The sequence below is a fragment of the Diadema antillarum genome, unplaced genomic scaffold (genome assembly GCF_040938485.1).
Source record: "Diadema antillarum isolate AM-2024a unplaced genomic scaffold, OU_Dant_1.0 seq00001336_RagTag, whole genome shotgun sequence".
Classification (NCBI taxonomy): domain Eukaryota; kingdom Metazoa; phylum Echinodermata; class Echinoidea; order Diadematoida; family Diadematidae; genus Diadema; species Diadema antillarum.
This window is the reverse complement of record NW_027272105.1, coordinates 43,014-114,620: the sequence shown is the minus strand read 5'-3', so window position 1 is coordinate 114,620 and position 71,607 is coordinate 43,014. Positions and strand designations below refer to the sequence as shown.

Genomic DNA, 71,607 nt, shown 5'->3' with positions numbered 1-71,607 from the left:
AACGTGTAATACCAACACAATATATAAAGAAGCCTAGATGCATGGTATTTATCAAATAATGTTGAAAATGGAGGGGAAGCTAGAAAGTCAATCTTTATACATTCCCCTAAAACCATTATTACAAAGTACAGAAAAATCCTATACAGGAAGTGCAGAGATACATAGTTGCAGACAAAAACATACCGGACATTAATGACACAACTAAAAACCCTTTACATTGTAGATTTTTTTTCCAGCAAGGAGTTGGGGGGGGGGGGGGGGGCGACGAGAGTGAAATGGATCATAACCTCCATCACTTTGATATGATATAATTTAGAAGTACCGCCTTGATATTATAGAGCAAACTTGATTTTCTTCTTGAATTAAAACAACGACAAAAACTGGTAAAGGCATAAACGAAACTGTCTAAACACAATACCGTATTCATTAAACATCAACCAAGGAGCAATGTGAGATACCTCTTTCAGTTCTCTCACAGTTCCCAGGTGTTCATAATATCAGGGAGGTGTCACCTCCCTGATAATATACACTTTGACATCATGATCTCATTCAGTCTTGTCTTAAAACTACAACTGTCATTTTAATTGTCTTTAAAGAATCCTTTAATTGGATGTTTGGCAGCAGGTGACATCAGCCCCAAATTTGCAGAATTCTCAGGCTAAAGATGCATATTAGTCCTGCAATTCTTTTAAATGCAACCACATCTGGTGATGTTCAGCACTTCCTCAGGGGTCAGAGGGCGATTATTTGCCATAGAAACAGAATGAAGACATGAAGACTTGCTTGATCACCACCAGTTGAAGCACTATGGCTTTGTTGCCAGGCCAGAGACAGTGTTGTATGTAACTTAGATGGTGTCAGAGATGACATCAGACCAGCATCTTCACCAACCGGTTTTGGGGTCAAAGCTTTCAAGTTACGGGAGGGAAATCTATAGGCTTGTGGGATTTCAGACGCATTGATGGCAGATTGTTCAAGGGGGCATTTCATGAAGCGTTTTGTCAGATCTTTTCTTTTTGACTAACTGTTATAAGCTACAAAAATCCTTGCATCTGATTAGCTGAGAGCAAATTTGTCAGACAAAATTGTCAGACAAAACGCTTCATGAAATGCACCCATTCTATCGCGTTTGGAAGGTCAGGGTATGCGTTGACAGGGGCTGCCCTGGTGACACTTGCCATCCTTTCCTTCCAGCGTGAGGGAGAGTGATCGAGTTCCAGTGAAGGAGGGTAGACTTCCTTAGCCTATGCTTGGAAGGCTTGCCACAGAGGGCTACCTTGAACATAGCATTGGCAAGGTGGTTACTAAGATGGAAGGCATGAGTCGGATGATAATCTTATAAAGGTTGGGGCAAAGTCTCCAGAACGTGAAGAACTCTATTGACTTGAGATGGGTCAGTACTAGGCTCATGCCATCCAAGGACTTTCTATGAGACGCAAAGGCAAGATCATCTGGAAACTTCCTACGTGAAGGGAATGTTATGTCACCATGTATATGGTAAAAAGAGCTCTAGTGGAGTTTGTTTACAGCCACCATTAAGGAGGCCATCATTCAGAGTCCTAAAACTGCTGGTCTGGTTACCTAGGTTAGAGCAATCCTGAATCTGCAAGTGCTCAGAGACTCCAACCCCAAGTACCTTCTGATCTGGAGATTCTCCCGCCTGAAACCCCAAGCAAATGGAGACTCCAACTTGATGTGCGCGAAGCGCATATCACGAGCGCGAAGTTCCCTGCGGCCGCGGGGTCCAGGGCCCGCTTGAGCTCTGGAATCTCTGATAGGGTTCTTAATGTTCTCTTGTGCTATCTAAGGCTTATTTTTCAACATAAAAATCATACGAACACACAAAGTAAGAAATCATTTCAAGTGGGAGACACAGAGCCAGGGCAGGAGAAATTAAATCTCAAGAGGGAGAACGGGAGATTTTGCAAAACGGGGGCGGGACATCTCCCGTCGAAAGCTGGAGAGTTGGAGTCTCTGAGTGCTGAAGATTAAAGACAAGCAGTGTGAAGTTGTTATAACGCTGCTTTCAGAATGAGGCAGCACTGTACAGATCTCAGAGTCTCTCTTGACATCATACGCAAACACATTCACTCAGAAAAATAAAATGGTGGTAGAATTCATCTACCATATATAGTTCATCTGGGTTAACATGAAAAACTTTTGGGCATTGTTTTCATTTCAAATATTTGACAACAGGAAGTGAGGTGGTCCCTTTTTTCCACTTTCCCCTTCTTCATGTTCTTTCTCGGGTGAGGGGACTGAAAAGTTTGTATAATATCGCTTTTAGATAATGTAGAACAGGAAAGGCAATTAGAAATCTCATTGTGTCATCATCTAGGATTCAGCCTTTTAATTCAGTAAATCATCGTGAATATTATGATATTGAACACTCAAGGCAAGTAAGTATCAAATTGTTCATATCTAATAATTCCTGATAAACGATCTTGATGTTGGCGTCAATTCAAGCTTTGGTGGGTTTTTCCAGATTTCTTGGGAGAAATTCAGATTGAGGTAGCAAATCTGGATATTCGCATCAAGGAAAAAAACAGCTATTGTTAGTAACAATCCTCTCATTCATAATCAGCACACAAATTGATAAACAGTGTACCTGGGTGACAGAAAAAAAAGGAAATTTGTTTTTTTCCATGTACACTTTGCCGCTCATATTGTGCTGGGGTATATGAGTGGCTTCCATTTTGAAGTTTTGTATTAAGAAGAATATAATAAACCTAAAAACAATACATTTTCTGTTTGTCTACTTGTTTGTTGGCTTGTTTTGCTAGTGGCACTCATCAGATTTGCATGGCACATGCAAAATTTGATAAAAGCGTAGGTATGTGACTGAAAATTCGTCTTCTATTTCTATGCATATTTTTTGTCCTTCATATAGTACATGAGTATAGGAGTGGCGGCCATTTTGGATTGAAAATAAGCTTAAATACTAAATGTACCTCTTCAAATGAAAAATTTCTTGCAAGTGCAAGTAGAATTACTCAAGGAACAAAAATTTAAAAAACTTTGATGGAATAATTGTTCATAAAATTGACATAACTCGGATTATCATGGCCAAATTAGCATATCTGGCGGCCATTTTGGATTTTTGCATTTTGCCGAAAATGCTCAAGGTTACGCGAGTGGCATCAATCGGATTTGGAATCAGCACCCTCGAATTGACAAGAAACCATCAAAAAACATTGTATATATCAAAAAACAAGGTTAGGTGCACTTTCTATGGAGCCTAGCCTGGACTAAAAGCAGGGATCGGGAATGTCTACTGTTTGCGCGTCAGCTTCGCGCGCGGTGCGGTAACGTAGTATTAACACGTACTGTACACGAGTTCTTTAGTGCGTATATTATGTAACTCCATATTATTATGTCATCGTCCACACAAACATTAAGATAAAACAAGGAAGAGGAAGAGAGAGAGAGAGAGAGAGAGAGAGAGAAAATGAACGCAAAAGAAAGGAAAGGCGGAATTCAAAACGGAAATAAAATCGGTAAAGACAGCTTTTGTTTCATTTGTCAACATCTAAACATTGCTGAAGAGGGGTGTTGAACAGCTCAAACACCTCTCTTTTGCCCAAGGGAGGTGTTTGAACACCTCAAACACCCCCCTTTTGGCAAAGGGGGGTGTTTGAACACCCAAAACACCCCCCCTCGGTACGCCCTTGGGCGATTTCATACAATAATGTTATTCATTTCGTATACGGGTATAAAGGCCTACATAAATGACAAAAATTCTCACATTTCCGCTGTAAACTTGCCTTGAAACCGCCCAAAATAAAAAAAAAGAGCAAATGAATATAAACTTGCCTTAAAACCGCCCGAAATAAAAAAAAGAAGCAAATGTTACCTCTAATTTGGTTTATAAGGAATATATATGGCTTTACCTGTGATAAGCTAAAAAGCACCATTTTAGCGAAGTTTATGTAACATATAAAGCATGGAAATTTGCAAGGGCATGACATCATCAATTCGCTCATTTAAATTAAGAAAAATGTTTTCCAAAAAAAAAATGAATGTCAAAATGTCATTTCTTCCTGATTTCTTACCCAATTTTCGTCATCATTGGAGTTAGGGCATTACTTGGGGTTTTTCCCCTTTCTTTTGGAGTTTATTCATTTTTTATGTGGATTTCCTCTTCAATAGGACTTGTCCTTCTGCAGGCATATGAGAACTACACATAGTTTTTTTTTTCCTTTAAATGTGAGATTTATAGATAACCATAATAATGGTTAGCCATTTTTCCTGTATTCATAATCATAACTGTCATAATCACAATTATAACTTGCACTGATTACTTTTAGATTTGTCTTACCTGAATAAGAATCTGCTGGATTGAAAGGAAATTCCCATGGGGAATTCCAGCCCAATTAAAAGTTAATGATAAGAAAAAATTATATCAAGCATAACAGTCAGAAAATGTGACAAAAGCTGTTAAAGTCATCAAAGTTTCTCTGTATTGCCTTTGCCAAACAGTTCTGGAACAGTTCGAATGAATGCATTTATATTCAGTGATCTGAAATGTTTAATTTAATTTAGTAAATGTGATAATTTTGCATTGATTCCCTGGACTAAATATGAAAATTGAATTTTCTGCTATAAAAAAGTAAAATTTTAATGTTATTCTTATGGCTGAGTAACATCAAATATTATTTGTCAGATCGCTCAATAGGATTTGGGTACCATCGATCATTTATGCATTTGAAAAAAAAAAGAAATTTAAGTAAAGTATCAACGTCCTAGGGTATAGGCCTATGGCAAGTTGTAAGGGGATGACATCATCAACTCACTCATCATTTGCATATTTACAAATGACTGTTTGTGAAATGTTTTGCAGAAATTAGAACTTCAAAATGTCATAATTTTCCTGATTTTTTTTTTTTTATCTAATATTGATCAGAATCAATTTCAGTCAATTTGCTTTATAAAATGTTACTCTTTCTTAGATCAGACCAAAACAGGTCCGGAATTCCCCTTTAATGGATAGGCATACTGTTAAACACTGCATGCAATAGGCGTATCATATTCAATTATATGATAATGTCCACTTGCTCCATATTTCAGAAGTTATTATTGGGCCATCCCCAAATTCAGCTATTTCACCAAAGTAGGCCTACTAAGTGCCTGTCTGATTTGGCACTTGATCAGGCCAACTGCATCATCATAAAAGTATGATGCAATACTTTGAGTGATCCTCCTGAGAAGCCTACTTCAAGTAAGTACAGTGTCGATGGACTCTACCTTTAAATTATGCAAGAGCGTTTTTTTATAGCATAGTAAAGAATACTGTACGCTTGGGCTGTGCTCATGTAAGCCCCTAGATGCCAAGCTAATGTACTCATACTATAGATTGACGTGAAAGGAGGGGGCGGGGTAACCTCCCCCTCTCCTTCCCCCCTCCCCCAGCTAGTATGGGAGCTTGTCCCAACATGCCATAGACAACACTCACTCGAGCTGGGAATTCCCATTGTTGGGAAAAACCAGCTGCGAGTGTCCAGTGAGTTCAACCCCAAACAATCCAAGACCGGAATAACAATAAAGACCTCCAGTGACATCATCGTGTGTCACAATCGTGGTAGAGTCGTCAGGCCTCCTTTTATAAATGCTCCCGTTGATCCGGTGGTTCCTCCGTTTCTTGACTCCCCGTTCTACCAGACCAGCGACTGCTCACTACAGAATCGCCCACGCGCGCACCAGTCATACCACAGCATATACACATCACACAGCTCATCTCAATACGGCGGCAGTCAGTCAGGACACGAGAGTGCAACGAGACAGCCGTCAGGTAGGCGTAGTGTCTGCTTTGAAACTTGGATCAAATATCGTAGGTATTGAATACAATCTTTGCTTGAACAAACACCAATTTCGTATTCGCGGCTCGCATGCTGGTATGACAGTATTAAATCACGTATTATACGGGGCCGTCATACGTTTACAACTCTGTTCCTCTGCTGTGCTCTGGTATCCTATGGTGGATGGTCACATACATTGCTGGGCAATCTTGTTGAACTGCAACAGATTTGTTTTGGCACAGGCTGGCTCGAAAGGATTTCAAGCATTGGAATACTACTCAACAGTCAACACGCGTAGGTTTTCTAGGCCCTATTACTATGTACATCAACATGTGCAGTTCGCACCAGTTCATGAGTTGTCTACAGCTGCGGTATTTAGCGGTGTGTGAGTATAAAGCAATCTGTTGAACATAAGTGACAGTGAACATGGTAGTTTGGTACATAACACTTCCTGATCACCTGCTGACTACAATTTGGCATCTGTGGAAGTAAGACAAGGTCACTACTCAAAGACTAGGGGTTCTAGAAATTCTAAGATTAAAGCCAAGGCAGGCAAGGGACTGCACAGTATGGTACTTGGTAGGTGTGTTCAACACACCGACCGGGTCCATATCGACCGACCGCGTACTATAATGGCATTGCGCGTACAGAAAGAAAATGTACGCATGGGACTACGCGCAACGGTGTTCAATTCTTCACTGGGCTACGCTACCGAGTAAAATGAGGCGAAAACAAATAAGTATTCCCTCTAAATTAACGAAATTTAGCTAAATCGAATAAGATTTGACTTATAACTAGGCCGGCAGTGGCCTACCTTTGCTGACTCATTGTTAGATGTAACGTTAGAGTATCCTTCCGTAATAAATTTGACGATTTTGACCGCAAAATTGTCACCGCCGCTTGTACGATCGTGCACACACGTTACACATACACATGACATAATATTTTGTCGCCCGCTACGACTGTACGAGTTGAAGCAGAAACGAGAAATGAATGTGAAAAAACAAACCAACTCATCTAATTTATTTCAGTTACGATGAAAAGTTTCCTAATGAAAATCGATTCAAATTCATCAAACAGTCCTTCAAAAGTAATATCGAAGGATTCAAAATGTATTCAAATATTATTGGGGAAAAAATGACGGCTAGAAAAAAACAGCGGCCTGTCGAAAAAACGCATTTAAGTGCCCTTTATATACGTATTGTCAGGGTGGTCGGTTGAAATGAACAGGGCAACTGAGTGCGGAAAAAATGACATCCCACGCGTTCGAAGCCGCCATCTAGAGCGCGTACCTCAGATCGCATTTTCAGTGCGCGCTTGTGAATCCGGAGTATTTTCTCCACACATGAGTAAAATTTCAGGCAAATTGTGAGATTTTTCACGTTTCTATTGATAGAAAAACGTTAGGTGGCCGGTATTATGAACACCCAACCATACTGGTTGAGATGGGGATTCATGTTTTGAACATTTTTAACGACAATTAGTAACGTTAATTGATGAGAAACCTCTTATGAAATATGAAAGAGCATATTATTTTAAGAAGGATTCAACGTTTATTTGATGAAAATCGGTTTTGAAATGGCGGAGATATCCAAAAAAGTGATAATGATAAAGCCTTATGAAAGGTGAGAGGCCGCGCCTTAGGATCTCTTTGTTTCACCTTGTTTTTTGATATCTCGGCCATTTCAAAACCGATTCTCATCAAATAAACTTTTGATACCCCTTAGAATTGCATGCTCTTTGACATCCCAGAGAGTGGTTTCTGAATTTCTCACAAAACGTTAAATGCTAAATCCTCACCTCGACCAGAACTGTACACACCCTTTAAACTCTCCTTGGCTTGGCTTGGGATTCTTTTTTTTTCTTTTTTTACACTGTACTACCGGTAGGCCTACCGACTAAGAATTTATGAAATAACCCGCCACCAGTACAGTAGGACTAGGAGAGTGCATCGTATTACTGCGATACCAGATGCTTATTTTTTGTTTCTCCGAATTCCTGACTGAGTGTATGAGAGCTTAGACTGAAGTTAGAGAGTGAGAGGATGAAATTTTCAGCAAAAGTAACAAGTGCTACACTATGATTGATACTTATTATTTATATTAATATTGATATTTTCTCCGCCAAGGAAGGAGTAGGTTAATCGTGATCATCGGTGTTGCCGTTGGTTCGTCTGTTTGCAAAATAACTCAAAAGAATGGAAACAGATTTGAATGAAACACGCAGAAAAGTCAATGACACAAAAAACAGATGATTAAATTTTGGTAGTGATCCAGGAATTTGTATGGATATTTGAAGGATTTTTTTTATCTTTGGCATGTATAAGGTTGAAAATGAACATGGGAGTTCCACACAGATGCACATAATTTAGTATACTACTGTACTAGGGGTTAATTTATGCAAAAGTGCAATATAGCGCATGCTCTGCTTCGGCAAGGCTGATTATGTAACAAAAAGTTTCTCGGACTATATTGGGAAATTTCATGAGTGTATGGGTGGAAATGAGTTGTTGGCTTGGCGGAGGTCTGCATACTCTGAGTTTTTGCTAGTTTACAAAGTCCTGAAAATTGCCAGTTTTGTGAAATTATGTGAATTATTCACTCCGATTTTGGGAAAATATACTTTAAGTTAACACCTCTACAAATTTTTTTTTTTTTTTTTCAGAGGGGTGCAAAATTGCAATCATAATTCCAGACATGATTTCCATAATAAGAATAATCAACATCTTTCACTGAATGCACCAGAATCACTGCGATATACCCACGATTCACCGTACACATTCGTATCAAGCAGATAAAGAGAAAAACAGTATATGAGGTTCAAAATTTGTATTATGGTCTAATTTTGTATTACAGTCTAATGTAAACATTTCGAACAATTCATGCAATAAAATCTCGTGATAAATCAGCATCTTTTTCTTAAGGTCTCACGTTCTGGTGTCGCATTTTTGGCAATTTTGGCCCAATGCTGAGTATTATAGGCTAGTCTACAAAGTCCTACTCGTATTGAATGTCATTAAATAAGCAGAGATGTACGTGTCGCGAATTACCAGTTCTGTCCAGTAATAGGGATACTGTGAGTAGCAAGTACCAAGTAGTACCACTATTATTCTAGTGACTGTTAAGATGATCGTCATATCTGTGACTTGTTATTTTGCTATCAGATTTATACATGTAGGCCATAAGTCGTGATAGATCTATATTACTGTAAAACGAGGAATTTTCGCGTGCATTTTAATTTCGTGAATTTCGCGAGCGCCAAGATTCGCGAAATTAAAATGCACGCGAAAGTTCTTGTCTACACTATATGTATAGAATGCCAGTGGCAGTTCGCGAAAATTTCATGCCGCGAATATATCATGTTTTACAGTAATTTGTCTAGTTAATAAAGTGCTACATTAACTAGCATGCTGAGTATAGTGGGTACATTATATCTCGTTGACTTGAAGACTATAAATAGTGACCTGGTGGCAACTAGCTTAGAATTAATATAACTTGTTAAACTCGCTAATCTAGTTTCTGGGGAGTGGCAAGATAATCTGACATGTTCAATTTTTGGAGACTTTTTCCAGTCTCCAGCTGGTCTCGGAGATGTCTTTGCTGTGGACAAGTCACAAGACTAATTTTTGTCTGTGATGTCTCGGAGATGTCCCTGAGACTTGCAGTGACCCATGGCATGGCGACCTACATTTATATGATTACGTGGAGACGTCATGAAGACATGAATCTCCACGACTGAGAGGACTTTTGCGGCAACGTCCCTGTGACTTCCATGCAAATAAGTTGTCACCTTTTCACATATTGTTATTTGGAGACGTCTCAGACGTCGCTCTGGAGTCGCCCTCTTTGGTACTGGTGAGGGTGCAAGCCAATTGTACAGTCTATCGTCTTTCCAGTCACTGTATTAACTGCCATCACGGTGACGTCTCCTCCAGTGAGATTGACCCTTTCCGAAAAGAAATGGTATAATGTAGGCCTACATTCTAACAAGAATTTTAGAATTTATTTATCATTTCTATGTCTGCAAATACCAACCTATATCTTTGTATCATACTCAAGTTGGAAGTACGTTTTTGATCTGCAGAGGTTGGCAACTTTGTCAATGTATGATGTTGATTGTAGTATATACTGTAAAACACAATATTTTTGTGGCATGAAATTTTCGCATAATTGGAGCTGACAGCCTTTTTTGCAGCCTGAAATTTTCATGAGTTGCCTCTAACATTCAATGCATAAAATGTAGACAAGAACTTTATGTGCATTTTAATTTTGCCAAACGTGGCTCTCGCAAAATTAAAATGCACACGAACATTCCTCGTTTTACAGAACTAGTAGATAAGCAATGTATGGGAAAATGCAAAATGTAAAAAGGACTCGGGTCTAAATGGAGTGTGCACTGCAAAATCTCGACTTGAACATGTGTATAAAATAAATCCATGGTACAGTGTCGATGTACAAATGTACAATGTATAATAATCTATACAATGTACATGATGCATTCTTACAAAAATAATCTTTTCTGCATTGCCATGATTTCAAGTAAATTGAGTTTGCACCATTGTGGGCATTCGCTCAATTGTGAATCGTCTCACGATTACAACTCCAACTGGGTTGATATCCGTAAACACCAGTGCCCTTTGCCCCAATGAAACATTGGTAGTCTGTGGACATAGACCGCATGCTGTGCTTCAGTGGACAGTATGTACAGTGCGTAGGCCCCTATAAATGTCTGTAAACTTTGAATACATACATGTAGGGAGAAAAATACTGAAACAATTTCTCAATGTTATTTTGCGATAAAAATTTTTGCCCTTGCATATAATACAAAGCAATTCTCGAAATGAAATTCATTTTTTATTATGAAAATTAATTTGGGGGGGGGGGGGGGCTGAAAGCCGTAAGGTGAAGACTACCAGCTTGGTGACTACTTGTCTCTGTGCACACAAGAGAATTGATTGGGTGGCACAGGGCAAGAATGTGAGGATTTTTCATAATTGCTTCACTGGTGCCATGACCAAATCAGGTTGACTCACCTACAACTTGGAGGAGCAGGTGAAAGTAAGGGATGACTTTCCTGTGCCCCTCCCTATCCTTGTGTGCTGATATGACTGCATGTAAACCTTGACTGACTAATCAGAAATATTTCTATCTGATGTGTAATGACATCAATTCCTCTTTGCTTACATGTATTTCAGGTTCAAGCCACATTAAAGATTGTGAACTTGGAGCAGCAGGTATATACAGTAGATTGAAAGCAAGAGGAGTGAAGCTGCAGCTTTTGATTGTGTCGTCAGCGACAGACTGAAGTTAATCAAGGGAGAAGAGAGAAGCAAAGCCATAGCCTTCAGAGGCAGATTTGTACTATTTAGTCACTGTTATCATATGCAACGACTGGAACGTTAGGTGCGAGAGGACTTGACAATGTCAACAATGAATGGCACCAAGCCGGCCTCCATTTCTGTGCCGGCCGAGGGACTTGCACCGGAATGCCCCGCTGAGGAGCAGATACCGGAGATGTCGCCAACATCCAAGGAGTTCAAGGAGAGTTTGGCCCAGAGGAGAAAGTCCTCGCAGCTGTTGTCCCCTCTGCGGATGAAACCAGCCCCACGAGGAGTGGATGCCATTGATGGGGCAGATAGGGAAGAGGTGGAGGAGGAGGGCGTCAACTTGTTCAACTGCTTCGTGGAGGAAGAGCTCTCACGACAGGGCATCCAAGAGACCACCAACGTGGAATATGCTGTTACAAGGTAAACGAAACAGTTGATTTTGAATACGAACCAGTGTGCAGGGATCCATACATGTACATGTTGTGTAAATGTCATTCTGCTTGGAATTTACACCATCTGTATGTACATGTTGTATTTCATCATGTTTGTCATTAATTCTCAAGATGTATAGTCACAAATACAGTAGGGCCTATTATCGTACAAATATGAACCAGACATGTATGTTGACATATGACTTTATTCCCAAATATGTCAGTCCAAAACTTGGTCACTGTTATGTCATCATAATGTTTTTCATGATTTATTTCCATAAGATTTCCTTCTGACTTTGTGATGCTCATATAAAAAACAAACTCTTCATGGAATGTGAATAGAAAGAGTGGGAAGTCCTGTCATAAAACCATCTTGTACAAATCTTGTACATGATTTGTGTCCATCTTTGAAATCCCAACAAGCTATAAATACAGTGGACTCCCATTATAACGAAGTCCTTTGGGACCAGTAGTTTTCTTTCGTTATATCGAAATATCGTTATAACAGAACAAATAAACAATAAAAATACACAAAATGGATAATGTTGCGGCCTAAATTTTTACTGTGTTGTAACCGGAATTTCGTTATAACCGTGTTCGTTGTAACAGGAGTGCACTGTATAAAGAAAAATAACAGGAGACTTGGCATTTGCTTGCGCAGCTGCCAAACTATGAAATAAACTACCTGTACCATTAAAATCCACAAAATCCCCATCTGTGCTATTTAAATCAATACATACTACACATCTTTTCATGTACATTGTAAATATTGATCAATTTTATTTAACACTCTCAGGAACTCTCACAGTGCAGAAGAGTACATTGTATATGTAGGCCTAAATAGATTGTGCACTTTATAAATTTGTGATATCACTGGTATTATTACCATACTATTCTCAGAAAAATGCCCCAAACAAAGTCAGAATGAGAGGATTAATCGATTAATCATAGCATTGATATTACAGATACAATCTGTCATATAGTTATGACATGGTACCAGGTAATGAATATGGCTGCAATTGGGTTATCAATACCAGGTAGTTGCAATCCCTCACAAATTATGCACAATTGAGATTATGTTTGAAAGCCTTGTACAAACTTGCTCCAGCCTCCATACACATTGTGTATACAGCGCATTTTAACAAAAGTAACTGTTTCTTGTACTTTGAGTTAGAGTACAAACTTCTTGATGCATATCACGCTGGCACTAAACTAGCACAAGGGTGAAGGTTTTGGGGAAAATACAAATGTGTATGAAGCACATGCAGAAATAGCTCATGTGCAAATTTCGTGGAAAAAAAAAGGAGGCCAAGTCGTGCTAAGACTGGAGTGAAAAATCAATTAAAGAGAAATTTCCCCTTTTCAATTTCAAAATGTTATCCACATTACATGTTGATGTGATGGCTGGTAATCAAATATTAACACTGGATGTGAATCATACAAAGGAATGATTCATTGCAGTTTTAATTGATACCTGTACCTATAGGTACTGTGCCTCACCCCTGATACATTCTTCCTTTTTTTACATATCTGTATGTACTTTGTACAGCATGTAATTGTGGAAGTTTCTTATGAATAAGTTCGTCTGATGAGGGACAAACACACAGGAATGTGAAGCCCTCCTTTTGCAACTAAATGACAACCTGTACTGTAGTGACCCCATACTATTTTAGGGTCTAATGCAGAGATGATATTTGGGGACTTTTCTGCAGCTTTTTAAAAGATCCTCTATTTTTATACAGTCCTTTGCAGCACTTGTGGTTTTGATGAAGTCTCAACAGATGGGTCTGGAAGCCAGGCTATTCGCTTGATCTTGCATCACAACAATAGTGACATTAACAAACAGGGGACAAATTTAAATGAGCAACTGGGTGTGATGAGTCATCTTGGTCATTCTCACAAACCAGCAATGTGCAGAACAAAACAAAACAAAAAATCAATTTTCCTTTGTGAGTGTACAAATGGGTGTGGCCCCCTCCTTGGAACAGGAGGGGAGCATCATGGTCTTTATACAGTACCCCCACATCTTTTTGTTGACATTGTACATGATTAACATATGACATCATTTGTTATGGTGTTTCCTCCACTTGCTACCAATCAGAGAGCCTTGTACGCTCCCATTGTTTGTATGTGTTCTGGGGATGATGGTGCAATACCAGACCTTTGTTACTTGAGCAATCCAGGTGTATCTTGGTCTGTTTCCAGCATACACCCATCTTGACAGTACACGGGGCATAAACTTATAACCACATTTCCTTTGTGTCATTAGGACAACCATAACACACTACCCACATGAAATACTCTACTGAATTATAGTTAATGCACAATTTAATGAAATCTTATTCAATTTTAGCCTTCTTTTCACAGCACTCCTTTTGTAACAAGTTGATAATAGAAAGATTCAACATCCATGAACACAGTGAATTACAAGGAAAAAAAAAACCCAGACAAACTCTGATTGTGTCATGATGCCATTGTATGAATGGGTGTAACTTTAATTGATCAATCCAGGTATCAAAATGGGGATATAACCTTTGTGTAAACTTGTTGTGCAATCACAGAGGAGTACCATTCTCTAGTATGCATGTACCATACAGTATCTTGGCACCCTTGGCTCAACGTCTGCCCGGATCGGATCGTGTGTGGGTTGTTAGTCAAACATGATGCTATTGTCAGACGTGCAAGGCCATCAAGACAAGCAAACAGAAAAAAACAAAAACAAAACAAAACACAGAAAACTGTTTACCATCATGTGACAGGCATTTTTTTTTTTTTTTTTTGTATGCCTTTGCCATGAAGTGTCACCGGCAGAGGCATTATTTTTAATTGTTCCTAAATATATTTCTCCCTATGTTTTCTGTCTGCGGTGGCCTCTATCCTCTTTTTTTCTCTCTCTCTTTTGTTGGTTTTTGTTCCTTCACTGTATTTAGGTGATCCGAGTATCCTCTCGGATCACCTTTTGTTTCTGCACGGATTCTTTCTTTAGTCTTCTTTATTTCTTTCTCCTCAAAAGTTGTGCAGAGGTTAGCTCAGAAAGTGCATTGCCTATCAGTGTCAAACTTATACCATATATATATCGTTTCCCAAAGACGACAGATCTATTTTTTTTTTTTTATTATGACTTTTTGTGATATTCAAATGTTCTATTTTGAGAATTGCTTGTTTGTGTTGATTTTCTTTTATAGCTCTGTAGTAACTGTAGTTTTGTTGTTTTGGCATAAGAGTGTACAATTGTATACAATCAGCAGTTGCTAATAATGTGATCAACACATGTCATCTCAAGCTGCAGTTCAGTCACAGTTCATTTACAAGATGTACAGTAACTGCCATAGTACCTTGATCGGAGATGAAGCTGTATGTTTAGCTGGAGAAGATTATGTTAGTGATGAAGACTGATGATTTGATATTGTGATCTTGTTGGGAATTTTATGCTTTCTTATTTATCTTGATATGGTAAACAGACATGTTCAGTGTGCATTTGTAGTTATATTTTGTAAGACAAACAACCACCAAGACTGAGAGCATAATCTAAAAATTATAAGAAGAAATCTTTCCGAATATGTGAATCAGCTGTTATTTTACCCATAAAAGCAAGACAACAAAACTGATAAAATGCATTGTACCTTGTACAAGGCTTAAAAATTGCTTTGTTAAGCTCTGGTTACACACTTTGATTGCACACTTTTTGTGTGTGTGTGTTTCTGTGTACAAATGTACATGTGTGAGTGTGTCAAGGGATAATCGTCTTTTCCTCATCATTCTCAAACCCAAACATGTTGACACTTGACTAACATTACTGTCTTGTGCAGAGTGTGTCAGCTTTTCCTGATGGTGAACCTGATTTTGGCATACGACATGAAATTTTGTGAATGTCTCATATAGCTCCAGCCGTTAGAGATACAAGCTGTACAAGGGAGATGGCTCTGGATGTTTTCAAATGTGATGTACAAGACATGTTCTGGCTTGTCATGTTCTGATAGTGATTTTTTTTTTCCCGTAAGGTCCTTAGAAAATCATATTCTGTGTATGTATGTGCTCAGGAACTTTTGTACTGTGCTTGAAGTACTGTACAAGCTGTTGTAATACCTACATACCGTGGTACCTATGTTATTGTCCTTACGAGTAGGCCTATGTTTCTGTGCAATGTACACCAATTTGAGGTATTGTCTTCCTGTTTTGCAATTGAAACTGTCAGCTTGTGTGAAAGTGGAAGACAGTCATGCTGTCATGATTTCCTAGCTCCACGAGTGCAGGGAAATGGATGCATTTTGTATCAGGTTTCAATCAATGTGCAGCCGCTTTATAATCATACATTGTGCTGTACAACAGTAGTCTTTTTTTTTTCCCCAACAATTTCCTCTTCAAAGTGCTTATTCTCCAGTCATAACAGAAGCCATTTAACCTACACGTACAATCCTTGTAGTCTGTTTTGGCCCCTGTTTACAATCATACAACTGTATACAATACATAAATTCATCTTATGTACAGGTGTTATACACAACTGTTCATGTACACACATACATGTACATGTATACTGTGTCTCCACATACTGTACAATGTAGCAGTACCGGGTATGAAACTTTATTTTTGTACATATTGTATTTCACATTTTACGTGTAACTTGTAAATTAACATTGATCATTTTTGGTCTTTTGTAAACACATAGGCCTATAGGGAAACTCTTTTTGCGGCATTTCTACACCTGTCCTATGCTGTGGTATTTTGATCCCATACAGCAACATGAAACTTGGAAAAAAAATGAATAAAACAAAACAAAATAAGAACTTAGCTTTTGGAAATTTATACGTCTTTTGACAGAGAGGGTGGTGAGGATTCAACACTCACTCTTGTTACACTGGCTTATCAATGAAAGTACAATGTACTGTGACAGCAAGTGACAGCTCAGTTTATTCAGATCAAGTCATTTCTGAATTTCGACATACAAGTGTAGGCAAACAAGACTTGCCAGTATTTACTGAATTTTGTGTATATCATGCCATTCATGACAAGTGAATGAGAAATGTATTTGTGCATCAGTTTATGACAAATCATTTAATCATCCTTCCAAAAATAAACTGAACTGGCACAGATCCAAAATGGCCCAATCAGGTCTCCAGAACAGTAGTTAGCATGGTTATCCAGGGTTGAGGGAAGAGCCTGTTGATAGTGATAGAAATACAGATAGGAAAGGATGTGGGCAGATACCAGGGTCACGGTGTTTGCTGTGATAGCTCTTGACCATACGGATGCACTATTGTACTACTTCAGTGAGGTAATTTGAGAAAGATTGCATGTACAATGTAGCTTGTATGTGTGATGTTTCTGCACTTGTAAGTTGATAAATGTATACACACTGGTTGTACGTACACATTGTACTTTCTTGGACAAAGACAGCGGTAATGTGCTATCTGCATATATACCCCACCATTTTATGTGTCGTTATTTGGTGTGTGTGTATTTTTTTTTCATAATTGCTTGTTCATCAGTACCATACAGTTTGTAATGTCAGTTTGGCCAGATACTGCTGTATTGCTTGCTCATTCTTCCTCTGAATTGTATTTAAAGAAGGTACATGTACATGCATAGTGTTTTATTTCATATGTGTGGAAATTATTAAAAAGGGGTGGTGTAATTTAGAATCTAGACTAACTACAGTGTATAAACAATCACAAAAACGAAGTCAGTGAGCTAGTGATGCAAGGTTTGTTGGACTCATGTACATTGTACATGTACAAGCTTTTGTGAGTAACAGAATTCCCACCAAGTGCATGTCAGCTATTAATTTTACCCTGCAAAACAGGAAAACAAAATATCCATCTCTCTGTTTGCATCCTTTTTGTTGCTTTAATATGTTGGCAGACAGCCAAAGGTGCTGGGTGCGACATAAATGGGATGATTTGCCTTCTATTATGGCAGAGATGCCCAAAATAGAAGATGAAAAATAGATGAAGAATCACTGACACATACAGTAATAGTGTCTGTTACATGCAAAGTTATTGCAAGCACCTCATAAAAGCCCCTTCCCAGACATGTTGCAGCTTGAATTGGCATGATGAATCTTTAATGAGGAAACTGAATTACAATAAAGAGAATTGTAGGAAACACACCAAAAAATCTTTGGCTTTGTTCCAAGTTTACAGCGCATCAGAACCACTGAACTTGAGCTGGTCTTGATTGTTATGCCCTATTGTTGTGATCAGGGAGGTGATCTCTTCCCACCTCCCATTGTGATCCAAAGATTCTCTCTCTCTCTTTTACAATGCAAGGAAGGAGTTTAAAATGGTATACAAGGTACAATACTGACAGTATTCAGTCCTGGAATGCCCTTTGGGATGAATAGATCAATACAACATGTGGGAGGAGCCAGTGAGAGTGTGTTGTGACATGCTGATGAATCATGAATGGGGGACTCCCCTCCCCTGGCTTGTTTACTCCATGCTCTGTCATCATCTTGGTCTCTGCATTCTAGAATAATAAGCACTGATGTAATTTTAGCACTCAGTCTTCATCAAGACAGCAAACTGTAGTGTTAGGTTCTCTGTCAAGGCTGATTACTCAGCACGAGTCATTAAATCTGTGATACATACAAATGTAGTGTACCTTCATCAGCGAGCTATTACCTGGTCTACAAACTCTTTGGAGATATTTTTTTTTTCAAGGAGAGGATTTTGGTCGTGATTTGTTGCAGTGTAATTCTTTTTATTTTTGAAATTATTGCAGTGGATTTAGTGGATATTTAAAAATGCTTCTCTGCTTTTGGTGTATACTGAGAGTGAAAGGATGGTTGAGTTACCTGTGGTAAGTTCATGCTTTTAGTGATGCCACAATCTGGTTTCTGTTTCCCTGATTTCCTGTTTTCTATATTTAACTATTTCATTGCTCTATTTATAGGTTGACCAAAAAAAAATAGTGACACTGTAGTTGACCCTTTGATTAAATCTTGTACTTTGTTGAGTATGAAATTTTCAGCAAGATTCATTCTTTCTTCTTTGTGACATGCAAATAAGATTGGGCATTTTTCCCCCAATTGTGATGGTATAGTTCTGATTTTGGATGGAGTGAAATTCTGTGGTAACAAGGAAATCTAGATGCTGATTCTCATGATGACACTTGCATTTTTCTGTCTTTTCTCAGTAGGCATGTGTGCAATCTACCTTAATATTTGTGAAAATTTAGACAATGAAAAACAATTTAGTGACATTCAATGAATATTCATTTCCCCTTGTTTTGTTCTGCCCTATATATTTGCAGTGCCACCATTCAGTCAAAGCAGGAGACCCCAATAGTCACAGTTTCCGAATTCAAGTTTACCGACCATCACACGACCACCAGGTCATCGGTGGCAAGCAATGGCAGCGCCACGCCATCCCTCCTCAAGTACCAGAATCCCAAGTGGGCGCGAAAGGGGCGGGACCTCCGGAAGCTTGCTGACCAGTTCGCCAGGTCTCCAGAGAGGCAGAGAGTACGGGAGAAGGCATCCGAGGTACATGCACACATCTATCTCATTGCTGGGGGTGATATTCGTGGAGTCGCAGGGAAATTTTGCTTCATGTTTAAAATTGACTTTACTGAATACTGTATATGCCATGTATTTAGCGAGTCTAAATTTTCATGAATCGGGACTTCCTGACGATTATGCAAGTGATTAAATTTGTGATCGTGAAGTACAGGACTTAATGGAGAACTGTATGCACATCACATTCTTGTCAGAGTCAGAGTCAATTTATTTGTGTGTCTTTAAATTCGTGAATAGCACCTGACTCGCGAAATTCACAATAATAGAAACCTCCCGAGATTTTGGTGTATGAAGTTACACTGTAGATCAAAGCCAAACTAAGAGAACTGTGATAGTTTCTCCAGATAAAGAACCAAGGGAATTAGAGTAAGCTATGAAATTGTTCTATTGTTTTAAAAAGAGATGTTTGTCACCATCATGTATTTCTGTTAGTCGAGGTGGCAATCTCATTTCTCCAACATAGATAACGTGATCTCCTTTTTTTGGTACAAATGGAAATACACACACAGTAATAAAATCTTGTGAAAGAAATTGTAAATGTGTTTGAAAAAAAAAGGAAGGAAAGTACATGTATTTATTGCTAAATCATTTCAACTCTTAAATGCGCACATATAGAGTTTGAGATAAACATTCGGCAAGGTTCTAGTAACGTCATTTATAGGGTAAGGATTGAACCTGAGTAGTGATATTGACACAGAAAAAAGTCTTGGCATTCAAGCATTTGGAGATTTAACCATTTACATTACATGTGTATATTAATTTTTTTTTTTTTAATGTAATGACGGACTTTGACAAACTTGTGGAGTTGTGATATTTTTTTTTTTACCTTCTGCTGATATGAGAGATTGTAGAGTTGATGGGTTTCAAATATTTGATAAACTAAATTATCCAACTATTTTGTGACCGATTCTTTCATAGACCATTGATGACGACAACATCACAGCAGCCATGTTCTGGGATATGCTGTCCGAGCTCTTCTTCCAGGGCCAGGTGACGCGAGAAAGAGTGGTGGTCCTCTTTTTCTTCTGCAGCGACGTGGCCATCTTTGCCTTGGGGCAGAAGAGTGTGGAGTACTTTCACCGATTCATGGTCTGGGCCCTGCAGTTCATCCGTCGCCACGTCTGCAACTGGGTGGCCGACAATGGAGGCTGGGTGAGTCTAGGGGAGGGCTGTGAAATAAGAAATAAAAGTTATGCTCCAAAGTTAAGATATTAGATTTCTGTATCATGTGAACAAATACATTTACATGTGTCAAAAAAAAAAACCCTTCTGTGGAATGGCCATCGATAGTCCATTCAAGAAATAAAAGTTAAGCAACAAAGTTACGAGAATATTTCTGTGTCATGTGAACAGTGTGATACGATCTTCTCTCATTCTCTATTCCCAGGATACTGTTCTCTATGCCTCAGTCAACACCCTGGGGCACTTTGCACAGGGAGCAGCCGTCTGCCTTGTAGCGTACCTTGTCTACAAATTGGGCAAGCGAGCAATCACTGGTATGACGCAGCGATAGCCACCACATCGCCACATCCGTTTGTGCAGAAGGAATTAATTTTGCACGAAATCCTGGGATGGGACCGATATTGGATGGAAGAACTTGCAGGACTTTCGTCGGAGGAAGAGATATTAATCCTGATGAATAGAAAGGGTCTACTTCAAATAAAAGAAACGTATCCTACTGCATGTGCTTGAAATGTGTGTGACCGTTTCCTGAAGTACTATGCAAGCTTTTTAAACTTGCAGACATGGAACGTGCTAAAAGGGTCTAGCTTCTTTCAGCAGGCCGGTGAGCAGAATAAATGCGTCAGTACAGGTTTATGCACCGTTTGTTTTTACGTGTGAGGAGGGATAGCAAACTCTCATGTCTAGGCTTCACCATCCGAAGTGGTTATGACCTTGTGCCTTCTGACAACACATAAAGAAAGCATTAAAGTGCTACATCCTCATGTGCTAAAACCACAGGTCTAACATCTGATTGTGTTTTGCATGGTGGGTTGTTATTTCCCTCAAGTAGTTTTGAGGGTTTCCAAGTGAGTGAAGCCATAAGACTCCTGATTTAAACCAGGAGATATGTATTTCACAGTGTTATAAATGTCAGTTGGTAGGGAAGCAAGTTGAGTTTTCTCCAAACCGAGTTTGGACATTTCTTCAGTGAATGCGAGGTCTCCAGAACTAAACAGGAATATAGCCAAACATGTTTTTTTTATTTTTTTTTTTTTAGTAGCTGTTGCTTGAGTTTAGAATTCCAGTGACCAGCGTATTTATTTTCTTTCTGAGTAGTGCCCATAACAAACTTTCCCACAGAACCTTTGTAACAGGACAGAAGTACTTGTAAGAATTTTTTTTTTTTTTTTCGGCTACTGTATCTGAATGCAGCATGTACAGGTACGTAAAGTTCTCAGTGGTAATATAATCCCTTTTATGGCCTGATATTGCCAATGTTGTAATGCTCTACTTAATAATTTGTTTTCATACACTTAATTATTTATTTTGGTAGCAAGCAGCAATCTTTTTTTTTCTTTTTATTTCCTTTTTTTTTTTGGTGGGTGGATGAATGTAGCTCTTAGTCATGGATGCTAATGCTTAAAAATAAAACAAGTTTCTGCCATTGGTATTTGTGCAAATAAGTAATTGTCATAATGACATGGTCATAACATTCCCTGTTATTGTTATTGGGTTTTTTTAAGTGTCATTTTTAGAGTTTCAATCCACTGATACTGAGAATGTACTTACTGAACATGTAATCAACATGTAGATGAAATAAGCCTGCAATGTGATACCCATCTTCCAACAGTAGATGATACTCACTCAACTTGCCATAATCGTTTATTAAAATGAACTTGATGAATTCTTGTCGATGCAATAAGTGGTGCTCCATATGCTTAGCTTTAGTGCTTGAGGTGTAACTGTTTACGCATTGAGAAGTGGTGATGATTGATTCTGTAATTGTCCATTATTTCTTGATTATTTTTTATATTTTTGCTACCAAAGGAGCAACTATAATGTGTACTTTTGGGGATCAATGTCACATGAACTTGCACTTCCGGATACTATGTCTTGTCATAGCAAATGGGGTTTTGGTAGTTATTGATGTTGGTGGAGAAGAAACAGAAAGAATTACGTGATTTCCACATTTTCAGTCTGATTATCACAGAAATGCTGCAGGAAATTTTCTCTCAGGGAGAAAACAAAAATTGTTATACTTTTCTTCTATCTTCCTCCAAAGATTTCACTCTCTGTGTCCAACGTCAATGTGTTGATATTAGATGATCATTTTACCATTACATCGGTTGGTTGAATGGAAGAAAAAGCGGGGGCATATTATCCACAAATTCTCAACACTCTCTTAATGTCCGAGTTGTATTGCTTTAATCACTGTTGACCTTATTATGTTTGTTTGGTTTTTTTTTTTTTTTTTTTTTACATCTTCAAGTCTATCAGGGTGTAATTCTGATGAAGATGAGTACTCATGAAATAGATTTGTTAAACCATGTTTTGTCAAAAGAAACTGGATACTGATACTTTGCCATGTAAAAGGAGCAGTGGAAAATGTGGATTTAAGTTATTTTTAGCTCATACGAGTGACACTTGATTGACCTGTTGTGTTTGACTGAATATAGAAGGCATGAACGTGAAGCTGGGAATGGACATGTATTGACTTAAATCAATAGCATGAAAGACAGCTTGCTTATGATTGCAACTTGCTTGGTAGATTCTTCTATGGACATCTGATTGACCTATTGTGTTTGACTAAATATAGAAGGCATGAACGTGTAGCTGGGAATGGACATGTATTGACTTAATCAATAGCATGAAAGACAGCTTGCTAATGATTGCAACTTGCTTGGTAGATTCTTCTATGGACATCTGACCTTGGTCTATTTTATCGAGATTTTTTTTTTTTGTCTCTCTTTGCTGACGTCCCAAGATATGGAATCAGCTTCATTTGTTTCAGGTTCGAGGTAACTTTGTGATGGAATTGTGTACAGTATTTTGCATATTCTATTGTCTGGGTGTATATACATGTATAAAATGCACGGCAGGGCTCGCTTGGTTCCCTTTGATCCTTTGTGCTTTTTCAGTCGCCCAGGTTACAACATTCAGATTCTCTGCATAATTATTTCTTTCACAGAGAATACGTATGACAACTTTGACACTTGCAAGGTTTGCCCCAAGTTGTGCATGAAGCGTGAAGTTTTAACCACAGAAAAAAAGGGGGAAAAAAGGAAAATATCTCTGTACTAGAAACATGTATTTTTCTAATATTAGCAAATGTATTTGTTGACCATTAAAACTGTTTAAAAGTACTTGAAACTCTTATGACCTTGAGTGCTATTTTCTTGTCTGTCAGTGGGGTAGTCCTGATGAAATTCAGTACATGTGCATATGCCTTTAATCTATCCCATCTCAACCTTTCTTTTTGACCCATAATCAGAGAAGTAGGATTTGTCAGTATTTGTAGTGGGCACTGGTTGCCCCAAAGCTGAGGGAAAAATGTGTGTGAAGGTTTAAATGTGTGTGCATGCAAGCATTCAGCATACAGTCATTATTAATCTAATGTGACTGACCATCAATTAAAGGGAATAGTCCCACTATGTACAAAGCATTCATGTTTTTCATATTTATTGCTAATATGGTTGGTGCCCTGTCCACCATTTGAAGAAACCTTAAAACTCTTCTCTGGCACACAAAAGAGTTTCCATTCTGTGTTGAAACAGTAACTATGAGTGTACATAGTAATATCTCAATGTTGTACTGTTACTTACTCAGAGATCATAAGTACTAGTACAATGTATGTGCTGTAGTTGTTTGTGTTGGTTGTTTTTTTAATTGTTGGAGAGAAGGCAAAATTTGGAAGCAGCTCTTTTGCAAAATTTAGAAGACATTAAACCATTTTGAACTCTTGTCACAGAATTGGGTTTGTTTTGGTAACTTCATTAAATCATGTCATTCAGGGACATGTTGAGATGTCTGTAATAGGTGGTATGCAAATTTCACATTTAAGATGTACATATTGTTTCATTTTAGTGCATTGCAGAGAAGACCATGTAATAAGTATAATAGATGATACAGGGGTAAAAACTAAGCTATTGGTGTAGAGACATTCACTTTGTACCCCTTGTACCCCTGTGTATCATCTACTGTAAAAGTGGATTTTTTTTGCGTGACTAGTTTTTCGCACTTGGCCGGGTGAGAAGAGTTTCGCGTGTTTTTAATTCCGCGGAATCAAGACATCAACCATTTGAACATATGACATGCAAAAATATTCGTGTGCTTTTATTTTCGCGCTAGTTTCTGGTTGCGCGAAATGCGCAAAAATTTAAACACCGCAAAAATTTCCACTTTCACAGTATTTAAAATGCTCACATCTCATTGGCCCTTGCATTTGTATTGCCGTGGTAATAGCAGTCGGTGCCGTCAAAATCACTTGTATATACCCCTTTGTGTTTATCTTTTCATCTCTGTCTGTGTTCCCTTTCTGACCTTTTGTAAATTTTGTTACTTGTATGTGTTTTTTTTCAGTTATATTCAAATCATCTCTGGCCATGAGAAAGTGAAGACTTGATTCTCATTTCAATTGAATCATATTCAGTTTGTACATTTTTACATGTAGTTTGCGTGGTTCTGTGGTAAGATACAAGTACCTTCGTAAAACCATCAAAAAAAAAAAAAAGGATTGTAAGAGACAGTTTGAAAAATACAGTGTGAGGGAGATTGAAAGAAAAAAATAATAATTCATAGATTCTGTATTTTTTTCATACATTGTATTTGCCAAATATGTACATATGCCATCACACATTATTTTGAAAGAGAAGTTGAATAAATAAGGATTAATTGAATAAATTTTTGCCTTTCAAATTATGTACATTGCGGAAAGTGTCTTTTCTATTGACTGTGACTTCATGTTGTGAAGCAAGCCTGATTGTATATCTTAGAAAAATCTTGATTAGTGTATGAGAATATGATTATTTGTGCCATCGATAGACTTTATGCATGAATATGTTTATCAATGCATAAATGCAGCTACCCCAACATCTAAAATGCTTTTAATACAGCTGATTGGTTTTTGCAGCTGTGTTGCCACAGTAATCACAATCAGTTACCAACGTCAGCGACCTCAAAACCCGGAGTTCTGGGCCCCATTTCATAAAAAGTTGATATGATAGCAACTCTTGCTAGAATGGTAATTGTCATGGTAATGATAAGAATCCACCTTCCTGAGTGGCTGTTGCTATTGGAAGTTGCCATTCCAGCAGGAGTTGCTTTCCTAACATATTTTATGAAGTGGGGCCCAGAAATAGCATGATTTACTGGAGCACGTAGACAAGTTTAACTTGAGGATGAGTGGGATTTGCACAATTTCTTGTTTGTTTTATAGATTGTCAGATCGCCAGTATGATCGTCACTCAGATAGAAACCTTTGTTGGTGTCGAGAAATGCCTTCAATGTGAATGAATGTGTGTGTGCTTCAGTGATTGAGTCTTGTAGCAGAAAAAAAGAAAAATCAGGAAAAATCAGGAAACACAACACGTACATTCAAGTTCGGACAAGTCCAATCCATCAGCACTGTTGACTCTATGCATCCTATGCAAAGATTTAAAGATGATACAATGTATAAAGTTTTGGTACCTCAAAAGTTTCCCTGAGTTTCCTGGTCTTAGTTTGTGTTTCAGGTTAAAGTACCTTTCATATAACTAACACTGTGAGACTTACTCGCCCCAAAGTGCTCTCATGTCTTAGTAATCATGCAATAATGGTTTCATACAATACGTGTATATTGATTGTCGCGGTACCGCGTCGAGTCAAACTAACGGCTCGTTCGAATTTTTCAGAGCCCGCTCTGCTCTGGTACGAAACCATTATTGCATGATTACTAAGACATGAGAGCACTTTGGGGCGAGTAAGTCTCAGTGTTAGTTATATGAAAGGTACTTTAACCCGAAACACAAACTAAGACAAGGAAACTCAGGGAAACTTTTGAGGTACCAAAACTTTATACATGTATCATCTTTAAGTACTGTAAAAGTGGTTTCTTTCGCGTACAGATACTTTCGCAGTTTCCTTCGGTGCCGACTTTTTCGCATGTGTTTAAATTCGCGGTCGGCAAAATCTGTGAATTCACAGTCGGCAAAAACTGTTTTATTTTGCACATGAAAACCCAAACTATAATCCAATTATTCTTTTATTTATTACATGTAAACAGAAATTAAAATTAAATGCAGGCTTACCTGAAATCCCGTCTCTCGACTACTAATCATACTTGTATCTACATTGCGCGGTATCGCTGTGTGTGTGTTGACCATCAATACACTCCATGCGCGGAATCTTCGTGTGTGCATGTGCGCAATAGCGTTGTAACAAGCGGCGAGTAAAACATTTCCTTGCGTGGTTAGTTTCGCGCGACTTTACAAAACATTTTCGCATGATGTTAAATTCGTGGTTCAACCTCAAAGCGCGAAAATAAAACCACCGCGAAAGAAACCACTTTGACAGTAACAGAGGATATTGATTTGGGGAAGGTTCTTGAAGAAGAGTACATGAACTGTTAATTTTGTTAATGTTATTGTGTTTTCTAGTCTATTTGTATGAGTAGCAAAGTGCGCTTAGAAACGTCAGTATGAAGCGCCATATAAATGCAATTATTATTATTAACTGTACTTGAATAATTATTTATGCCATATATGGTCATTCTTTAGGTATCTTTCTAGCCTGAATTGTTCTATGGAGTAAAAATATAAAACCATGAATGGGAGTGATGGCTTTAGTGTATTTCAGCATGTGCCATAGTCTCGATTCTGGACTCTTTTTATATCTTTACTCAAGCTGTCAACCTTTATGCATCAAATTAAGTGACGGCATGATCCCAAGAAAAGGAAGAACTATAAAAAAAAAAAAAAGGGCCCACACAAATTGCCCTCATCTGACAACAGAGGTCAAAAGATCACACACTTGTAAGTCACAAGTACGCTTCCTCAATTTCTGAGGGAAAGTCATAAGCAGAGAGCAAACAGTCTGGACTCCCACAGGTTCAGCAGCTTGAATACAGATACAAAGAGTCCTGAATCTAGACTACCAGTGCCATTGCAATATACATGTACCTTTGATAGAATTCATGTGTTGTGTAATATAAGAACTCTCCTTTCCAAATACACGCACACACATACAGACATACACATGGCAACAAAGAAGTTGGATATGGGCATTTGCCAACGGACGCTTGCAAAAGCAATAAATCTCCAGAAAAGGCACAAAGATTATTTCATTACATTGCCAAGTTGTTATGTTTCACAGGGAAAACATGTTAGAACAAGCTCTCTTACAATGAGGTACCACTTTTAATGAGGTGGCTTTGGCAGCTCCCAATTTTCCTTGACTGTACCTGGGCCCCGTTTTATCAAAAGATAAAATCGATTATAAATATCCTTACTACACAGGCTGCCATAGACTTACAGTTGAAATCAACTACTGGTATATAATCAATTTTAACTCTTCATAAAACAGGGCCCTGGTCTCTTTTTTAGTTTGTTTACAACAGGGTACCGGTTATAATGAGGTAGTATCAGCAGTCCTGACGACCTCCGTATAACAGGGTTTCCCTGTGTATGTGTCTACTTTAAAGCTTGCACATACCGCTAAGCTTATTCACAAAGAAATGTCCTTGCCTAGATCTGCAGAAATACTGCAGTGCTCAATACAATTTTGTAATAACAATTTGTATATCCATAGATTGTTATTTCTCATGTAATTTCTTGAAAATCCTGGATTTTTTTTTCTTAAACTACATTTTTCAGAAACAAGGATCACACTTCTGGGCTTTGTGTTCCACAGCATGCGCGCCTATTTTTATAACATTAAAGAGCACTGCTGAAGAGCAAATAGAAATGCTTAAATTATGCAACTTTACAACCTCCGTTAATTGTAAGTAAAATTTGGAAAATATCATAGGATCATGAATAAATATAAACATATGTCTCAGTGTATAACAACTGTCCATTTTCATGGCTGAAACAGTGGGGAATCAAATTCATCAGTGCATTTATTGTTAATACATGCACATGTCATAGATGGCATACATATGGCATACATGGAGAATGACACAGCTATTTATATGCAACAGCATGAACATACCTTTGTCACTCTTGTCAATTATCATATCATAAATAATACTGACACAATCCAACGACTGCAACCAGTTTCGCATGAAGTAATGTTAAGTCTGTGTGCATTGTCTAAGCTTACATGCCCCTCTCCCTCTAAACCTACCTGTAGAATGGTTGAAATCTACCACATCTCTACTGATAAATTTGCAAACTATGTATGTACGACCCACCTCCCTTCTCCCTTCCAACCACTCTTAAAGGAAACTGAAGCCCAAATATAAATGTGGATTGAGTGAAAGCAGCAATATTAGTGGAACACACTATGAAATTTGGAGAAAAATTTGAAAATCGATTCAAAAGTTAAATGATTTTTCTTTTAAGTTCTGGTGCTGTCAATGGATAAGAGAATACTACACTTCATAATGTCATTATGGAAAACAACATAAAGAAATTAAAAAAAAAAATCAACATGTTTTCACTTTTCTAGCATAATGAAAGAGCACATGACCTATCTTTTTTAGAAAGCAGAGGGAATGCTATGCCTGCACGTTCATCTGTCTGGTAGACTTAATAACTCCATTCATTTGCTCTGTTTCAGATGTATTTAAGTAATCAAGTTCTGTATTGGTACACGTCGGGACGGTGGAGAAATTCCTTCATCAGGACGGTGGAGAAATTCCTTCATCATGCGGTTGAAGGTGGCGTTTGAGAGGCAGAGGTGTGCACCCGAAGGAAAGAGCAGTACCTGTCAAGAAGAAACAGTAGTGCCCGCAGTGCCAGCAGTGCCTTCAAATCGAATGCCTGCTATGCCTACACATTCATGATTTCAAGATCAGACTGATAGACTTAACTACTCTGTTCCTAGTGTTACACATCACAACAATGGAGATGGCAAGGTTACTTTCTAGTTGTAGGAAAATTGTTGGATATACCTGTCAAGTACAGGAGAAAAACAACAGAAAAAAAAAGGTTGTTCACATGGATCGACTGAAACTCTACCTTGGTGGGCCATTGCAGTCATGGATCAAGGTTGGTGGAGGTAGTGATGCTCCTTCGCAGGAGCCGGATTGTCATGTCCTCCAGGCACCACCTCATGAGGTCCCCAATGAAGCTACAAAAGTTCTACCAGAATATACCCCTATCAATTCGCAGACTGGCGAAGACGAATCTAATACCCTGGTTTCTTCCAGTAATCCACTCCGATGCAATCCACCAAGAAGGTAAAATCCGCCCCATCAATATAGTGAATTAAAACATGAATGTCTGGTGGAGTGCCGAGGAATTGCAGTGAATGCATATTCGACGTATTGTAAATAATCAACGAAGTTGCTAGATACCTGTAACACCAAGTGTTATGTTGGCAGTACAGCTAATGTAGAAATTGCTTTATTTGTTATCTTTCTACAACAGACTCCTAACATGTCCAGATCACCTGATGAGGCTATCTACAAGTGCTATACCTGCTACCACTACTTCAACCATCATCGAAGCCAAACCAGGCATATAGAGAACGAACACCGGAATCGGCGAAAGCATGACTGCAAGCGGTGTGGGAGGGAGTTCCAGGAGGGACAACCTCTTGGTCCATTACAGGCGGCAGCACAGGGGCTAACGAGAGTATTTACCTAGAGGGGGAGAAGCAGACAGGACTACTCCTGCAAACACCACAGCTGCAAACAACAGCCGCATTGAAGAACCTGGAAACCAACATAGGTCGCATTCTCCTCCTCGACGCATGTAAGCAGTGCCATTTCAATCCCTGAAATTCTTGGCCCTTCTGCAGAGATCGAAGTAGAGTTCTCACAGGGGACACGACAGGAGGTGGAACAGTCCATCCCCGTACCCGTGGCTCCACCAGCATGCAGGAAACCTCGGGGAATGATGACCATGATGGGGTCGCCAGATGCCAGTAAAGTTCCGAGTCGGAATCAGAAGGCCCAGCATCTGAGCCTAAGGGAGACACCAAGGAGCCGCAGATTCGGCTGATACAGATAAATCAACCTGTAGAAGAGCTTCCTGTCCCGGACCTTCTCTAAATTCATCGGGTAAAGATGGGAGAAGAAGCCTCGTGAGTGATTTATCATGAGGGAGAAAAGATCTGGGAGGAGAGTCCGGAAAGACAATAACCAAGTCATGTTCCTGCAAGCCGGGGGCAGAAGGGCACCGACACGGCGGACAAGACTACACCTCGTGGAGACCGGGGACACTGGGAAAACCCTTGACTGAGAGAGACTTGGCTAAGATCCAGGTTGGCCGTTTAAAGCAGATCATGAAGACAGTGAGCGAGATGATGTTTGACAAGGGGGTACTACTGAAGAGACTTGAAAGATGCACAGTATTCTCCGTCGACGCTGTGGTCGGAGTGAAGGAGGACAGGAAGCCGTAAGTTGTTGGAGCTGACCAAACTGCCTCAAATTCAGAGAAAAATGTAATCACTCAGATGGATGTGGTTTTGAGCACACTTTCATCCCTGCATCCATCTTGACTGCTTACAGCTTACAAATTGAGCAATATGTATCCCCCCCCCCCCTTTTACCACAGAATGGGTGTTACAAACTGGCTACCACGAAGGGACAAGCAACATTAATACTGTTAACGAGATAGGATGAACTTCGCTTATCCAGTGTCAACGACTCTCCTATGACTGAGACAACGTGTGCTTGATTTACTGGCTTGGCCGAGGTCCTAGTGAGTGGCAACACTGTGATTTAGGAAGGCAACGAGACCAGTACATGGAGTCCAGTAGCTGTTGTGCTGAGGAATTACCATGGCTGCGACACTCAACGAGGCATACCAGGAGGCCAGCAAATTGGCAACAGATGCTGGAGAAGCTGGTCTCTGCAAGGCTTGTGAGGAGTTAAAGGTTGCAGGTGTCAAGGACATCGAAGAGGGAGCAGGCTTACTCTCATGTTGAAGCTAACCTCGCACCTGGTAACCGAAGGGTTGGCGAGAAGAGATGAGGGAGGACTTTCTGTCCTCACCAAGGTCATTGCTCTCCTTGGTGATGCCCAGACGTCAACCCCCATTCTCGAGGAGAAGACCGTACCATCACCTCCAAGCGTAGAGGAGATTAACGAGAAGCCCGTACTGCTCCCTTCAAAGGGAGCTGAACAACGATACAATTCATGCAGCTGCCCCAGAAAGATTTCTGGATCTCCGGCCAAATAGGAGAGCCAGGACAGAAGGACAGACTAAGCTTCTCCAGTCTGGCTCATCAAATAATGGCGGGGACCAACAAAGGCTACTCTGACGAGGAACTTGTGGAGGCGATGATCCCGGCAGTAACTCCAGGTACAGCTCTTCGGAGTTACCTTGCAGGTCAAGGTGGGCTCACTTTGCCTAGCTTGCGCCGAATGCTCCGGGCTCACTTTCAGGAGCAGATGAAGGAAGAATATGACATCGCTACCCGTAACGCTACCAGGGCCACAGCAAGGGGGAAGGAGCGGTACAATAAGAGGTCCACGGGTACCCCACTTCAACCAGGGGACCATGTGCTCATCAGGAATGTGGCCCCTCCCGGAAGACCAGGCAAGCTGCACTCGTATTGGCAAGACACGGTTCATGAAGTCATTGCACAGAAAGATGAGACAATGCCTGTGTATGAAGTACGACCACTGCATGGACATGGAAGAACAAGTTTTGCACCGCAACCTTCTCCTCCCATGCAACGGCTTGTTCCTGGAAGACGATCAACTGAGTATGAGCAAGACCCCTCCCCGTCGGAGACGCCGAGCAACAGAAAGGACTGTGACTATGCCGGACCCAGATGACTCCTCCGACTCTGAGTTGGAAAGAGAGTATTATCTGCGGTGGCAGACTTTGGCAGAGGGGGACAGTTCAACAGCAGAGGAAGCTCCAGGTGAAGTGGTGGCCAGTTACGGTGAAGGCAGTGATATTGATCATTCTGATAATGGATATGATGCAGCCATGAAGAATGCAGACCCGGGGAAACACAAAGAGATCAACTTCACCGGACAGACTGTCAACGAAACACACATAAGTGTATATACAATTGCATCCACCGTATACATCACCACTGGTAAAGTACATATTGCCGAAGACACGGGAATTGTAACACATATCAGGTGCTCTATAAGATCTTTGTCATAAGAAAGGTGGAAGTTCAACTTACGGGACTAATAAATAACTTTATTACACATAGAGTAATAATGAGGGTTATGTAAATACATGTAAATGTAAAGTTGCAAGCAAGTGTTTCACATTTTCATGTCATATACATTCATTGTACTTGTGTGTTTTAGCGTGCTTGGAAGAATACGTAAAGGTTGTTATGCTAATTGGTGAAGTTTAAGTAAAAACGTTGTTAATTGCATTATTGTTTGTTTCTGTTAGTGTGGAAAACAGAATTCAGAATCTGTTTAGGTCACTTCATTGTTTATTTAAAGCCATGCCCTATATATATTCAAGGGACTGACTAGTCTTAGGGAGGGGCTGTGCAATAAAGTGAGTTTAGCGCACTGAAGTTGGTGTCTCTGGTACATCTGGTAGGACGTAGGAGGCGTGTGGTGACCCCATGGCCGTAAAAGTTTCGGTGGAGGGGCACGGCTCGCACGTGGGTATAGGAGCGAACATGCCCATAAAAGATCCCACACAGTAACTGGAGAAATCTGGTTGTACAACAATTTCACTGTCCATAAAGACATCATGAACTGTAGTATGTAGTCTTCTTATCCGGCGATGATGGCACCGAAACTTTTAACACTTTCACTAATGTGTTCTATTAATATTGTTGCTTTCACTCAATCCCCACACTTGGGCTTCAGTTTCCTTCAACGCCAACAATCCAAGTCTATTCAAATTCTCCCCTCCAGGATGAGATGCAAGGCTGCCTGGAGGTCACCGCCAGTCGCCTGAAGCGCCCTCAGGTTTGTTGCATCATCAACAAGCCCCATGTCCCTCAGCTGCTGCATCTGGGGCTGAAGAAAGGGATGGATGGAAATTGGTGTTAAGTTAACATGAATCGGTTCAGAGTTTACGAACCAAGGAGTGAAAAAGATAGAAATACTGGTATGCTTCTACCATAATGCATGGTTCTCCTAATAGGTCTGTAGCACCATGTCTTGACAATAAGCGATGACAGTTTCACATAATTGGCAAAATATTAAAATGACAGGTTTTTCACAAACGTGTTTCAAGAATGTTCACTTCCTTGAGCTAGGTTTAACAATTCATAGGACAATTGTGAGTGATTGAATTATTCAATCACTCACAATTGTCCTATGAATCCCACTATGAATCCCACTTCACAAAATTACAAATTATTTGTAATTAAAATCATAGTAACAGACTGAGAAAAAAATATAACTTTTCAAGAGAAAGGTTAGCAATTTCTCATCTACTGTATACATCATATATTTTGCAAGTATAATACTTTGCAAATTATGACTTAAAAGACAATTTTGCTAATGGTATAATTTGCAGTCAAAAACTTCATTGATAGACAGAGAAAAAAGTATTTTCACTTTCAGAGAGAAAAGCTGGCAATTCCTCACCCTTACACTAATGGACATGGAAGGCAATATTTTCATGAGGTAATATTGCAAATTTTGGTCAGTTTGCCAAATTCGTGAAAATTAAAATAACACAAAATGAACCATGTATACAGTACTGTAAAAGCGAATAATTTTGTTCTAATTTTGTTCGAGTAATTTTTCGCAATAGACAAAATGTTCTATCTTGCTTATGAAAGCAGTGATGCAGGAGTTATCACAAAATATAACTACAAAAGGTATTCATTAGCCCTCATATCTTCTTCCCCAAAAATGATAAAAACAAAATACAAGAGGGGCTGAAGTCACACAAGTCCTCTTTGGTACTAAATATCAGTAGCTGTCTCGTCACTGAAAAAGGTATTGAAACATACCGCAAAGGTCTGAGCGGGGGGAGCTGAAGAGCTGGCATCAGCAGAGTCACTGGAGGTGCCCGCCACTCGTCGAGCTGCCTGGAGAGCCTGCGACATGGCCTGTCTGAAGATGTCTGCTGTGATGATCCCCTGACCACTTGCTGCCGCTGCTGCCTGGGCCGGAGCTGGAGCTGGTGCCCCGGCCGTCCGACTCTGTGAGGGCTGACCAGCTGTGGGCCGCTGATTTGACTGGGAGCCCGAGGACGCATTGGCCGAGGCAGAAACGGGCCCTTCAAATGGTCTCACTATCATCTGGCAAAAAAGTATGTTAGAGAGTGTTGTAAAGCAAGATATTTTTGTGGCATGAAACTTTTGCAAATTGGAGCCGACAGCCTTTTTTGCAGCACGAAATTTTCGCGAAATGTCATTCAACAGTCAAGGAAAATTGGGGCTGCCATTGGCATTCAACACATATAGTGAAGACAAAAACTTTCATGTGTATTGTAATATTGTGAATCTTAGCTCTCACAAAACTTATAATATCCAAGTAAATGAAAACATTCCTCATTTTACGGTATACATATTTGTCTTTTGTCACTCACTTGACAATAGTTTCAAGGAAAACTTCACTTCTCATCCAAGTTGACATTGATCAGAAGAGCGATGTCATACAAACGGAATAGGTAAACTTACATTAAGACTGGACAAAAAAAACAACAACCCCAAAACAAAACAAAATGCTAGAAAGCTACAAAACTGTGATTAAAAACAAAAACAGACAAACTTACCCCTGAATTTCCTTGTCTGCCCACTCCTGCAGCTGCCAGCGCTGCAGTCAATTGTGCCGTTGTTATCATACCTTGACCTCTTGACCTTTGACCTGTTCCCTGGCTGGTACTTGCTCCACCCTGATAATAGAAAACAGCAGCAGGCATTTGAATCACAAGAAACATGTAAGAATACATGTAAAGACTTCATGACATACTGACCCCCCCCCCCAAAAAAAAAAAAAAAAAAAAAAAGAAAAGAAAAGAAAAGAATATGAAATGTCTATCACAGAGAATAATCCCTGAAATTCTGACAGCCTTTGATTCACATCACTATCTGAAATTGCTCTTGACTTGGTGCAAAACACAATGTATCATGCAGAGCATTTAATGGAATGATGGATGCAAGAATTACACAAATTAATAGAAACATGGCACAAATCCCCCTTAAAATCCATAGCAAATCATGCACTGCCTCAAATGATATTGAGAAATTAGGTCATTTTAAAATGAAATGAAGGTAGTTTAAACCTAAGTACACTTCTGACATTGACGATAACATAGTCAATAACTGTTTGGAAAATAGCTTCACAGATACATTGTATACTAAACTGAGGAAAAACCAATTGAAAGTTAGACTACAGCACAAACCTCGGTTGTTTCCATCTCTTCGTCTGATGTTAAGTCTGGAAAGAATACCGCTGCAAAGTGAACAACATAAAAAAAAAACTGTCATTTATGCAATGCCACTTCTAATTTCAGAGCAATTAAAATGAGTTCAATTATCTCATCTGAATCATATTCACACACCATTCTGCATTGATACATTATGAGCTAAATGCACATTCTCTCAAAATCTTGAGATTTTTGCATGAGTGGACACAAAATTTTGTTCAAGGCAGAAATGTCCAGTCAACTTCATTATCAGCTTTAGCAATCCATTCACACATAGAAAAAAAAAAAAGCCCAAGTCGATTGCATATTATGTACAGCACTGTTTATACCCTCACTCACAGACATACTAAAACAAAGCTAACTTTAGAAAACTGAACATATCTACATACTGACCTGAAAACCCATGTGATACCATTAGTATACTCCCTGCATATGTTCAACAGGTTTGCTCTCATAAAAAGAGACATTCATATTCTTCATCACATGCACACTGTAATCACTGTAATAAATGCCAAATTTCATACACACTGTTGGACATCCACCCTAAGTGGACAGAAAATCATGACAAAACATGAAGAGTTCTAAAAATAGCTCATAAACCATTCTGGTGCACTCACGGTCTAGAGGAGCATCCTGTCCAAGTGTCCCACCCCTGCCACTGAGGGCAGCCTCCTCCGTCACAGATGCTGCTATGTGCATGACTGCATGGCCAATGGCTGGATGCGCCTTCACAATCCTGATATATTCAGAGAAAGAGTATCTCTACAGTATGTCCCCAAAAAATTACAATCGGATTTTCAATTAATAACACCCAATATGATTAAACTGTCCAAATGCTACTTCAGGGTCTTAAAATATAACTTCTTAGCTCTATTTTGCAGAAAACCCCATTCAATTTGGTTAAGCGGTCACAGAGAAATGTGGATTGCTGTACAGCATGTCATGAGTCTGATTCTTCCAAGTTTAGCACTTGGATGCTCTTGGAACTGCATGTTAATGTGTAAACACAATAGACAGAACTTGGAGGGAAGAGATTCCTGACATACTCTACAAAATTCCTCATTTCTCTTTGACCGATTAAGGCAAATCGAATGGGTTTTTCTGTAAGATGTGGGCAATGAGATATAGTTTCATACCTTGAAATTGTATTTGGATTGATTCACTATTTTTAAAGTTATCATTGCAGAGGGTCCTGTTGTAAATTTTTTGGGGGACATACGGTATGATCCTGTTTGATCTCACAACATAGAAATTGCAGCAAAGCGTTAGAATACAAAGGATTCCACAAAATGCAGCTCTGGTCTCCTTCAGAGCAGAGACATACAAATTGCAACAGATCATTAACACTGGAAAGCACAGTACTGATGTAAATTTGTACGACCATTTGTCACCTGGCTTGCACATATGCCTTTAGGAAAACAACTTTCATAGGATCTTAAAAGAACAAGTTTTCTTTGTTTTTATTTTACTTCAGGAACATTTTCTGACTTTCCAGAAGTGCATTAAGTTGTAAACCATCAGTGAAGATTCAGACATAAAAAGTTACCAAAGTATTTCATGATTCAAAGAGCCTCTACATGGGCTTTAAAAGGTTAAGACTCTTGCTTACCTTCTCACATTATCAGGATCTGCAACTTGTACCAGTAGCTGTGGATCTCTGAGCATTGCTAAAATGATGGAGAGGAAATGAGTACACATTTTTTTTTTTCTAAATGAATAAATATGCATACTTTTATATATATTACAAGCTCACAAATGATTTTTGAATGTGGATACACATAAACATATTGAAGAGTTTGTTTGCAAAAACTGATAAGTCCATATTTGCCCAATGGAGATATTTGCGATTAAAGGTCAAGAAAAATAAAGAGAATAATAAGAAAATTTGTGCTTCTTTTGACCATAACTTCAAATATATAACTTTATATGTAGTGAACAATATATCATTTAAAAGGTATTATTTTGTACTTTTATGACAGAGAACATAACTCGAAATATCTAAAAATGGACTTATTGGTTTTTGCAAACAAACTCTTCATATACAGGCCAAATAACTATTTCAAGTGGTATACTGTATCCTTATGAATGAAATTTTCACACCATTGAAACTTCTTTATCAACATCAATCAAACACAACACCAACACACACACACACACACACACACAGACAAAGAAAATTCTTTGACCTGTGCTGTATGTTGCCCTAAATCACTTTCTACATCACTTTAATATCACTCAGTATCCTATTGAACGTCATACAATATCATACAAGTACTCAAGGTGTTAAAATGTAAAGTCACTAAAAAAGGGCTTGGAAACTCACACATTGCAATGTGATCTGTGTTCATTCCAGGTGTGGCAGCAATTATGTTGTCTATGGTTTCTGGGCTGGTCAGAATCTTGTGAACCTATGCAGGAGAATGCAAGTAACACATGTTTCCAGTTAAAGGAGTACCACATACTGCAAAAGGAAAAAGCACTTGTACCACACTTTGTTAGTTTTTAGTGAGTGAATTTGATTCCCAAAGTTCGATGTACAAATACAGCAGAATTATAAAATATGGACTAGCGTGTATGAGTCAAAGACAAGGGCAAAACTATTCTAGTGAGAGCAATTGATATTGTATCGCCCAAAAGCAGCCAGTCCATATCATTATTATTGACAAAATCAGACATCTAGAGCGAATTTAAAAATATTGACAACTAATGTAACCACATCTTAAATTGCATTTCAAAGGCAAAAAACAAATAGACTACTATATAGTACAGAGCAAGTTGCTATCACTAGTTGCACATCTAGCCATGCTTGCTAACACTTAATTGCCAAGTGCACAAACTTTTTTTTTTTCCCGGCAGGTAATAACATGTTTACAGCATCTATCCAACTTTTGTAACTGCCTGCTATTTTACACCCAAAATCACATTGATTTTTGTCAGTGAGTGGGAAATGAGCAATTTTTCGAGATACAACTTTGTCTGCTTGTCAAAGTGGGGCAACAAGATGTAAAAATTACATTGCCCAGATGTCTGATGTGGTTAATAACACTGAATGATACCATGATCCATGATACAACTCTCATGTAAAAGAGACATAGAGTAAATCATGTACAATGTAAAAGAGAGATAGAGTAAAAAAAAACATCTATATCACACTGGCAAGATATGTGAGTAGGTTCTAGTATTGAAACACTTCATCAGGATTGAGAAATCATCTAGACTTAGCATCATTGTCACAGAAATACATGTATGTTGATGAGCAAAAGGAAACAGTACAGACAGTACAGGCTGTTAATTGAGATGGAGTCAAAGAATTTAGAAAGACAGAAATACACTGCATTCTGTGCATACTCACAGCTTGTCTGTGGGCAGGATTCAGCAGAGCTGCATGGAGAGCATTCAAGAGTTGTCTGATAGCAGTATCATCAAGAGGCTCTGAGATCAAATATGGAGGACAGATATGTAAGTTAAAGGGACGGTACAGCATTGGTGGAGATGAGAATTGGGCTTTAACTTTTTGTGAGATACCAAGAAACCACTTATGAAAAAGTGCAGACCATGCCATTCTTAGAGGAATTCAAAGTTTATTGGATGAAAATCAGTTTTGGAATGGCTGAGACATCCAAAAACAAAGTAAAGCAAAGCGATTGTAGTAAATGGTGGGTCCCACCTTTTATTAGGATCCCTCTGCTTTGGATATCTCAGCCATTTCAAACCAATTTTCATCAAATAAATGTTGAATTCCTCTTGGAATGACATGTTCTTTCATAATTTCATAAAAGATTTCTCATTCTCTCACCAAAAATGTTAGAAACCTCAAGTTAGGTCTCAACCAAAACTACATTGTACACAATCCCTTTAATGCACGCATGTGGGATGAACACCAATATCATGCATTTCATGATGCTTTATAACTTGACTTTCACTTTTAACATACCACAGTAATAGCTTCACAAAATTTGAAGACTTCCCTAAATTCTTTTGGCAAAGAGATTGGAGGAGTACTTGCTTACTTACAATTTCACACCTCACTACAAAATTTGCAACAAATGAATAAAAGACTACTGTAGTCTTCATATAACTCATCTAGGCCAATATTGAGCACTTTAATTATGTAAAAACTTTATGCAATACTATATACAATGTATCTAATCATGTTCACAATGACAATATTCTTGACAAACAAAAATAAATAGCTTTCTCGTTAATCTAACTTTTGCAATTGGGGCATATATTGTACAATCATGCATCCATGAAATCCAAAGTCTTCACGCAAACATACACTGTAAACAAAATACATTTTAAGACCAGGAAAAATAAATTGTAAAGCTTCAAATGAGCACTCGTGCTTTCATATCTTGCAAAGTATTGCACAGGTGCAACTTGAATAGAAGTGCAGTGAACATGCAGTGCAGTTTGCCTCATGAAAGTCTGACCTGGCTTTATTTCAGGTTCCGGCTGTCTCTTTCTTAGGATGTGAATAGTGCATCCTGTCTTGAAGCCACTTGATGCTAAAGTGTCGGAGTCTCTCAGAAGCTTTCCACAATACACCAAATCTATGCACAGTACAGAATGAAAAGCTAGAGTTTCAACAAAATATCTGGATTTTCCTGGAAGCAAGAATTGCTTATATTATGAATGTTCTAAACTACATATTGTTTGTACATACAATGTACATTTGTATAGTCTAACTCATAACAGCTGTACATGTATGTTGCACTATTCTGAATTGTGTGCTGTGTCTGAATGTGTGTGTCTGTGTGTGTACATGTGTGTGTGCTACTTCATGGAATGTTACTTTCTGTTCATGAAAATCTTTCTTGTCGACCCTTTAGACAGTTGTACTTATTTACAATCTCTACTCTGTTGACTTTATAGAATCAGTGATGAAAGTCAGTTTAATAGAAGATTAAAAGAAATATTTCCAATGGATATATTTTACACAATGGGTAGCAAAAATCCTGCGATCTCATTGGCCGAGAGCTGTGTGTTGATTATTACTGGCTGCACGCTGCCTCACAAAAGGCAGCCACTGTAAACATGATATCGCGCACTTATAGCAAGAATTTGCGCACTTGAGGCAAAGGTTTGCACACTGAGCAAACATTGTGCATTCAGTGAGAGATGCCTATTGGCTGAAAAATCATGCATCCAATAATTACTGGATGTGAGGTTTTGAAGAAATCAATCAATCACAAATCTCTTGAAAGCTGCAATCAATCACAACCTAAACCTGTGATTGATTGATTGCAGTTCTCCGTATTGATTTCAATCATAACTTTTTTATAAGATGGATTTGCATTCAATCATAAAGTTGTGAATGTGATTGATTTGAATCAATCATAAGTCTTTATAAGACGGGGCCCAGATGCGGATGCATGGTTTTCATCTATGGCAAGCCAAAAGCAAATGCATCCAGTAAATTTGCCATCAGGTAACATGATCAAAAAATGGATTTCTGGCAAAGAAAATTCCATAGGCTAAATTCCATAGGCCCTAGAGTCAGAGATCTACCGAGCGCCGACGCAAGCCGCCAATAATTTGAACACAATGCTGTCAAAAATTCAACCTCCTGGCTATAGTCCTGCTATTTACATACATAGAAACCTAACGTTAGGGCCTATATGCTTTTGCGCACGGTCAAACCTTTGCTTCAGCACAGGAGGTCGAACCTTAATCTTCTGCCGGTGCTGATATGCGTAGTTTACTTCAAATCCAGAAATTTTTGAGTGAATGAAAGATTGATCACTTGTTTGTTTGTTTTGTTTTGTTTTGCCTTTGGCTTTGCGAGGCATTTGAATACACACGCATACGGGTCGCGGACGACTCACAGTAGCAAATTATTAAATTCACTAGCATAAGCTAGACACTAACTTTACTCATATTAACAGTTAGTATAGTCCATGTATACTGTAAAAGTGGTTTCTTTCGCGGTGGTTTTATTTTCGAGCTTTTCGCGCTTTGTAGTTTGAGGTTGAACCGCGAATTTAACATCACGCGAAAATGTTTTGAACTCGTCGATTGTTACAACGCTATCATTACCGGCTGCGAATTTAAACACATGCGAAAAAGTTGGCACCAATGGAAACCGCGAAAGTTTCTGTAAGCGAAAGAAACCACTTTTACAGTAAATTTAGACTAGATCTAGCCTTTCTAGACTAGACTCTAGACCTAGTACCGTAGATTCTAATTTAGTAGGGTTCATTTTCACTCAGGTCACTACCACTGCACTGACTACCGCCCCACTATTCTACAAGCCTTTTAAGCCTACAATTATGGATTTTGTATTTTTGGAGTCTCTACTCTTTTTATAGTCTTACTCTTAGATCACATTGAGATAGAGGGTTTGGGTTTGGGTTCGGTTTAGGATGATTTACGGCCACGGCCCGAGGGAACTTTCAGTTTATCGTGTTACGTTTACAAACTTACTAAAATCTGCAGCTGGAAGGTCGAATACTTTCGAAACTCTCTGTCTAAAATCTGCAATAAGTGAAGATAGATCGATGCCATCAAGTCGTGGACGTCCTGGTTTCTCCGAAAATTTCAAACAAACCACTGCAGTCGACATTTTTGCAGCACAAAATGTCCGTGTGTAGTGAAAAAAATGGACTTTGTCGGCAATGAAATACTAGCTAGTATCACATCGACTGAAGAACACTTTCTTATTCACCAGAAATCCTACTGCAGATTTGCGGAGGACACAAATTTTACTTTGTGAGGATAATCAAACATTCTTTACAAATTAATTTTTTAGTATTTGGCATTAAATTTTTACAAAATAATTTTATTGATATTATACGGCGGTTAAACATTATAATATAGATTTATTTACAGTCAATCATCGTGCGGACTTATGCATATTTACGGACGAGGTGAGTATTGCGATAACGCGATAACGCTGACTGCATTTGAGGTAAATGAATGTTCCTTTTTAACTTCATCTTATAGAGGACCTATACAGATATTGCGCTGAGTGTGCCTTGTGTGCTAACATGAGTAGGAAACAGAATTAAATACTAGTATATAGAAATGACCTTATGTTTTGTAAATTGTGAAAATGCCTCATGAAATTCTCTTTATTCTGGCTATGGTCATGTAATTTATGTAGTCCCACAGGTTTATATCTATGTTACGTATGTGGAGTGTACAGTCCAAATCATAGACGAGACCATCAGTGCGTGCAGCAGTGATCACATCTTTTTGCGAGTTTTGGGGGGAATGCATGAGCTACAGTAATTGATATGAAAGGTGAGGAAGACATACATCTCACATTTTCCAGAAAGCATACAAAACTACTCTCCTAGACACCTCCAGACGAGCAAGCCAAACTAATCGCCAGTCTAATATTTATAAATTTAATAGAGCTAGCTCTCTAGTTCTAGACCTATTGTTTAAATTAATACTATAATAGTTTCTAGTCTATGCTAGATCTAGATTACGTTTAAAGTTAGTCATGGTCTGGTCATAGTCATACCGGTCATGAAGTAGGAACCAATAATGTGACCTAGACTGGTACTAGTGGTAGACAGAAAAATCCATCTGTCCGGAGGAGTTTTTTATCATTTTTTTTTTTTTTTTTACATTTACGGCTCTCCTTGTATGTAAGAGGGGATTCCATGAAGCCAGGCCAGACGTCCCCGCAGAACATATTCCTGACGACCAGTGACCAGATACAGACAGATCTTTCAGTCAAAAATTGAAATATAAAATTACTTGTGTAACAAGTCATTACGGTACTGTATAAACTGTCTCATATTAAGTTAATAAGCTAATGTAAAACAAACAAACAAAATTTCCTGTGTTATCTGACGCTATTATACTTTGATGTCCAGTAGTGTGTTGTTGGTTTTTTTTTTGTAATCATTCACTTAAAGATTTAAACTATATTCATTGATTTTAATTGTGAATTTGAATTAATGAAATACAATACCAGTACTTTATTTATGTAAATTTGCAACATCATTACCACTCTCATCTAATAGGGTAGCATTTGTAATAGCATCCGTGATCATTCAAAACTACTTTGCTCAGTCGCATGCACAAGTTCTTTGCCCACTCTCTTGCCCATCACCATGTGCAGTAAATTTTCCACAGTGACGTGTCTGTCTTCTTTTTCTTTCTTTTTGTTGTGCTATGACCTTGGATGGTTAGTAGGGTATTTGCAGATCTCTGCAGTGCGTGAGCATGGCTTCCAACATATACCACCCTCTTGTCTTCTGGGCACAGACTGAAAAGAGCATTTCCCTCAAAGTGGATTTGAAGGATGTTTCTGTAAGTAATTATAAGCATGCTCTGTTTTATGCTGAGGGAAAGACAGGTAGATGGATGGATGGATAGATAGATACATGGACAGAAGGGTAGTTTTTTTGAGGGGTGTGGAATTTTGTTCTCTTTTTTTTTTAATGGGAGGTGTGAAAAATTTGGCAGGAGGGAATATGTGCGAAAGTCTCACTTAGCTCATGCACCTTTTTTTTTAATGAAATGATAATAATAACTCTTGACATGAATCACTTGAAGTGCTCAGTGACATCGATCTTTACTCGGGTTCAAATTTTGATTTTGTATGATTTTGCTTCAGATTTCATTGATCATTACCCTTGTCTTGCTGTATTTATAAAGCATGCCTCTTTCCCGAAGGTAGGCTTATATTCTTTCTGTGATATTAGCCAGTCTCGCAACACAAAGGGGGAATGGGAATTTTCAATCAGTTTATAGATGGACCTGTGAAACACTAAATGGGTTTTAAGCACCTCCTGACTTCAGTGTAATACTTCAAATACTTTCTTCTTCTTTTTTGACAATATCTAATTGATGCAAATTAGTAATGATCTGTCTTTATTTTATGCAGTCACCTGAAGTGGAGTTAAAGTCAAAGAAATTGAGTTTCAAAGGTGAGTGCTGGGTATTATTGTTTCCTTTTTGAAGGTACTAAGATGTCACTTATTTAATGTCATTGAAGACCAGAGAGCACAGCAAAGCCTTGTTTGATTTGAAGTTATCTCCAGCAGATTTTCTTTTTCTGGTTTCTTTCATTTTTTTTTTTCATTTTTTTTTTTAGAGGGGGGAGGGGTTGAAGGAGGGGGCAGTGTTGTTCAATTGTTTACTTGACTATGACATACAGATGATTGTTTAGGTAATGTAATACATTGAATTTTGATTTTTACTAAGGGAATGCAGGAGGTGGGGGATTACAAACTTCCTGTGAAAGATTATTAAGACAACACATTGAATAAAATGAATGCCATAGAAATGATATGAGAATAACTAAGTTTAGAATATGATTGTAATTTTCATATTGCGAAAAGTATGTGAAGGGACGAAGCTATCTTTGCATACTCTGTATGCCAAATCACTGTTTCTTCACTTCAACTTCAAATACTGTTTGCTTTTTACGTCAATCAGGGTATGGGCTGGGCGCCAGCGGAATAAAGCAGTATGAATTCAGCCTGGACTTCTACGAGGAAGTAGACCCGGATGTGAGTAATGCCTTTGAAGCTCAGATGTTGCAGTTGTGTGGTGCGAAAGGGGAATGTATCAACCAAATAGAAAGCATAGTCCGGTTAAACACCATGGCAATGAGTAGAAAACTTGTGACCCTTTTAGTCTCTTTATTAAAATCCTAGCATTTTAAATAGATTTATTGCAGTCGGGAAACCATGATGTCCCAATTCTTCATTTTATACTTCCTTTTTTTTTTCAACCCAATAAGTTTTGGGGGTAGTTTGCTGCAAAAATTATCATATTGTCATCATTACATGTCACTTCAGATCTTTTATGAAATTAAGATTTGATGCTAGTGCTTGTAAGTTCATTAAATCTGCACAGAAGCAGAGAGAAATATAAGAAACTTCTGCCAATATTGGAGAGAAACAATAATTGTAAACTTCTCTGATGTTTTGCCAATTTTAGATTCAATTATAATCAAACCGGGGTCCATGATCAAACTTAACTGTGCAAAGCAATGATGAGGCATTTGAAAATTCTGGAACCAAAACAAACTATCATTTGTGAACAACAAAGGGCTCAAACAGAATGAAGATATTTACCCTACCTTATGAAACACTCATAATGAATGAACAGTCAAAATTTTAATAAAAAGATACAGCATCATTGTTTCTTAGATGTGTCAAATTGAAGTTTCTGAGGAACGTCAGCTATGTGTCCTCAAAAGTATATTCATGGTGCGAAAGGACAGTGTGTAAATCACTTGCTGATGCTTAGACTGCAGTGACATAAAAAAGTCAAATTTTTCTCCAACCTCCTGTAAATGTTGCTTTCGTTTCAATAATTTTAGTCAGGACAACTTTCTCTCCGAAAGAAATTCTTGACAAATTTAGTGTGTTGGGAGTAGCTGTGTTTTATCCCTGTATTAACGGGGGAGGTCAAATTGACCCCCCCCCCCCCCCCTTGACATTTCGCGCCACGATTCCACAACACGCAAAGATTTTGCAGCGTCGTTTCATGACTTTTTTCATTGAAGTCTCCCGCATATTTTGAGACCAAATTTGCGACGTGCGGGTACACCAAATTGACCCCCCCAGTAAAAACTTGGTCTCAAATAGCCCAGTTAAAATAGGGTTAAGGTTTAAATGCGCTAAGACTGTGCGATGTTTTATCCTAAAACTCTGAGATATCTCACTCAGGAATGATTTGTTAATGTAGGCAAGTGCATTTCGAGTTTTGGACCGACAAGTGGACTTCAACATCAGTAAGAAGTCAGTGCAGTCCTTCTGGCCTCGACTGACCGACGGGGACCGTCCCCGCTGGCTTCGCATCGACTTTGACCGGTGGAAGAGTGGGGATTCAGATGAAGAAAATGAAGAAGAAAGACAGGTGTGCTCTCATTCATGAAGTTGTATCACTGGTAGTCATGAAAATTAGGGTTTCTTTGTATCAAAAAGGGAAAAATAGTGTTATCCAAGGGCTCCTGTGATCCCAAAAATCGATGTTACTGACTGTTATCTGAATTTAAAGTTTGCTTGGTATTTTGGTTGCATGTATATACCTTATGGTATGAAAGCACTTGCATTGTAACTTAACTCAAAAGCATGCCTCTTGATGGAAAACACTTCATCGTTCTCAGAGCAGATGTCTCAGGTACTATCCTTAGAAAGTACTATATGATAAAGATATTCATAGTTTATGAGCCTCAAATAGTTATTATTACGGCCGGACAAATGCTTATGATGAAAACAGAACATTGCTGTGTGTATGCTGATATTATTCTACCAATCCAGGATAGAGCCAAGTGCAAGTCACAGTGTATGTGATTTTTCTTTTCTTTATAATGTATAATGTGGTAAGTCTAAAATTTTATATAGAAGAATTCATTCATCAGTTTTCTGATTAGCAGAAGAATGCCAATAATTGGAAAAAAATGTTATGAAAATGTCAAGTTTGCTTGTTTGTCTACATGGCTATAGGAACAAGAACAGGAGAACCATCTAAGACAGTTGGAACAAGATCTCATTGGGGCAGAGAAACAGGGTGAGTTGTTATGTGAAACATGTACAATGTACCAGTAAAACCTCAACTTTATCTTGTGACATGTGATCTCACACTACTATAATTGATTGCATGTCTGTGAAGTATTGCATGTTTCTAAGTGCTCCTGTACAAAAATAACAAGACAGCCTCAAGGTAGATATACTGTATTTTACTGTTGCAGAAATTGGACAATTCCGTCATGTTGCTCACATAATCTAAATTGAGAACAACCTTATGCATCAAAGATTTTCTATTTGACAACAATTGTGTAATATTACATGACTGAAATTCAGGCTTGGGTATAAAGAATAAAGAACTGTGTATTAACTCAAGAGCACATGATATTGATAATTCATATACTGTGTATATATTTATCAGTTTGTCAGCATTCAAATATTGTGATATGGCTGCAGTCATCCTCCATGTTGTGATTAGTAAGGATCGGAAGGTATACAAAAGTGGATTCGATAGAGTGTAATGATGTATGTATCCTCCCATGAATATCAGAAGTATGTTAATACAACACAGTGTTTGAGAACTAAACGTCTTTCTGCATCTCAAACATCACTTGTGTTTTTCTTCCCTCCAGCATACCAAGACATCAAAACTGTCTACCTGTTCATGTACAATCTCATCCAGTGGATCTTCTTCTCCTCTGTCTTTGTCTACTCGCTTGGAAGGTTCATCCTCTATGGCAAAGGTAAGGGTGAAGGGCATAAATTCAGCAGGCAGTGTCCGTTTTCTTGAGCATATGATGATAGTTCTCTCATCGATACTTTGAAAAGACAACTTGTGCATTCAATCAATTAAATTCATGATCATAATTGATTATGTCGTAAAGAGGGGTTATGTCTTGTGAGCTTTTAATGTGAGTAAATAATGGCAATTGATGTGCGTAAAGCTAGCTTTAATGCAAGATTCTTATGAGCATTTCTGGCTGATGAAATGTTATTCCGGGGTGGGTTGGTGGTTGGGGGAGGGGGGGGGGGGGGGGAAGATATGTAAGTTTCCATTATCAGTAAATCAAAGTTTTTTCTGCGCTATCTGTGATTTTAAGCTCTCAGTGTTTTCCTGAAAAAAATACATTACCCATTAAATTACACATACCAACCTCCCCCCCCCCCCACACACACACATACAGACATGTATAAAAACTAGAAAAGCACTCAGAGAGCAGAGGCCTTCGCCAAGCAGCTTCTTTCCATCTGAGTATTGTGGTGATTTCCACCCTGTGTAATGGTCCTACATTCAAATAATTTGCATTATTGTATTCCTTGACCATCAAAACATACCCTCTTAGCCAACCAGCCGATGCTGCTTCTGCCAAATTCTCAGGCCAACAGCCCAATGGTTTAATGGCTGCAAATCAAGCATGCCATTTAGCTTTCTTAATGGACCCAGCATTAAAATTTTTTTTTTTACAAAACTTTAAAAAGCTTTTAAAAAAGCAACCCCTGGATCCAAATGAGGCTTTGGATCAGTACCAAATGTTATCATCTGTTTCTTGCATCATTTAAAAATTTTTCTTGAAATTTTCATCCAAATCCATTCATAACTTTGTGAGTTGTTTTGCAAACAGGCAAGCAAACAAATCAACACTGGCAAAAACATAACCTGCTTTGCAGAGGTGATTATGTTTTGGAACATTTGCAAACATCTATGCACTTATTGCAGTCGGTTTATATATGATTCTTTGGAAATATTTAGCATTCACTACAGGCATCAGTGTGTTGCCAGGAAGCATTTTTAAAATCCGGCAAACTGAATGTACTACTGTAGTTATGGGTAAACTCGGCCACTTGTAATGAGGGCGCTAGTGGCTGAGTTTACCCTTTAGGCTGACTTTATTCATAAATATGATACATAATGTATTTCACCAGAACAGAAATAATGTGTTGATATTGATGATCATATTATACACAGCCTTGTACTTGATCTTGTTATCACATCACATTTGCATTTTAGCAGAAATGTCGAGCCTTAGCTCTGCTCAACTACTGTGAATGTCTTTTCTTTGTTCACAAAACAAGCTTCTGTTCATATCAGTGAAAAATATGGGATGCCACCATCCTATTTGAAGAAAAAGACCAACTCCTATTTGACAGATATACACTTGTTTTCTTTTTTCTATTATGGTTCTTTTCTTCCCTTATTTATGTCACAGAAAACCTGGAGGCAGCTTATGATTGGGTCATCATTCCCATGGGCATCGCTCAAATCTTTGCCTTTGCCGAGATCTTCCATGTTGTCTTTGGCCTTGTAAAATCTGGGATCAGCACTGTTCTTGCACAGGTACTTCTACCCCAAAGATATATGTCTTCGATTCTTGTCTCTAATTTTATCCTGGGGCTGGGGAACCGTGCAGATTGTATAGACTTTGACTGAAACATGATTTATTCCCAGTGCAGTTCCAATGCTTGTTTCAGTGATAGCTAACACAAACATTGTTCCTGTACATACTTGGTTAGCTACTGTATACACTATACATGTACATTTAGCGAGTCTAAATTTTTGCGAATCAAACTTCCAGACGATTTCGCAAGTGGTTAAATTCACCAGCGTGAAGTACTGTACTGAACAGAGATATGTATGCGTGCTCATCTCATTCATATCGGGATCAGATTCAATATTTTTGTGTGTCTTTAAATTCACGAATAGCACCTACTTGTGAAATTCTCAAAAATAGAAACCTTGCAAAATATTCGGTGTACACAGTAATTCATATGCATTTCATTGTAATGGACTGAAGTGATTTAGCATGCGCTCCCATGTTGGCTCATCCTAGAGTTCATGTCTATTCATATGTGATTGCTCCAATCTCTTTGGTTGCAGGTCATGGGGAGGAACATAGTCCTGTTTCTCGTCGTCATGAATGATCCGGAGCTGAAACACGAGGGTATGACCTTGTACCTCTTCCTCATCTGGAGCTCCGTTGAAGTCGTGAGGTAAGGAATGTCATCTTGTTTCCCTCACAAGTCATAATAAGACTCCATCAGAGTATGAGATTCTTATTAAACCATTCAATTTCCCAACTGTCGATACTGTATCTGCGGTATATTTTCCGAGGTTTGTATTTTTGTGAATTTTCCGAGTTGCTTGCTGTTCACAAATTTAATGATTTTCAAAATCATAAAGTCTGATATTGACATGAATGCAATGTGCATACATACATGTCTCCATTCATTACTGTACTCCATGATCGAGAATTTAATCACTCTTAAAGTTGTTGGGAAGTCCCAATTCATTACAAATTTGACTTGCTAAATATATAGCAAACAATATTAGATCAGCAATAAGTTCACAGATTTGCTTTTTGACGTATGTTATATCTCTGCATGTCTTACAAAGAATGCATATACTGTTCTTTTCTTCTGTGTTATTTTCCTGTCATGAAATAGATAGTGCTTACAGGAGGATAACTGTCTTATCTAGCTTGCTCCTCATTTTCTCCACCACTTTGTCTTGTTTCATATCCTTATTTCAAAATTTTCTTTTTTTTTTCATTTTTGTTCTATTCTTTTTCCTCTCCTATTCAGTTTTCCCTTCCTGTTTTCTTCTTCTTCTTCTTCTTCTTCTTCTTCTTCTTCTTCTTCTGCTTCTCCTTTTTCTTTGTGTCCTTCTCTTTCTCCTTCTTCTTTGTCGTTTTTTTCTTCTCCTTCATTTCCTTCCTGTTCTTCGTTACAGCGAAACACTTTGGCATTGTAATGATGTCACTGGGACTGCCAATTTTACATCATTAAAAACCAATAGCTCCTTGTAAATGTAATAAAAAAGAGACCAGCTAAATTCAGAAGTTGAAAATCGGGACCACCAAATTTACCTCATTGAAAAGTGCCTTGGTGGAAGTGAACTCATCATACCAGGGTCTCTCACCCTTCCCCTGTCGTTTCCTTTTTGCAATTTCTTAGGTCCATGTTATTTTTTACGGCTCTACTTCCCCTGTACAAGTGACTCATGTCAATGGAGTTCTCAAGACCTGCGATTTTCTTTCGTTAAAGGACAAGTTCACCTTCATAAACATGAGGATTGAGAGAATGTAGCAATATTAGTAGAACACATCATTGAAAGTTTGAGGAAAATCAGACAATCCGTTCAAAAGTTATGAATTTTTGAAGTTTTTGTGCAGTACCCGCTGGATGAGAAGACTACTGCAGTGTATGGATAACTTAGATGTCACATGCGTACAACAATACAAGGAAAATATAAAGAGAATTTCACAAAATTCCATCTTTTGAAAAAAGTACACATTCCCCTGACTCGTTACCGATAAATGTTATGGGTAATATTATTCCCCATGCCTTTAGAAAGAGGCAAGTCAATTGCTCTTTTATTATGCGAAAAAAGTGAAAATATGTTGAATTTTCTTTTATATTTTCTTTATACTGTTGTACGCATATGACTCACAAGCTCTAGTAGTCTCCTCATCCAGCGGTTCCAACACAAAAATTTAAAAAATTCATAACTTTTGCATCGATTGTCCAATTTTCCTCAAACTTTCACTGATGTGTTCTACTAATATTGTTGCATTTTCTCAATCCTTATGTTTATGAAGGTGAACTTGTCCTTTATTGTTGATATAGCCAATTCAATAAAGTATATAAAGATATGTAGATAATAATTTTGGGGACTGAATTTTTACTTTGTTGTAACAAGTTTCTTCATATCCATGTTTGTTATAATGGGAGTGCACCACAGCAGGTTCCATGGTGTACAATAAATGTTCCAACTTGCTCCTCCCCCTCTCTGTCAGGTATCCATTCTACATGCTGTCTTGTATTGACTACAACAGTGAGGTGGTGACATGGTTGAGATACACTGTTTGGATACCACTCTACCCCCTGGGCTTCATGGCAGAGAGTAAGATACCTTCTCATGACATTTCTCTTCTATTACTCTTCTTTATATCCACAATTTCACACTTTGTTCAAGTAGGCCTTGATGAATAGAGTAAAATCAGATGAGCAGAAACGTATAGAAGTTTCATAAAAGTCGGACATAAGATAAGAAAGTTCTGAAATGTTGAAGTTTCACAGTTGGGGAAAACTTTGTACTTTGTACTAGATTTTGTACTTTTTTTTTTCTTTTCATGGCAAGTCTGACTGTGATGAAACATCTACACTCAAATCTTCTGATTTTACTCTAATATATTCCATTAAGTCATCTTGTACATAGGTTGGAGTTGCACTTTTACCCTGACTGTGCTGTTTTATCACTATTTATCACAGATGTCCTGAAATTTTTATCGTCAATAGATACGGATTACCCAATCATCCCAATCCCTTTTGTATCGCAGTACTGTAAAAAGTTGCAATCAATTGCAAATCTACAAAATTGATTGCAAAATGCAATTGATCTATTAATCGCAAAGTTTTCATTATTTGCAATTGATTGCAGCTTGACTTTCTTGCAACGCCCCATTAGATTGGTTGTGGAATTGTTCGATGAATAATGACATGGGAGGCCAGCTTGCAAGATTCAAACTTGTGTTTTACTGTTGGAGTGTGTGTTGAAATCAACTGTCTTCTGCTACACTGACTATCTTTAAAAAAGACCACTTTTTTTTTTCAAAGAAATGACCAAAAAAGAATCTTATTAAGCAGTTAAACAGTGTGAGTTGTCTATGTTTGCAACAAGTTTTCATTGCATTGAGTGTATTTTCATAGTCTGTGATATTAGAGAGTCAAAGAAATCAGATGAGTGTTTGAGAACCAGGACCAGATAGGAAGGAAATGACAGATAATCCCCCATCCCAGAGGGGGAAAAAAGAAAAAAGAAAAGAAAAAAAATATATATATAATGGGTTCATCAATTAATTGGCTAATTGATTCATAGATAGATTGATTTTAAACAGATAGATAAATCAATAAAGAAAAGCTGCCAAAAAAAACAACAAAAAAACTCCTCATCATTTGAGCATTACAACTCAGGGGCTCCGACGCTAGTTGGGGAACTATGTACTGCATTGTGCCACTCTTAAAACAAAGGTTAGTTTTCAATGCATCACTATCTACCCAAGGCACATGCTACCAATATTCTTCCAGCTTTACTCTTACTGTAGAAAATAATGAATCTTGAATACATCACTGATACATTTAAGTCTACCTCTGCATTGGTGTTTTTTCTCTTCCCTTATGCAGTAATCGTCGTCATCTTGGCCATTCCTTACTACACGGAGACGGAGAAGTTTAGCTTTCACCTACCAAACCAGCTGAATGTTTCCTTTAACTTTGTCTACTACCTGTACTGTCATATATGCATCATACTATTAAGTAAGTTTTCTTTTAAGTAACCTTCTGCATATGCTGAATATTTTGTGAGGTTTTTATTTTTGGGAATTTTGTGAGTCAGGTGATATTCACTAATTTGAAGACACAGAAAACTATTGTTTCTGATCCCGGCATGAATGTGACGTGCACGCATTTATATCTCCATTCAGTACTGCACTTCACTATTGCAAATTTAACCGCTCACAAAATCATCATGAAGTCCTGATTTGCAAAAAGTTAGACTCACTAGATATATGGCATATACAGTATACAAATGACGCACAAGTCTGAGTGCGTCAGTCGGAATTGTGTGCATAAGTTAACTATGGAATGCTTAACCCACGAGGCGAAGCCGAGTGGGTTTAGGCTAAATTCCGTAGTTACTGCATGCACACTATATTCCGACTGACGCACGAAAAGACATGTGTGTCATCTGTTTAATAGAATGGGTAATTTTCTTGCCAAAAACCCATTTTTCTATCGTGTTACCCGATGACAGATTTACTGGATGCATTTCCTTTTGGCTTGCCATAGACGAGAGCCCAAAAACCATGCATCAGCTTTTACTGGACACATGGTTTTTCTTCAGAACCATACATCAGTACCATGCATCCAGTAAAAACTGATGCATGATTTTTTAGCCAATAGGCGTCTCGTACTGAGTGCGCGAATGCTTGCTTAGTGCGCGAACCTTTGTTACAAGTGCGTGTATCTTGCTACAAGTGCGCGATAACATGTTTACCACTGTGACTCAGCGTGCGGCCAGTACAAAATTAACACATAGCTCTCGACCAATGAGATCGCAGGATTCTCGCTACCCATGCTATAATACTTTATGATTCTATTGCATCATGCTCTCTAAATTAGGTTTGTTTTTCTTTGATTTGTAGCTGTTGTGTGAAAGAAATGGTAATGATGATTGTTCGTAATTACTGTTTTGTTTTCATTCCTCTGTATAAACACTGTGAAGAGTTAATTGTGACTTGAAGTCTGTCTTTTTCGGATATCATATTGTTTGCAGATTTATATTAAGTGACCATTATTTTAACAGTATTGTGCACTCCAGACCTCACTTTTAGTGTGTGTATGTGCTGCGTGTGTGCTTCTGTGTGTGCATATGATTGTTGTTGGTATTCTTTCATGGAGGACTATACCTAGGGTTTTACAGGACAAGTGAATGATGCACACATGACGCTTTCACTGCCACGTACTCTACACACTTCTTGTCATCAACTTTGAAGATGTACAATATACTTGAATTTGCATTTATTAATGATATATTCATGATACAAAGGCTCGATGATCAGTTGTGTGCATGTTTGTCAAACAGTTACTACAGTCAGCCTTGCATAAGTCAACCTCGCATAAGTCGAATAATCGCCTAAGTTGACGGTCTTTTCAAGTCCTCTTCTCTGTATATTCTATTGATGTTAATCCTTTGAGTCATTTTTTCTGGAAGTGGAAGCTATTTTTTCAGTCCAAATAGATTCGACTTAGGCAAGATTGACTGTATATTGATTATAAATCATTATCATCTCATTTTGTCAGTCTCTCTGTAGCATTAATTATCTCTAATCATCTCTATTTATTCTCACTCACAGGTGCGCCCTCTATGTTGTCTCACATGTGGCTACAGAGAAAGAAGCGGTATGGCAAGAGGCGCATTCGAATCGCCCCCCAGAAGCCAAAGATGAACTGATGACAGAGAAGGAGTTCATTCCACTCTAAATGAATTTAAAAAAAAAAAATTAGCCATTAACATTTTATCAAAGTTTATTTGTGAATTGTACTTTTTTTTTAAAAGGAGAATCTGCCTCAAGGGGTACTCGCTCTGAACGAAAGTGATCATATTATGGCAGTGAAATCAATGGACAATGGTGAAAAATGTGAGAGAAACCAGCAAAGCAAGAACAAAGGTTATGACCACATGAATGTCAGCATATCTTACAATGTAAAATTCCACTATCCATTCAAGCTAGCTATCTCGTTCATTTGACACAGATATAGGTTTCTTTCTTTTCCTCACATGCATTTCAATCAAAAAATGATTATGATATTCCTGTAATTTACACAAAGACTTTGACTTTAGGTATGTTGGACATATGGGAGAAATTTAACATATCTAGATCTTGCCTTCGGCAGAGATAATTTTACAATTGTTTAACATATATATTGGCAAAAAAAAGTCAAGTGACAAATTTGTGCATGCAACAAATTACACAATCAGTGTATTATGTCGCCAGCAATAGCTATCTTTACACAACTGTGATACACCATATTTCTGACTTGCTGAATTTTCTCACTATTTTGTGAGATTTCTCATGAACTTTCATGGTCCATCTTCACTTCTTTTCATCCAAAATGATTGGTAAGTGCTTCCTAGGGCATAGTTTCATATTTTATGGACTTACGTTCAAGACATGAATGATGACATTCCATGCAAAAGTTAATGATCGCAAAAAGTTTAGAGAAAGTCAATTAATAGGATATCATTTGGGAAGGATGATTACATATTCATTTTTTCTATTTAGTTAATATCTTTTTTTTCCTTTTGCTTTTTTTTGGTTTTGGTTTTGGTTTTGATGGAGAAATAATAATACAGCCTACTGGTAGCTGGGATTTTTATATACATACATTATATTCATTAGACATGATTTTCTATGCCTTGATATTGTCATAGTGCTAGAAATGATGTAAGTACTCAAGCAGTCATGTGGGTCGATAAAACTGGTATTATGCAGCAGAACGTGTAATATGAAATTGTTATTCTCAGATACACTGTAGTGTGCACCTTGATTTATTCGCGCAGTAATTTCTTAGGAAGAAGAGAGGAGATAAAACATGGATTTGTGGCACAGATATCACTGGTATTTGCAGCTAGTGAAAGTGACATTTAATAGTGACTTTTGAATGATGACAGGGGAAATTATGTTCATATTGGAGTTGATATCATCATTATTCCTGCTGCAGCTGAGATTATCATAGGCCTGTTGCATTTGTACGTCTGTATTTTTCTTACTCGCCCTGTTCAGGACTTTAGCAAATGTAATACTCAATTTTTGCTTGTATCTTCATTTACATGTTCAACCTAATGGCTATTCTTTTCTTTCTTTCTTTTTTCTTGTCATGGTACTGACACTTAATTTGTCCACTGCATTGTCAGTACATGGTGATAGAACAATTCTATGTACTTGTATCGAATGTGCTGTGAGATTTAAGTATGATCTAAAACTACACACAAATTATAATTTATTTGGTTGTAATGAAAAGCTTCACTGAGAATGTGCTATACATACAGCTATTAGTATTCTATACCTTCTACGTACATACACAGGCATTGAAATCACCACCAACCCACACACACATACCCGCAAGCTGTGTGTCGTATCATTTTTTAAAGATAATAAGAATTCTAAAAATATATGCAAATTTTGCTGCAAATGTCATTATGCAGACAAGACAGGTTACCATGAAATTATGAGGTAAAAAGGGCACACGAGAGGGAAAGAATATGTGTGTGTGTGTGTACAAGTTGAATCCATAATATTAGATGTACCCATAATTCCTATTTGTGGGACCAGTAAGGGAATATTTTAGAGTATGATGTACCAGTAGTACCTGTATTATTGCATAGCAATAGGCATGTTAGATTTCAAATGGCAACACTTGATGAGGTTCAGGGCCAAAATTCAGTGTCGTATTCACATACCATAATATGTACAGTTCATGTTATACTGGTAGAAATATATATTGGGTAGGCAATGGGTAAGATATTGGTATAAGGTCATGTTTGATTCTTACATTGTATGTTTGACAAAATATCTCAGGAATTATCCAATGAAAACTCAAAAAGGTAAAAACATATACATATACATCATCGTGTAAACTGCAAAGTCAGTTATATGCTTTAGTGGTTTATGATTTAGGTCCCAGTTTAGTGGTGTGAATTAATGATGCTCAGAAATTGAATCACCTGTCCTTTGAAAGCAAGAATTCCATAGTCAAAAGAAATGGTATATATATATATTTTTTTTAGCTGCATGCTATGTTGTGAGTACAAAGCAATCATTAAAGGGACTGTACAGTACTGGTTGAGGTAGGGATTCTTGTTTTGAACATTCCAAAGTGAGATAAGGAGAAACCTCTTATGAAATATGAAAGAGCATGTAATTTTTAGAAGGATTCAACGTCTATTTGATGAAAATTGGTTTTCAAATGGCTGAGATATCCAAAAAAGTGATAATAATAAAAGGCGACAGGCCAAACCTTTTATTAGGATCTCTTTGTTTCACGTTGTTTTTGGATATCTTGACCATTTCAACACCGATTTTCATCAAATAAACTTTCGATACCCCTTAGAATTGCATGCTCTTTGACATCTCATAGAGTGGACTCTGAATATCTCGCAAAACGTTAAAAGCTAGATCCTCACGTCGACCAGAACTATACACACCCTTTAACCATGTTTGGGGGTCAAATGTGGCAAGGATCAGTATGGTATACACCAAAAGGTACATGGGCCAAATGCTGGTCAGTGTATGAAGCTATGGATGTCGGCTTTGTGAGGTCAAACATTGCCAAAATATCTAGTTTAGTCCTCTTGGAAGATGTCACAAATGTACTTTCGCTGACACAACGAAAGATGCTTGTATTCATTCCTCTATCACAGCCCTATCTCAATCTGATACCGACTTTCAAAGAATTTCTCTGTTTATACACTAAGACTTTTTTTTTCTCACATGTTTCTTGAAAGAATTTTATCTGAGATGTGGTACTACAAAGATGACATTTGAAAAGTCATCGTGTTTGTGGTCATGATTCATATACTGTGAAACATGATATATTCGCGGCATGACATTTTCGCGAATTGCCACTGGCATCCAATGCATATTGTGTAGATAAGAACTTTCGCGTGCATTTTAATTTCGCAAATGCACGCGAACATTCCTCATTTGACAATACATTTCGATGAATACCGTCAGTATTAAAACTGAGAAAAGTTTGCGTAACATCCGAAGTGCAACCATCAGCACAGCTTTATTTCCCTTATACCCAAACTTTAACTCAAATTCGCATTGTGATCTACGTTTGCACCAGATGCACGTGAATATGCATGCTGTGGTAGTGAATCAGAGATGGTCATCCCACCTTTGTACACATCCATTACCTGATGAGTGACCATGGATGGTTGATTCTTGATTAATGTAGTCGGGGTGGGGGATGGTTGCGATGGGTTAGAGTCTCCAAGACATTCCACATTTTACGTAGATGTAGGCCTACATGCACACATCAATTGTCTACCATAGCCCATAGTGACATAACTCTACATATGCGTATGCAAGTTTCAACAGAAGATTATAGCCTATATGTACAGGTACATTGTTGTACATGATGTGCGCATTATCTTTTTAATTCAACAAAGCTCGCTTGCCAGCTGCTATATGATTGCCATGCGGTACTACATATTGTTGATTTTAATATTTTATATGTTTCTCCCCCCTCCCCACACCTCTTTCTCTCTCTATATTCTTGCGCGATGAATATATTGGTTTTGACTGCAACTCACTATGAGCAATAGATGATGATGATAATATACGATGAATTCAGAATAACAAGAACATGTTCTCATGCTTTATATTTTTCATTGTCAGTAGTGTCATGAATGACTGTATTTTACTGAATATTGACACAGTCGCGTATAAACACACACACTCACAATCACACCCCACACACCCACGCATATAGAGGGATGGTATAGTATTGGTTGATGTGAGAATTCAACCTTTAAAGGGATGGTACAGTTTCAGTTGAGCTGGGGTTTGAGGTTTCCAACATTTTTTGATGGTGATTTTTTGAGATAATGAGAAACCTCTTATGAAGCATGAAAGAGCATATAATTCTCAGAGGAATTCAAAGTTTATTTGAAGAAAATTCGTTTTCAAATGGTTGAAATATCCAAAACAAAGCTCTCAGAATATACAACTGTGTGTATATACAGTGTATATATATATATATATATATATATATATATATATATATATATATGTATATATATATATATATATATATATATATATATATATATATATATATATATATATATAATATATCGGTCATTTCAAGGCCAATTTTCATCAAAGAAACTGAATTCCTCAAAGAATTACATGTTCTTTTATATTTCATAAGAGGTTTCTCATCTCACAAACACACAGCCCCATCTAAAGCCACAACTGTACCATACAGTAGCTAGAGATAAGCTAAGACGTCATCAGGAAAGCGAAATGGTGTATCACTGTAATTACAAGCGACTCCCGTTATTATTACAAAGTTTTCGGGACCAACCGTTTCCTTTCGTTATATCAAATTTTCGTTGTAACCAAAGGGACTTTTGCACCATAGACTTAAATGGCGATAATTTTGGGACCTGAATTTTTACTTCGGTGTAACGAAATTTCGTTATAACAATGTGCGATATAATGTTGGAGCCCTGTGAATAGAATGTTTTGTTCGAGCTCAGCTGACATTATTCATCCCCTCCTCCCTCTCAGCACCTCGTCGACCCTTTTCTCCCTCTCTCCCGCCAGCCATCTGCCGGTAAACTCATTCAGGGTCCGACACCAACTCTTTTTTTTTTCCTGGTGGTCCGTTCGGGCCACTATATTTCAAATTTTGGTGGCCCGAAAGTGGAATGTATTGGCCCAAACTAAAAGGAATCATCAATTCATTTTTTACTGAATTGATGATTCACAGTTTAGTACATTATCAATAATTGTCAATACATTATCAACATTATCAATAATTGTGAATTTATATTGCGCAGTTTCTATGAAGCATTTTATATACTCAACTGCGCATAACAATAAGATATAATAATTTTAAAAAAAAATCAGATTCAGGAAGTAACACAATCTAATTCTTAACTGAAAATCATACAATATAAAGGAAAAGGAATCATCAATTCATTTCATCCTGTGACTCATCAATTCATGAATTGATGAGTCACAGTTTAGTACATTATCTACGTGGTTCCCAGATATCAGATATCTTTTATGAATTATGATTAGGCATTTATCAGACCTGTAATTGTATTTTCCTTTATATTGCATGATTTTCAGTTAAGAATTAGATTGTGTTACTTCCTTATGAATCTGATTTTTTTAATTATATCTTATTGTTATGCCCAGTTCAATTCAAATTCAATTCAAAATGATTTTATTTCCATATAAAGTAATACAAAATAGTATACATAACGCTTACATGAATACATAACATCAAAAGGAACTTTCAATCACGTAATTTTTAACAAAACATGAATACAAGTATCATAATGATATCAACGCTGGTTTGGATAAATAAACAAGTAAGCAATACAATCTTAATTTATAACTTTGAGTGTATATATGCTTCATAGAAACTGCGCAATATAAATTCACAATTATTATCATCAATATTATCAATCTTAGGTGCATTATCGAACCACCAAAGGACAATAGTGTGGGGAATTTGGTGGTTCGACATAAATTCTTGGTGGCCCTGGCCCGGTCCACAGGGCCATCGCTCTAAGTCGAGCCCTGCATGCTGTTTGACTCGGGTTTTTTGTTGTTTTTTATGTCAAACTTGTAAAACATTGCGTTATGCAGGCCTAAAGTAGTCTATGATGAAGTCAACCTTATTGCCTCCTCTTTTGACAATCTTTGCTTGCCATACACTCATATCGCACTCCATTATGATGCTAGCCAACCATGCTTCATTTAATGTTTTTTCATGTTTTTGTATAAAACATGATGCTTACCACAGACCGCTGTTTTAATGAGTCTGTGGTTCGGCATTCTGCAAGATAACGCGCCCGAAAACGGTCATTCTAACTCGTCATCAATATGCACAAATATCCGCATGCCCATATGCTTCTGATGGTGCCGCCATCTTAACTCGCTATACCACGTCGTGTTTTTTTTTCTTTTAAGTACAGGTGGTGCTGTTGTTGTTATCATTTTGTGAAACCATCAAATATGTAGCAGCTGCGGTATGGTTTCTCGATTGCAGCGTCTATGAGCGACAGTAATGGAAGTGTTATGATGTATCTTCGTGTGTAGAGGTAGGCCCACACAGTGATGAACATTTTTGTATTGTGGTATGAATTATACAAGAAGACGCAAGATCGAAACACATATCGTACTGTATGTATGATGTGATTTAATTTTGATCACTCGCGTGAAGTTCTTTCTATTCCAACTTTTGTTGAACCCTGGCCGAGCACCTCGATATTGCATGACGGTTGCTAATTAGAGAAAACTTAGCCAAAAAAAAAAAAAAAATGAATTAAAAAATGCTGCATTTTAGAGACTTCAAATCATTATTAATATTGTTATCATCATATTGTTTGCTTTATTGTTTATGAAATCATGAAGTATCACTAAAATATCAAACGACAAGGGACTGAAATATCCATGTTGTCCAAAGACCAATCAAACATGATTAGGCAGTATTAGATACGTAAACAGCTCAACTGTGGATTACATAAGAATATTCAAGAAAATGAATTATCGTGTCTTTCATTCGCCTTCCGTCCCTTTTTTTTTCTCCTTATCGAATTGCTGCGCTTTCGTCCAACCGTCTTTTAACTGCTTCCATACTACTTCTTCCCTTGCTCTGAGACACAGCCGATGCCTGCCGCCATACGCAAGTGCTTTCGAAAGTACTTCGGCTGATTATGGCTATAATTTGTATTCATCTGAACTGCCATCGAGCCCGTACGCTCACTCGCATTTCCGAAAAATACAAGAGAGAAAAGTCCATCTTTATTTATAAGACCTGATGCTGAAATCTCCGGAGGCCTTGGGTATTGAGCACAAAGGGTTCACTTCTCCAAGCCAGTGGCTGTGATTATATAGAATATGCACAATGGAGGCAGGGGGTTAGATCCGCGGCAATTATTGATTGCGGAGTATTCAGCAACCGGATTATCCCGGAGGAGTAACGCACTTCGGCTGGTGGCAAGAATGTGAGAGAAGGAGGACCCCCATTGTTCAGCGAGCAAGTGAACATTTACGTTCACGAGACAGCCATCCGATCAAGCTACACGCCTACATGTGGCAACGACTTCCATCGATACATTATTGCAATCTCTCTGTCACACACTTTAACCCCTTGGTTCACTGTCGCATGCAATCCATGCTGCCAGACAATCCCATCTAAAGAAAGTCCCGCCGCTGCAGTTACCCGTTAACATAATGCTCCTCCGATCAGATCAGATCGCACTCACTTATTGCATCAATCCATCACATGAACAGATCTCAAAATAAGACGGCTTCTCCGTAACCCAGCAAATTATCAACTTGCTGGGTACTCAACTTAACTTAAAGCCACTACAATACCATTTGCAGTTTTTAAAAAAAAGCTTTCGTGCCTCAAAATAGTTCTGTGATGTGTTTTAGGGATGGAAATTACCACTGTAAGTATGTGAGTCAATATATACAAAATGTGAACAATAGTTTTATTAAAATCTTTTCTAGAATAAACCGTCTACAGTTATGGTTTATTGAGAAAATTAGTTATATTTCCTTATATTTGTGGCTTTATTGCAAAATGTTGATATGGTAGGATGTTTTGTGATACAACTGAACTATACATATTTATGCTTCAAATGTGATAACTCGAACTTAAAAAAAAAAATCACTGCTCCCAGTGGTTAACAGTGGCTGTAACATTCAACTCACGGTCACTATAATATACGGTATAATGATGACATCATAAAATGGACACTCATAATAACAACATCTCACTATATAGATCAAACACTCTTTGATCACTGAAAGAAAATAATTCACACTAGTGCATCTGTCACCTTTCGTTACTGGTGGGAGGTAAGATTTACATGGTAGCTAAATTCTTAGATTGATATTGTTTTAGGTAATGTACCATAAGTAGGTAGAAACCGTAAGCAAACTAAACCAAACAAAAACTTAATGTGCTGTCCGTCTTGGAAGCTGCGCAAAGTATCTTACAGCGATATTCTTGTTATCTGAACAGCTTACGGTCTAATATGTTTGTTTGGGAACTTTCTTCACGACCAATATTGGTTTTTGTTGTTGGTTTGGTTTAAAAAAAAGCTTGGCCGATAAGGAAATTGCTATAATTTCTTTAAAAAAAAGAAACCTCCCCTTTTTTTGGGGGGGGGGGGGGAGGGAGGGGAATAAAACGCATGCGTGTTCATTATACCCAAATAAACTGAACTGTGCATAGCTGTCGTAAAATGACAATTTATATGGTTGACCTTAATAGTTGTATATATATATATATATATATATATATATATATATATATATATATATACATTGTAATATTGCAATATATAATATATGTGAAATATATATATATATATATAGATATATATATATATATATATATATATATATATATATAGATAGAGAGAGAGGGGGGAGAGAAACGTGCAGAAAATATGGTGTACTGTGCAAAACTGAATTTGTACCAAGTTGCATAATAGAGATGCTACTGACACTTATAAGGATACTTAAATTAAATCTGAAAAATTCTTTGAAACCTTTAAAAATAATCGTGATTGTAGTTAACTTTTTTACATGTTAAACGTTTGAACCAAAGCCATCTTCAGACTAGATAAAGAAAATTATTCTCTTTCATAGAATATACAGTAAATAAAGCCAGTGAATTTCTTGAAGTTTGTTTTGGTTGTGTGGACATGATTTCAAGGAAGCGATATTGAGGTAAACATTTTGCCGCGAGCACGATTCAAAATAAGCTTGTAACATCAACAGCTCAGAAATGTTTGTCACTTTTGCGATCGATAAGATCTGGTTGATGCCATTGAAAAAAATGTATACGAACTGTGATCACGCCTAAAAATCAATCGCCTGTTCTTTGTATTGGCTGAGAATAAAAAGGACTGTGGTAGCATAAGCATGTGTACTGATCATGTGCACTGATCAATTGTGGTGGCATAACAAGTCGGTTTGTACCATCAACCATTTGTTTCGTTGTTCTTCTCTGCAAAACAAACAACACAAACCCTTACACCTATAGGTCTCACACTTATAGACAATGGTCTATATAGACGCACATGTGTTAAAGATTGAAAGGAAAAATATTGTCAAATTTGCAGACGAATCACCATCTGATATTCTTTCGCATGTAAATCACAGAGGTCCCTGAAGAGGAATGTGATTTCATTGCTAAAAAAAAAAAATTGCGCCTGTTTTCTAAATCTACGCCGAAATAAAGTCAGTCCCTCTGAATAAAAGAAGGCGCGTTAAGCTTCCAAAATGATGTAGAGAGATTCGCCTTGATATTCCAGGAGGGAAACGATTAGTCCTTACCAATCTTTCTTGATCGTTTCATGCTGATGATTTTCCCTGGTTCAATCTAGTATCTTGAGTACGAGGAAGTTTGTGTCGTAGTTCGGGCTGGTCCGTCTATTTTTCTTTTTTAATTATTGTGTGTGACACTAGAGTGGGAGCCCTTTGGTAGGGTGGATGATGAAGCTCATACCAGGGAGGCCACCTCCCTGCTCATACCAAGGAGATCGGGCCTATAGGCCTACACGTATAGGGGCCTACCTCCTTGCTCATACCATGTTTTCCAACAGAAGATCTTATTTCGAATTCGAGTCTTGCCCAGTGGTTTCATCCTGGATATTTTCTTCACCCACAATTATTCATGTCCTCGGCCCTGCCCTCAGAAAAAAAAAAGTGATATAATGTAGGCCTCTACTTGCCAATCTGGATTAATGATAATGGAAACGCCCACATGGAGAGAAATGAAACGCTTGAAAGCTTATGACCCCTTTGAAATAAGATCATTTTCACCTACGATCTATCCTCTGTATTGCAAGTTGTCAAATATTTGAGATAATTGAACGAAAGCACGCAAAACCAACATCGTGATTCACGACCAACATCAAGCTCTATTACTCCGGCCCCGTCCATGATGGATAAACGACAGCAATGAGTACATGTTTGCACGTATTTGCTTAGTCCTCGTCCCGTAAACAGAACCAATGTTTCATTGAGCACGGAATTCAAATCTTTCCACCTCCCTGTTCCGAGGAAGATTTGCTGTGCATGTGGCCATCGTACTTTTGAATTGTATCAGTGTAAAACTGTGCATGTTGAGGTGGATGTTGTTTCTAGGCTGGTGGGTGGTACATCTGAAATTCGTTCATTTCGTCCAGCACCTTCACTCTCGCGGTGCCTCTCTCTTTCGGAGTTATTGTTCGGCGCACTATTGTCACAGCTTTCTTTCTTTTTTCAGTGGACAAATGACGGTGATTTGTTCCTTGGCGTTCTGTGTTGAATGTCGTTCTGGGGAAAGAGACCGTGGGGCGACCCTATGTGAATGTGTACCGTCTCAGCAGTATTCTTTGACAGGCGCGATTCGTGTGTCTTTTACTTGATCCGAAAGCGGCACCGTTGCGCGAACTGAGAAAAGGAGATTCTCAAAAGAACGCGCCGGGAGCACAGATTCAGCGAACAGTCGAAAAGACGCTCGTTCCTGTATAAGAGGACGGCGTGCCCTGGATATTGCCCGGAGTTTTGTGAGGTCAGCGTGCGGTCTGCCGGAGCGAAAAGCCTTGTCAGTGAGCTGCATCGTTCGTTTGTCTGTGAACGCCTAGCTTTATTGTACTAAAATGTAGGTACTTAATTCGCAATACAGTACCTTTACACACATCTCGTCACCACCTGCCTCATCGTTTTGAGTTTGTCAAAAATTGTCAGCAGCGCAACGGACAGCGAAAACCTGATCGGCGAGTTTGACATAAAGCCAATGGAAAGAAGTTTGTGGATCTTTCATTCACAAGTCTCAAACGCGACTCATCTGTGTGGCCAGTATGCCATACAGCGTTTTTCTAGATTTACTCATGTTCATTGGGCAAACTGAGTGGGGAGGAGGCGTTCATCGGAATTAGGTGATTGATACTCGGTCGCTATCTCGGAATTATCACTATCTCCGTCAACTGTATCCAGACATAATACCAAGAAAGGCTTTACTTTAGCTCACACAAATTGTGGATATTGTATATTTCCCGCCGTGGAACAACGCGAACGACGGTCGTTTCTCTGGCAACTCAACTGGAGGTCATTTATGTTGTCTCGGAAGGAGGCGTCTTCGAATTTCATACCGTGAACTTTGGTCAGCTCTGCACAGTAGGGATCGACGAACTGACGGTTTCCCCACTGAAGTGAGTTGACAATAACATGGTTACTTTTCTGCCTTAATTTCATCGCCGTTACTGGCATTGAATTTTATCAATCATTGTTCGTCAATAATGTTAAACTCTTCATCAATCTTACAGTGGCAAGCAGCCATCTATTGCAGATGCTGCTGTGGTGCTGGCAAAGAAGCTGGTAAGACTTGCCGGGGAGGCCTTGATACTGTTCTGTGTGTTTTGCGTGATGGAATCGATGCATGTCCACCCCGTCATGTTGATTTGTTATATTAAATGTCCATCACCTTTTCGTTGACATTTCTCGTATGTTTATCTCTCCGTAATATCATCGCACGCCCTCCATTCTATAGGCTTAATCTCTGCTGTGTAATTATCTCGTGTTGTCCAATTGGTCCGTATATCTATCTATCTATCTATCTATTTATCTATCTCTATCTATCTATCTATCTATCTATCTATCTATCTATCTATCTATCTCTATCTATCTACCTATCAATCTATCTATCTATCTATCTCTATCTATCTATCTATCTATCTATCTCTATCTATCTATCTATCTATCTATCTATCTATCTATCTATCTATCTATCTACCTTCCTTTCCATCCATTTGTGTAAAGTCCATGCTTCTCTTCATGATAATCTTTCCAATCATCCATTTGTATTCAGTTGATTTATACATCAAAATATATCCCTGTCTCTAGTCATATGTCCGGTTCTCACTGATTCTCTATATACTGCTAACTAACTGGTTTTCTGAGCTACTTTCGTTATACCTCATTAATTCAATCATGTTGCTTTACAAACTTCGTATGTATCGAATTTTACCTCACTGTTGCTTGATCATAAACACCCGCAAGTTAGTAGACTTGTAATATTCTTAGCGAAAATATAGGTTAAAGGATACAAGATAGGCTGGAAGTCAGTGAGAGATGACTTTGTTTTATAAACATAACTCATGAACATAACTTTTTATGTGGCAATTATCTATTTTTGTTCTTGCACTAAAAGTACAATGGTATGTTTGAAAATGACGTCAAAAGGAAAGCTTTTAATAGATTTAGAAAATGGTAAGGAAATGAAGACATTAAAGTACATAGTCCGGATACTCACATGTAACGCGTACACATACGTAATCTTGATAAACCGACGCACATGGCATAATTCTTCATCGTCGGATTATTTATACAACATCAATGATGTAACACCCGACACACACACCCATAACCACAATCGAACAAACACTTACAAACGTGTATGTTGGCACGAGTCAGGTAGCTCATTTCCAGATATAGATTCAGCGAGTGGAGAGTACATGGGTTTTCGCAAGGAAAAAGAAAAAAAAAAGAGTGAGACGAAATTTTTGACGCCAAAAACGCTGGGTTACAAGTGGAATTTACGGATTAGACAACAGTGGTCATTACCTCTCCCTATGCCAGAGGCAATGGCCTGTTACGCTGGACATCGTAATTATGACCTCTCTCCTCTCACCCACACCACAATGACCACAGCTATGTCCTCACTTGTTATGCTTCCCTTTGAATTCTATTATAGTCTTATTTTGGCATTCCCGTGATAAAAGACAGGGAATTTCGTCTTAGAAGAGAAATGGACGGTAAATAAAAGAACAACCGCTCTATGACCATTGCCCATCATTCGTGGGATATATAAACTTTGGTATAGATATCTATGGACACGAGTCATTACCTGACTATTTCGAGTATAATATTTTGAGATGGATGCGAAAGGGCAAACTGCGTGTGTACAAGTAGACGATGTCCAATAATGGACCATAATTTCACCTGTGCGAAGATGTATTTACCCTCATTTCAAAGAACTGGCTTGTATAAGATCATGTGGAAAAAGAATGTCCGTCACCCTCTTTGTTCAATGTACTTTCCGGCCACCCAGCAGAATATATTATTTTGAATTTTCTTATTCTGTTCTGAAGCTCTCATATCAACGAGACACATTTTATGGGAGATGTTGAACAAACCACTTTCTCGCATGTTCTCAGTGATTTGACTTTCATTGCACTGGCAGTGTTTGAAGATATTATTTTTTTCTTGAGTTCACCTTTATCATGTGGACTGATGGGAAATGAGTAAAACGACACAAACTTACCGACGACACAAACTTACCGACGACCATGTTTATTTGAAATGCAATTTCACTCTGTCGCATCCCATACCTGCACTTCTAAAGCTGACGACATTTTGAGGGAAGGTGTGCTTTTTTGTTCTCTCTTCTTTTTTTTTTTTTTTTTTTTTGTTGTACAAATAGAGCCAATTGTAAGGGTATTGTGAGAGAAACTGTCGCAATGCAACCGCATTTCTTGTGAATTCCATCGTTTCGGGTCTGCTTGTGTACACAAGAGACCAATAAACTGCTTGTTTTCCCAGCCATTATTCCTTTTTTTTTATTCGTGGAATTCAAGTTTTGCAAGTTTCATGGACATGCACTCCACAGCTTCTCAAGATTTCATTCTCTACGAAATGTATCGCGTTTGCGATAAGCCACTTCGATTTTAGTTACTAGTAACTCGGCTGCCACTACACTATATAGTATTCATATAGTAAAAATTAATATGTGCTAGTTTGTTAACATCATCAGGCAATGTTGAGCAAGAGAAATGATAGATTGTGTCATACATGGAGCTGTGATTATCCGACTTTACAGACAAAATTTTTCGAAAACGACACTTTTTATCAGTACTGTATCTATTGTTGTTAACGACCATAACCTCTGAATGTGATTTCCGAACTCTATATACGTAACCACTTAAGATTCAGTGTCATCAACGGACATATTAACTTGATTATGCAAAAGAAATTTGAAATTTTCTTTCTGTTTAAGTCATTCTTCCCCACCACCTTATCATGCGAATACGATACCAACCCTTCTTTTTTCATCATCTTTACATTTCCTCTTCCCGCTCTCATCCTCTTCATTTTTTATTTGTATATGTCTTATTGGTTCATTCATAATCACGATACATGTATATGTACCAGTAATTATAAAAATGTATTGTAAGATCCACCTTCTTCATTTTCTATACTCCCTTCCAGTTCATATACTCCCCTCCTCCTCTTTGTGGTTCTCCAGTATGTTCTCTCCTTTTCCATAAAAAAACCCACACATTTCTTTTTCGCCTTCTCAACATTCTGCATTGTTTCCTCCGCCTGTACTTATCCTCTTTCTTGTTCTTTCTCTTCTTTGTGTTCAGATATTATACTGTTCTTATTTTCAAATCGTTTTATATATGTTTATAATTGCTTTTTTTCCCCATTCACTCGCTTTTGTTTCCTCTCTCTATGTGTGTGTGTGTATTTGTTTGTTTGTTTGTTTATTTGTTTGTTTGTTTGTTTGTTTGTTTAGAGGGGTGTCTCGGTCTCTTCACTGTAGTAAAGTATGCTAAATGATGCTAGCAAGCCATCGAGGAAAGTTCACTTTTAGAATAAACACATCACTTCCGGTGTACGTTTGTTTCTGTTTACCATGCTCCTATGGACAATATCGATTATTGATTCCATTTCCGTCGAACTAAATGCGATGTGATGTGACACAAACTACAACGACAGCAACAAAATAACAAACAAACAAACAAAATAGTTTTTTAGGCTCTTGGTGTCATCTGTAAGTTCTTATGATCCTTCAGATGTGATTTTCTTCCAACCAATGGATGCCGTCGTCCCATTTTGAGTAAAAGAGTTTGGTTCCATCGTCCCTTAATCTGGCATTCTTACCAAACAATGAGCCTCTGACACTAATCATGAAATCTTGCTCCTGATATGAATAGTCGGAGTTTCGTTTCTGAATCTTACCTTTGAATATGTACACTGAGAACCTTCTTAAATCCTCTAATTCTGCAATCAAACTCACCTGTATTTTTTTTTGTTCACTTCTTTCCCTTTATTCTTTTAGAAGCTTTATCCGTATATAATCTGATATAGGATTCTCCATAGATTTATGTTCTTAAGGTATTACAAAGTGTAATATGTCTTTTGAATAGAGGTACTCAAACGTTATCCGTAAGCTGCTAGAATTCCTCAAAGGTGTGTTTCTAATGGTATATATAGGCTACTACAGAGTGTGAGAAATAACGCTATACAATGGCTATACACAAATACAATATTTCGTTTAAAGTCTAATCTCAGCGGAGAGGACATCTACATGTAGATAGAATAATAAAAGATGTGACAGACCATCATTGGTGCGATTAGCAGAAACAGTGCAGGTCGCATTAGTTTACCTGCTTTGAATATTGAAATGGCATGATTCCGTTAGGATCGAAACAGCGTGGGTCATTTAATACAAGAATCAACCCATGTACAATGAAGGGAAATTCTAATCACTCTTGATTTGTTGAATGCTAGCTTGGCTGTTCTAGATGTTGATGAGGTCTATGATGGTGCATGAGCTTCAACAAGAATCTTCAGCTAATTGAAGGAGTCAGGCTTAACCAGACGAAGAAGAAGAAGAAGAAGAAGAAATAACCGACATCGATAATATTGCATTTGTCTCTGTGGTGATGTGGTCTTGCCCATGATCACTTATTATGCGGCTAACAAAGTTTATGAGTTTTCCTCCATTCTGTAATAATGGTTTGTGCCTCATTCAACTCACGATAACGACATGTTTATCGAAGTCATCAAGGATAAACAACGAGCATTTGACTTCTTGGCAGACGGCTGACAATACGTACACGAATAAAAACAGCACATCGTAAGGTTTCCCCATCCCCTCCTTTCTTTTTACTTTTCCTTCAAATTCGGTCCGCTTTCAGACCACTCAGTAAGAAATCAATCGAAAGTACAATTACCTGCCTTTCTTTTTAGGCGCAATAGATAGACTCAACAAATTATCTTGAAGGAGGAAGCTATGGTGTTTTCTATTCTTGCTCCATCCCTTGTACAACGACGAAACAAACGACGCTCGAAATAGTCAACCGATGGCTTCTCCCATAAGAGTAATCACCTTGCTCTCTTGACGTGCATACGGGGTCTCCTTTAATCTTGTTGACTATACAGGAGAGTCAGTTCCTTTCATCCTGATGATGTCGACTTCTCTCGACATTCCTTCGACTCTTAGCAGAGATTTGCGTGTCTTGAATTGATTCACGTCTTCCCGCGAAACTCCCGCCCAGTAACGCTGTTGAATATTCCAGCGGGCTGTGAACATAC

General features: G+C 38.1%; 3 protein-coding genes across 3 annotated transcripts; 2 read left to right on the top strand and 1 right to left on the bottom strand.

The window, feature by feature from the left end:
- Positions 1–11,092: 11,092 nt before the first annotated feature.
- Positions 11,093–20,949, top strand: LOC139708434 (uncharacterized). Its single transcript, XM_071620385.1, has 4 exons — positions 11,093–11,541; positions 18,804–19,035; positions 19,987–20,220; positions 20,456–20,949. The coding sequence occupies exons 1-4, from the start codon at positions 11,216–11,218 to the stop codon at positions 20,579–20,581; spliced, it is 918 nt and encodes a 305-aa protein (XP_071476486.1). The 5' UTR covers positions 11,093–11,215; the 3' UTR covers positions 20,582–20,949.
- Positions 20,950–32,668: 11,719 nt separating this feature from the next.
- On the bottom strand, positions 32,669–42,085 carry LOC139708433 (ubiquitin-like protein 7). Its single transcript, XM_071620384.1, has 10 exons — positions 41,901–42,085; positions 39,908–40,027; positions 38,827–38,906; positions 37,798–37,882; positions 37,084–37,141; positions 36,092–36,210; positions 35,451–35,500; positions 34,821–34,940; positions 34,054–34,344; positions 32,669–33,106 (listed from the first exon to the last, which is right to left on the bottom strand). The coding sequence occupies exons 1-10, from the start codon at positions 42,037–42,039 to the stop codon at positions 32,984–32,986; spliced, it is 1,185 nt and encodes a 394-aa protein (XP_071476485.1). The 5' UTR covers positions 42,040–42,085; the 3' UTR covers positions 32,669–32,983.
- Positions 42,086–43,655: 1,570 nt separating this feature from the next.
- LOC139708438 (very-long-chain (3R)-3-hydroxyacyl-CoA dehydratase 3-like) lies at positions 43,656–55,156 on the top strand. The gene is made up of 11 exons (XM_071620388.1): positions 43,656–43,742; positions 44,320–44,362; positions 44,874–44,947; positions 46,134–46,304; positions 46,895–46,958; positions 47,548–47,658; positions 49,123–49,250; positions 49,791–49,903; positions 51,709–51,815; positions 53,096–53,227; positions 54,826–55,156. The coding sequence occupies exons 1-11, from the start codon at positions 43,656–43,658 to the stop codon at positions 54,921–54,923; spliced, it is 1,128 nt and encodes a 375-aa protein (XP_071476489.1). The 3' UTR covers positions 54,924–55,156.
- Positions 55,157–71,607: the final 16,451 nt, after the last annotated feature.

What these genes read in the sequence shown, in the direction of transcription:
- LOC139708434 (XM_071620385.1), top strand. Translation starts at nt 11,216, where the DNA reads ATGTCAACAATGAATGGCACCAAGCCGGCCTCCATTTCTGTGCCGGCC. An exon ending in GTGGAATATGCTGTTACAAG is followed by an intron (nt 11,542 to 18,803) that starts GTAAACGAAACA and finishes ATATATTTGCAG; the next exon opens with TGCCACCATTCAGTCAAAGC. An exon ending in TGGCCGACAATGGAGGCTGG is followed by an intron (nt 20,221 to 20,455) that starts GTGAGTCTAGGG and finishes CTCTATTCCCAG; the next exon opens with GATACTGTTCTCTATGCCTC.
- LOC139708433 (XM_071620384.1), bottom strand. Translation starts at nt 42,039, where the DNA reads ATGTCGACTGCAGTGGTTTGTTTGAAATTTTCGGAGAAACCAGGACGT. An exon ending in CCTTCCAGCTGCAGATTTTA is followed by an intron (nt 40,028 to 41,900) that starts GTAAGTTTGTAA and finishes TACTGTGCATAG; the next exon opens with ATTTGGTGTATTGTGGAAAG. An exon ending in ATCCTGCCCACAGACAAGCT is followed by an intron (nt 37,883 to 38,826) that starts GTGAGTATGCAC and finishes TCTCCTGCATAG; the next exon opens with GTTCACAAGATTCTGACCAG.
- LOC139708438 (XM_071620388.1), top strand. Translation starts at nt 43,656, where the DNA reads ATGGCTTCCAACATATACCACCCTCTTGTCTTCTGGGCACAGACTGAA. An exon ending in TGGATTTGAAGGATGTTTCT is followed by an intron (nt 43,743 to 44,319) that starts GTAAGTAATTAT and finishes TATTTTATGCAG; the next exon opens with TCACCTGAAGTGGAGTTAAA. An exon ending in AAAGAAATTGAGTTTCAAAG is followed by an intron (nt 44,363 to 44,873) that starts GTGAGTGCTGGG and finishes TACGTCAATCAG; the next exon opens with GGTATGGGCTGGGCGCCAGC.